The sequence below is a fragment of the Perca fluviatilis genome, chromosome 1, assembly GCF_010015445.1.
Source record: "Perca fluviatilis chromosome 1, GENO_Pfluv_1.0, whole genome shotgun sequence".
In the NCBI taxonomy this organism is placed as follows: domain Eukaryota; kingdom Metazoa; phylum Chordata; class Actinopteri; order Perciformes; family Percidae; genus Perca; species Perca fluviatilis.
Window position 1 is genome coordinate 45,572,367 of NC_053112.1, and position 60,948 is coordinate 45,633,314.

The 60,948-nt window shown below is 41.2% G+C and overlaps 2 protein-coding genes and 1 pseudogene across 2 annotated transcripts; all 3 read right to left on the reverse strand.

The window, feature by feature from the left end:
• Nucleotides 1-12,337: 12,337 nt before the first annotated feature.
• On the reverse strand, nucleotides 12,338-13,914 carry LOC120560785 (annotated as a pseudogene).
• A 17,317-nt stretch (nucleotides 13,915-31,231) lies between these two features.
• Nucleotides 31,232-33,685, reverse strand: LOC120573106 (GTPase IMAP family member 9-like). The gene is made up of 2 exons (XM_039822607.1): nucleotides 33,499-33,685; nucleotides 31,232-32,905 (listed from the first exon to the last, which is right to left on the reverse strand). Exons 1-2 carry the CDS (start codon nucleotides 33,512-33,514, stop codon nucleotides 31,818-31,820), a joined length of 1,104 nt encoding a protein of 367 aa, XP_039678541.1. The 5' UTR covers nucleotides 33,515-33,685; the 3' UTR covers nucleotides 31,232-31,817.
• A 7,239-nt stretch (nucleotides 33,686-40,924) lies between these two features.
• LOC120561981 (GTPase IMAP family member 9-like) lies at nucleotides 40,925-42,793 on the reverse strand (the record flags this gene model as incomplete). The annotated part of the gene is made up of 2 exons (XM_039805361.1): nucleotides 42,750-42,793; nucleotides 40,925-41,754 (listed from the first exon to the last, which is right to left on the reverse strand). Coding segments are annotated over exons 1-2 (852 nt in total), but the record flags the coding sequence as incomplete, so codon positions are not given.
• Nucleotides 42,794-60,948: the final 18,155 nt, after the last annotated feature.

Genomic DNA, 60,948 nt, shown 5'->3' on the forward strand with positions numbered 1-60,948 from the left:
CATGGGTACAAAGATATAGGGCAGAAGAGGCACTATCATAATATCCCAATACTGCAAAGCCTCAAAGCCACGGGCGTCAGTTTGGTTTGAAATGTGCTGGGGACAGAGACGCATTTGGAAGTGCATTTTCAGAAGTCCTGGGTACAATGACTCATTCATTTTTTTTTTTTTTCGTGCAGGTCGTGTTTTGAAAGACGCTGTCCAGTAGCCTACAGCATCATCTGATGTGTTCCTCATATCAATCATATCAAGTTTAAGTGTGTTGAAACAAATTCCACAATTATTCTCCCACTCTTCTCAGACTCCGGCTGTTACCATTTAGCGGTTAGGTGACTTTCTAAGCATTTGATCTCGGTCTAACGGGGGCGAGAGAAGCTGCAAAGTCACATTCAGTTCTCCACCTGCTTTGTCTGACTGTAGAAAGAATGTAACTTTGGGTTTAACATTGAGATCTCCAACTATGTAGGGAGGTCCTGGAACATGTCTGCCCAAATACACTGTTTCACATTCATCTGCTGATGGGTCTGACATTCTGTTTCCTTATACTTCTGGCACTGTGCCTGCTTCTTCTTACAGACATATAAGGAAAGTATCTGTAGATTGTTTCCTTTTACTTCTGGCTCTGTGCCTGCTTCTTCTTACAGACACCTAATCGAGTGTTTTGTCACTTGTTTTGTGTTTTGGGGAACGAGGAAACATTTCAAACATTTGACTTAAAAACACGACAACAATGTCTTTACACAATGTCATGACAACCTTCAGTCTGGAATGTATGTGGGGCAGATGAATATGTCTTTGTCAGTTGATATAAAATTCACCTCTTTTGATTAATTCTATTGAATCGGTATATTTAAATTCATACCAAATTATCATTCCTCCTGATTCTCTCACGAGTGACTCCTTTTAATTTGGTGGCTGGGTTAGGGTTAGCAATATTACAAAACACACTTTAACTATGTTCAGCCTGTTGAAATCTCACTTGGGTACAACGATATAGGGCAGAAGAGGCATCATTATATCCCAATACTGCAAAGCCTCACAGCCATGGGCGTCAGTTTGGTTTGAAATGTGCTGGGGACAGAGACGCGTTCGGAAGTGCATTTTCAGACAGGTACAATGACGCATTCATTTTTTTTGTTCTTTTTCGCGCAGGTCAAGTTTTGAAAGACGCTGTCCAGTAGCCTACTAATGTAAATGAATAAAAATGTATACAAAGATGTGATGATGTCCGACACTTTTTATGAAGAAGAAAGCCTTTAGTTTTCAAAAAGCATTAGACATATGACCCACTATGTTCTGCTTCATGTATCCATATAGGCTACCATGTTGACAATGTGACATGACGTGACATCAGACTCAGAGAGAGAGGGGCTGCGCAGGATAAAAATAAAACACTTCTGGAGTAGCCTACTTTTGGGACACTGAATAACTCTGGAAAGAGTTGATTCTGGGGTTTCAATGCCAAATCACAATCCTCTTGAATGGAGTTAATGATTCCTACAGATCAGGGAAGTTTCAATTCAACTCAAAAAAAAAAATAAAAGATCTTCAAACGTAATCGCACAATCCCTTGAGGAAGACAAACACAAAGCAAAAGTTCCTGACTCCTTGGAGATGTGTAGAAAAAAACGTTTATCCGAAGTTAGAGCGCAAGTGACGGTGTTGAAGGTTGGCGGGCTGGGAGCCTACGCGCCGTCCCGTGGAATAACGGTCGCGCTTCAGTCATATAGTGCAGCACAATATTTGTAGTTCTGCAGCACAGAACGGCTGTGTCTGTGCCGGCCGCCTGTGGGGATAGAGCTTTTATGGATTTGTTGGCATGTCGCTCGAAGAATTATATGTGTTATGAACTTTATTTTTTCTTAAATTGAGCTTCGAGGTTTTCAGAAAAGTGGTGGGTACAAAATGACCTGATGACGAATCTGATAGGGACCTCGCATACCCCCGCTCCCCCCCCACGAAATCAACGCCTATGCTCAAAGCATTGCTAAAAGATGAAAGTGCAGCTCAGCAGAATTTTAACTCACCTCTGGTTAAAGATAGAACACTCCGTGATTTCACTGACGGGCATGTCATTCAATCTAATGCTAGGTTTTCTTCTGACCCAGATTCTTTTAAAGTGCATTTTTCATTGGTTTTTATTTAAATCGACATACATCCATGCCCTGTACCGAGCTTAGCTTCTGTTTCGGGCAAAGGGGGCTTTGCGTTCTCCGTTACCTTGTTAAGGTAAGCTAGGTTAGCCTCCTTGTGCACGCTTCTGAAATGTACTTTCAAATTTGTGGGATTTTTCCCTTAAATAAATTGGCCACATATTTCACCACCTTCCACTGCAAGGCACTTATTTTTATCTGACAGAAATCTTGTTTCCATCAACGGATTTTTATGCGCATTTTGAAGTATCGTATTAGAGAATTTTGACAGAAACGGCAACTTTCCAAAAAAAAACATCCTCAAATTTGAAAAAGAAGTTTTTATTATTTTCCATGGTTTTGTGTCTAAGTGATTGATGGGATGGGTCTTTGACATTGGTCCAGTATTAAGCGTAAAGAAAAAAACAAAAGTACAAGTTACATCCCATGAAACAGTTGGTTCAGTGTGGTCGTGCAACAGCATCATCTGATGTGTTCCTCATATCAATCATATCAAGTTTAAGTGTGTTGAAACAAATTCCACAATCATTCTCCGACTCTTCTCAGACTCTGGCTGCTGCCATTTAGTGGTTAGGTGACTTTCTAAGCATTTAATCTCGGTCTAACGGGGGCAAGAGAAGCTGCAAAGTCACATTCAGTTCTCCACCTGCTTTGTCTGAGAGAAGAATGTAACTTTGGGTTTAACGTTGAGATCTCCAACTATGTAGGGAGGTCCAGGAACATGTCTGTAAGTATCGGTAGACTGTTTCCTTATACTTCTGGCACTGTGCCTGCTTCTTCTTACAGACACTTCCACTTACAGACATGAGGAAACAGTTGACTTAAAAAATGCGACAACAATGTCTTTACACAATGCCATGAATCTGTCTGGACAACCCGGTCTCACTCGAAAGCGTACAAATAACACGGGTTTCTACCTGTGAAATACGTGCAATGTGTACGCGAAAGTGAAATTCTACATACGCGGAGCGCTCCAATTGAAGTAATGGGGACCGGTGCGTTTTATATGCACGCAGCTCGCGTCACCACGTTGTGTGTTATCGCGAGAACAGCATCACACACAAAAACATAGATATGGTTGGGTTTAGAAAAATAATGCAGGGAAAGGCTTTAGTAACACAAGAAAGTCACAAAAACACACTAATAAACGGTTGGGTTTAGGGAAGAAACATTGGGAAGGGCTTAACAAAAACACACTACGAAGTCGCACAAACGCGCACACGCGCCATAAACACGCTAATACACGGCCTAACAACAAAAAAACACATGCTGAAAATCGCCAAAACCGGGATGCTGAAAATGCGCCAAACCCGGGCGCGAACCCGGTCTCCTGGGTGCAAGTCCTGTTTTTTTTTTTCCCCCCAACCAACCTCCTTATGCGGTCCCACGTCTCTTTATACTATAAGCGCCAGTGGTTTCCATTACTGTAATTGGCGACTCCCGCATCGCGTATCTACTGTACGCCCTTCACACTTTACAGCGCCACGTATTTCACAGGTAGAAACCTGTGGTATTTGTACGCTTTTCAGTGAGACTGGGCTGGTCTGGAATGTATGTGGGGCAGATACATTTGTCTTTGTCAGCTGATATAAAATTCACCTCTTTTGATTAAATCTATTAAACCAGTATATTCAGATTCATATCAAATTTTCATTCCTCTGAATTCTCTAATTTGGTGGATGGGTCAATAATTTCTCTATAGCCTATTGGACAACCACTTGAAGAACCTTTACACCATGTTTCCTGGAGGACAACAATACGCACCATCGAATGCTGCAATATTACAAGACACACTTTAACTATGTTCAGCCTGTTGAAATCTCACTTGGGTACAACAATATAGGACAGAAGAGGCACTATCATTATATCCCAATACTGCAAAGCCTCAAAGCAATGCTAAAAGATGGAAGTGCAGCTCAGCTGAGTTTTAACCCACCTCTGGTTGAAGATGGCACACTCCGTGATTTCACCAACGGCCATTTGTCATTCAATCTAATGCTATGTTTTCTTCAGACCCAGATTCTATAAAAGTGATGCTTTTTCAAGATGCTTTTGAGGTAGCTAATCCTCTTGGATCTGCCAAGCAAAAGCACAAAGTTTTAGCTGTTTACTTCACTCTGGGAAATTTCCATCCACACCAATGATCAACTCTTGATCAAATACAGTTGGCACTGCTCTGTATAGAGAAAGACTGTAAATATTTTGGAGTGTGCAAAGTTTGTCTAACTTGTGTGAGCTGGAGGAAAAAGGCATATAGAGGTACTGTCACATGCATAATGGCAGATAACCTGGGCTGCCACATGATTGGAGGGTTGACAGAGTTCTTCTGCAGATATTTTCATGTCACAAAACATGCATTTCAGTCAAACCCTTTCACAGTTGTCACTCAGAGAAATCCTGACAGTTACATGAGTCTGTGCAGTTTTTGGAGAGTCACCCTGAAGTTACTATGCATCAGGGCATTAAAGGCAACAGTGTTTTCCACAAACTGTTTCACTGCCATGTGTGTCAGCCTGGACTGCCTCCCTGTCTAGCACGTGATGCATTTGAGGGGGTAATAGACTATGACTTAGCAATGTATTTGCATTTCTTTATCAAAACAAAAAAGTGGTTTAGTTACGAGTTACTAAATAACTGGTGAAAGCAGCAACAAAACAAACGCTGTTCCCAGCAATTGAGCAAAGCTTGGGGGCCGTGCAGCCCAGAACAGGTGGCTATTGAGCTTCTTCCCTATTTTAGTGCATGACCAAATTGAAGATGCTGGCGATGCTGTAAGGCAGCTGATACTACTTCTGACGGAGCTAACTGAATTTGTCTGTGCACCTAGCCTTTCAGAATCTCAGATTGCTTACGTAAAGGTTCCTGCTTGAGGAGTATGTGGAAATGAAGCAGGAGTTATTCCCACATGTAAATCTTTGACCTAAACACCACTATCTGCTAAACTATGCCGACTTGAGTTTACAGTTTGGTCCACTACATACTTGAATAATGTGCTTTGAAAGTAAGCATAGCTACTTTAAAAGATGCATCAGGTCATGTAAAAATTTCAGAAATGTGACAAAGTCGTTGATAGACATCAGTTATTTCAGGCTTATCAGAGTCAGGGCAGTTTATTTAGCCCTCAGGTTAAGGTTTCAGACTACACCAGCTTTTAGCCAGAGCTCTATGATGGTGGCATAAGTGCAGCAGTCACAGACTTACTCATGTAACTCAGTTGTCACAGATAAAGTCCAGGTGAGAGGAACTTCATATGCAAATGGTATGTTAGTCTTACTGAGATTTACCAAAGGAGAATTACAGTTGGGGGAAATAGCGAGCATTTTTTTAAATGAAACCAGTGTCCTAATTCTGCGTGCCTGAGCTTGGAGTCTATGAAATTGATAAAAATAGTTCAGATTTGCTCATTTTCAAAAATCTAGACCAGCTTAATGATTATGCTCCACTTTATTTTTACCACAGAGGTGCAAGGTTACTCATCCCACTTAAGCATATGCCACTATGGATCTGTTAGTGATCTGATGGACTCACTCATGATCAGTTGATTACCAGAGAATACTGGACGTGCTGACGTTCCGATAGCGTATTGTGTCACTTCCGGTGTTCCTGTGTTACAGACGCTGTTTGCTGCTCCAGCCAAAACTTACTCAACTCTGCTTTATTGTTTAAATTAGCGGCTATTTGCTTGGATTGCATTTGAATTACAATTGTTCTACTCAAGCAGTTATACTTCGCTTCTCTTACAGCAGGGGTCTCAAACTCGCGGCCCGCAGGCCAATTGCGGCCCAGAGCTCTATGATGGTGGCATAAGTGCAGCAGTCACAGACTTACTCATGTAACTCAGTTGTCACAGATAAAGTCCAGGTGAGAGGAACTTCATATGCAAATGGTATGTTAGTCTTACTGAGATTTACCAAAGGAGAATTACAGTTGGGGCAAATAGCGAGCATTTTTTTAAATGAAACCAGTGTCCTACTTCTGCGTGCCTGAGCTTGGAGTCTATGAAATTGATAAAAATAGTTCAGATTTGCTCATTTTCAAAAATCTAGACCAGCTTAATGATTATGCTCCACTTTATTTTTACCACAGAGGTGCAAGGTTACTCATCCCACTTAAGCATATGCCACTATGGATCTGTTAGTGATCTGATGGACTCACTCATGATCAGTTGATTACCAGAGAATACTGGACGTGCTGACGTTTACGGTAAGCGTATTGTGTCACTTCCGGTGTTCCTGTGTTACAGACGCTAGTTTGCTGCTCCAGCCAAAACTTACTCAACTCTGCTTTATTGTTTAAATTAGCGGCTATTTGCTTGGATTGCATTTGAATTACAATTGTTCTACTCAAGCAGTTATACTTCGCTTCTCTTACAGCAGGGGTCTCAAACTCGCGGCCCGCAGGCCAATTGCGCCCCAGAGCTCTATGATGGTGGCATAAGTGCAGCAGTCACCGTTACTTACTCATGTAACTCAGTTGTCACAGATAAAGTCCAGGTGAGAGGAACTTCATATGCAAATGGTATGTTAGTCTTACTGAGATTTACCAAAGGAGAATTACAGTTGGGGCAAATAGCGAGCATTTTTTTAAATGAAACCAGTGTCCTACTTCTGCGTGCCTGAGCTTGGAGTCTATGAAATTGATAAAAATAGTTCAGATTTGCTCATTTTCAAAAATCTAGACCAGCTTAATGATTATGCTCCACTTTATTTTTACCACAGAGGTGCAAGGTTACTCATCCCACTTAAGCATATGCCACTATGGATCTTTTAGTGATCTGATGGACTCACTCATGATCAGTTGATTACCAGAGAATACTGGACGTGCTGCGCGTTCCGGCAGCGTATTGTGTCACTTCCGGTGTTCCTGTGTTACAGACGCTAGTTTGCTGCTCCAGCCAAAACTTACTCAACTCTGCTTTATTGTTTAAATTAGCGGCTATTTGCTTGGATTGCATTTGAATTACAATTGTTCTACTCAAGCAGTTATACTTCGCTTCTCTTACAGCAGGGGTCTCAAACTCGCGGCCCGCAGGCCAATTGCGGCCCATGGGATGATAGTTTCAACCCGTTCTCATTCCGAACTCGTAAAATAAGTACGTTTGGGCAGTGTCCTTCAGTGTCTGATGCGACGAAAAAGGCACCCTTCGGCGTATTTGTGGAACGTACTGGGGAGAGACGCAGTTGGATGAGATTTGTCGAGTGGTATGTAAGGGGAAATTGCTGCATAAGGAAGGTGGTTGGGGTGGCGGATGAGTAAAACACTGGACTTTCACTCAGGAGGCTCGGGTTTGCGCCCCGCGTGTGGCGTTTTGTTTCCCCGTCTCCGGCGTGTGTTTCCCGGCTTTTGAGGCGTCCTTTCCCCGTTGTTTTTCTTCTGTTTCCCCCGTCTCCGGCGTGTGTTTCCCGGCTTTTGAGGCATCCTTTCCCCGTTGTTTTTCTCCTAAACCCAACCTCCGCGATTCCGTTATTGTCGCGCTTCACCCGCGGCCGTCCGCGTGTGGCGTTTTGTTTCCCCGTCTACGGCGTGTGTTTCCTGGCTTTTGAGGGGTCCGTACCCCGTTATTTTTCTCCTAAGCAATAGTGGCGACCAAGCACGTTTACATGAGATGCTAAAGGAGACTTTTAGCGTCAAATAAGAACGAGAAAGGCTCCTGACCGAACGTCCTTATTTTACGAATTGGGTGTGAGAATGTGTTGCTACAACACGGTCCTCCGACATGCCTTGGACATCAATGAGCTGTCAGTAACAGTCCCAGAGGTTGGTGGAACGTTGCTGGCTGTTAAGAAAGTAGTCCGCTTCGTAAAACAAAGCGGTCTGGCAAGCCAGTTATCCAAGACCGTTCTGCAGATGGGTGAAACACGTTACAGCACTGTATTTCTCACGCTCAAGTCTATCAAAGACGTGTATGCTGAACTACATGAAAAGCTGGAGAGTCGTGGAAAGGCCCAAAGAATGGCTGATGTGTCCCCAGATGTTCTGGGTTTTTTGGTCGGTTTTCTCCACCCCTTCAATGTTTTGAGAGCAACCGGTGGAAATGCGACTGAGGAGGAGGAGCCAGCTACAGAGGTGACGTCAGATACTCCGCCACCTGCAGCAAAAAAGAGAGCCCTGTCAGACTTTGAATTGGAGTGGGAGAATGTTGCCCAGGGGAGTGATGACACAGCTGTTGAGGATGAGATCCACATATACCTCAACCTTAAGCCTAGCAAGGACAAAGAGGAATATGACGATCGAGATTTGCTGGGTTGGTGGAGTCAACACACGAAGACCATTCCTTTGTTGTCAAGACTCGCCCGTCATGTGTTGAGCATACCTGCAAGCAGCAGTAGCAGCAAACGCGTTTTCAGCACAGCAGGGAGGACGCTGGAGGAGAGGACATCTCTGAAGCCTTCAACAGTGGATGTTGAAGGCTTCACAACTAATTAAAGGGCCAGTACTCCCCGGCGCGTTCTTCTCCCACTGATGCTGTTCTGGATTCCGGTAAAACTGTTAAGGATACTAGTACAAAAGTGGTCTGGAAACTGGTACAAAATTGGCTCTGTACATTTTGTATTAACTGTTTGATTTTTCTTTCTTTTCATTATGCATGATGGTTTATTGATTTGAATTGTGTTTTGTTTATTATTTTTCTAATATCCAGTACTTATTCTATTTTAACAGAAAGATTGCTATTTTTCATATCTAATTAAATAAAATTGTATATTTTCTATAATTGCTTCATTGTCTCTGACCATTGATTTTGATAAACGGATTTGTGTGCTTTAAAGGTCTTGGGCCTATCCCAAGTGGCGTTGTCAGATACTTTTAGCTTCTCGAGTGTCATAGGCCACTCGCATTGCCACACCAGCATAAAACGGAAATGTGTTGTTAGAATCGGAATGCGGTTGGTTTTATTCATGGTGGTATTTTATTTTCTTTAACCATGCAAGTAAGAAAATAAAGTGTGTGAAGCAGCGCAAATGGGGAGATGTGAAGAGGTCCAGCCAAATAAATAAGATATGAATGCGTCTTACGCAGCCTGGTGGAGGAGTAAACGACGCTGTGGAGAGAAATAGATGGCAACTATGATTTAAAAACGGGAATAATAAAAAACAAAATTTCATTTTCACTTTTACCGGAGGATGTATTACCGAGGGTCAGCGGCGCTGCGCCCAGGCTCTGGAGCACCGGAGACGGCTTGGATCAGCGGTGCCTCATATATACAGTATCTATGGCAACCAAACTTTACTGGTGAGACAAACGTGTGACGGTCAGGAAGACGTTTTGGCAGGGGGAAAACTAATCAGAAATGTAACGGAACATTGTAGAAATGCAGTGGAGTAGAAAGTATAGATAATTGCTGCAAAATGTAACAAAGTAAAAGTCAAAAGTAAGCTATGCACTATTGAGTCTACTTAAGTAAAGTACAGATAAATGAAAAAATGTACTTAAGTACAGTTACGAAGAATTTGTACTTGTTACATTCTACCACTGCATTTTGGCCCTATAAGTAGCGCGATAAATCACCAAATAATGCAGGATTTAATCAGTTTAATTGCTGATGTAAATTGCAATGTTTCTTTGCATAATATGATTTGTGTCTTTGAGGAGAGAAGGATTTACTGCTGTGTGTGTGTATATGTGTGTGTGTGTGTGTGTGTGTGTATATCCATGTTCCAGCACTGCAGTAGTAACTCTAGTACTTTCTTACACCAGGAGCTGGTTTCACAAAAGCAGAATATGTAAATCAAGGATAACGCGAGACTTGACCTAGTCTAATCTGTGCATTCTGGCTTGGTGCGTTTCACGAAGGCCGAGCCAGGCTGAGGAGGAGTGACTAGGTTGAGCCAGGCTGAAGTCATTCAGATAGATGCGCGTCCACGGCTTTTCTTAAAAGACCGCGAGGTCGATCGCAGATTTACCGATGCCAAAATCAGAATATGCATTGTTCATACTTCTTGTGGAAGTATGATGACATGAAACACAATATTTGTGTGTGTTTGTGACAGAGAGAGGCAAATATTAAAAGCTTCAAGTGAACTCTAATATAATCAAATATTGTTTCTTAAACTTATTAAAATATCTGACTTTACTGTGTAGGATTTTATTCTAAAAGGTGACCGATGACCGGTCTGGCCCTAAAAAGGCCAGACTTAATCTGACTCCTGAGGTATATTAACATCCTACTTTATTCTGATCATTCTATAACTTGTATTTAGGTCATATTTGAACTATCTATATGTAGATAGAAGTGATGAACTTTGGCCTACTTTCAGAAGACACATCTGGAAAAGTGTTATCAATGGGGCCCTCCAGGACAGAGCCAGTTGGCATGAAGCCATTGGTCAGTTATCGATCCCACCCCAATTCATGGAACATACACATGCGGTCCACACACAAAGAACTTTAGAGTGACTTTTGAGCATCTGCCCAAATGCCAGATTACCAGTCCGTCACTGCCTGCATTGAAAATGTTACTTAAGTTAAAGTATTATCAGGAAAATGTACTTAAAGTATTAAAAGTTAAAGTACTCAGCAGAATAAAAACTCACATTTTAGAAACTGGAAACAATCAAAACACGTTTTTGAATCATTTGTTTTATCATATAATTTTAGCTGTACTTGTAGGCGTGTGCATATTGTTGGGTGGTTTAATTATTATAATATATCATATTATACAAAACTACATGTGTTTTTTGTGCAAAAATGTTTTCATGTTTAAAAAAGGATCTTACCCTTTAACAGAAAGTTATTCTTATTAATTATTATTATTATTAATCTAAGCCTCTAAAACGAGGACTTTTGTGAAGGTAAATAGAAGCTGGACAATTGCCCCATTAACTTACATTGTAGCTTGTTTCTCTGCTGCCGACTAAAGCAATCTCGCTTAACATTGGACTAATTTCAAAGATTGTTGTTCCAATCAGTCACTTAGACACAAAAACATAGGACCATAGGGGCCAGGTTGAAAAAACGGTATTTACCCTTTAATGTGTAAAGTAACTAAAGCTGTCAGATGAATGTAGTTGGGTCAAAAGTACAAAATTTCTCTCTGAAATGTAGCAGAGTAGAAGTAGAAAGTGACATGAAAAGAAAAGACTAGTACCTCAAATTATGATTATAAACTATTAGTTATGATTAAACAACATTTAAAAGTATTTCACAATGTATTGGTTCACTTATATGTTACTGTTTATTAATACACCGGTAGTAAATTAATAATATAGTAGTTTAAAATTATTACTCTAATGTAGGACATTTTAGATATTCATCCATTTGCTGATTGACCTATGTAAACAAGTAAGCATAAACAAGAGCCAAGAGATGGCAAAGCAAGTTTATTTGAATAACACATATTATACACAAAGGTAATTCAGAGTGCTTTATAACATGCATGAACCACATTAAACATTAAAGTACAGAATGAATAGAAACCACTGTTTACATTGTGTGTAAAGAGAAAGAGAATTACTTGATTGATGCAATATGTGCTTGAGGTCAATTTTAAAACATAAAAATGTTGATATAGCATCTAAATCTGAAAAAAAACAACAGAAAAAAAGAAAACAAATGTATAGTAAAATGTTAACTTACATTATGGAATATGTCTTTGGGCTTTGTTAAAATAATGCAAAAGGAACACTAGATGGCAGTGTGAGAGTATGATATGATGAGTGAACTATGGAGTGAACTGGCCGTACTAACCTACGGTATACAGCTCTACTTTAACAAATACAATTAGCTTTATTATCATTCACTCAGATAATAAAAAAAGTAAATTGTGATTTTAGTTCTGTGGATGAAATAATTGTATCATATATTATTGTGTAGGAGCTTCTACAGGGTTCCTCTGTAGTTGTGCTGCCTGAATCACTCACTATTTGAACCATACCCCAATTGCTTTTTCAAAAGATTTAATTCCTTCAACTACCTTCTTGCCAGCATCAACTATTGCTTCACGAGTTACTACCAGAGGATACGATGGATTAAACCCCTCAGTTTCCTCTCTGGCCTCACTTTCATGTCTGTTCTGCAGCTTTTCTTTTTCCTCTCTCAGTTCTTTCTCATGCTGTTCCTTCATTTTATTCATCAGGTTTACATACTCCCTTTCTCTCTCCTCCTTCTCCCTCTTTCTCTCCTCATTCATTTCCTGCCTCTCCCTCTTCCTCTCCTCCTCTCTCTCTTTCCTCTCTCTCTCTCAGCCTGAAGTTTTTCATTTTCTTCATCTGTTTTTCATATTTTTCCTGAAGTTTTCTCTGTAATTCCTCTTTTTCTTTCCGTATTTTCTCTTCTTTCTCTTTCAAGATTCGCCGTTTCTCCTCTTCGATTGTCCTCTCGGCCTCTTGGAACATCTCGTTTGTGTAGTGGCTTCCTCCGTTCTTCTGGTTTAGATTTCTGATCTTCTGGAGCAGCTCAGTGACCTGAGAGCGATCCTTCAGCTTATTATTGAAGACATGGTACTGGCCATTACATCTGGTCACGAGTTCTTGCAGGTCTGAGGATTCCATCAAGAAGTCTTCAATAGTTGTGTCTTCAAGAAGGTCCCCATGAGTAAAGAGAACCATGCTGTATCTGTCTGCAGCCTGTCCAAAGATTTCTTGAATCCTTTGCACTGTCTGCTTTTCCTCTTCGGTGTATCTGCCCAGCCAGATGACCACCAGGAACACATGGGGTCCAGGAGCAGCATAAGAGATGATATAAGAGGCATATCTTTAATTGTTTTTTCCTTGCCGAACCTGGTGTCAAACAGGCCTGGGATGTCGATAACAGCCACCTGTTGCCCATCCACCTCAGCTTTGCCCTTGGAACAGTCTACAGTCATAGACTTTGCACTGAACTTTGATTCAAAGCAATGTTGTCCCAGAATGGTGTTTCCAGTGGTCACTCTTCCCAATTCCTGTCTTCCCCACCATCACTATCCTCATATCCTCATTATTTCTGCTCTGACCTTTGTTGAGCTGAAATGAAGACAGATTCAGCAACTGCACGGCCTATTTCTCTCTTAAAATGTTTTCATAAACACGTTTCAGTGAGCTATTTTAGTACAATATGAGATCGTATTCTGAACGGCCGCCATGACAGTCTGGCTTTGAATTTCCGGAGAAAACAAACCCTTGTGACGCGTTCGTCCAATCAGCTGCTGGTTTTCATTTCTTGGGCAACATTACAGATTAGCGCCGCCTGCTGTTATAGAGATGTATTACGTCTCATCTCCTCTCGTCTTTTTGGTGTGTTCTGTGGCAGTTATTTGGACCTCGGGGACGCGACTGATCATATCGACGGGTTTTCTGTCAACGGTTGCCCGTGTCTACACCTTTAAGATCCTCATGATTCTGCCACTCCTACCTGTCACACTGGCTGGTGGCCAAAAAAGTTAACTTCAGGCCCTGCTTATCAATCATAGTAAGTGCAACAAGTATAATTAAGACAGAGTGTTTTTTTTGGGTAATATTTCTTTAACTGATTAAATGAAAATTATTTCCCCCCCTTTTTATAGAACTGGGCTGGTCTGGGTTTTTGGTCGTGAGGTGCTCATTCATGGCACTGGTTTGTCCTCAGATTGAACAAAACAAACTAAAAACTGAAAAGGCACCGAAGGAGTGAATCTCACGCAGATATAAAAACGTTCATTGTCCAGGCAGAGATGGCATTTTTGTGAGGTTTATTTATCCAGTTCTCGGCAAACAAACATTCCAAACAAAGGAACAATGGCGTATCTAGGCTCTGGTAAAAAACCATCACCCCTCCCCGGTGTCTACCTTCCACATACCTGATCATCCATTTACAGTATTGTTATTCGGTTCTTTATAAACTGCTTGTTATTGGGGGAATGCTGTTGTACAGCATTCCACCTATTGTTATTCGGTTTTATTAGTGGGAATGCTGTCCTACAGCATTCCAACTATTGTTGTTCCTGTCGGCCATTTTATTTATTGGGGGAATGCTGTTCTACAGCATTCTCTCTCTCTCCCTCTCTATCCTCTCTCTTTCTCTCTCTATCCCTCTCTCTCTTTCCCTCTCTCTCTCTCCTCTTTCTCTCTCTTTGTCTCTCCCTCGCTCTCCTTCTCTTTCTCTTTGTCTTTCCCTCTCTCTCTCTCATCCCCCTCTCTCTCTCTCCCCCTCTCTCTCATCCCCCTCTCTCTCTCTTTCCATGTCCCTCTCTCTCAATGTTCTACACATTTTGTCATTTTTCAACTTTTATAGCCAACAATTCAGTTTAGCGTCAACTTTGAACTTTTTAACGATTTCCACTTTTTCAACTATTCTCACTACTTCAACTTCTTCTTACGGATTTAAGCTATTCAACCAGTTTAGCTTTAGCAATTCAGCTATTCAGCATTCCCACGCATTTTCTGCAGGAAATGCATTTTCTAGTTTTTAATTTTATTCCGTACGTTTTTTGGCTCTCCGTAACTTCTGCATACTTTCACCTATTTAAACCATTCCACTTTTCAAATGTTCAGCTCTTTCAGCTAATGATGGGACTTCTTCAACTTTTTTTCTACTATTTATACTTTTTAAAATATTCAGCTTTTTAACACTTTTTTTTAACATTAAAGTCAATGAGAGGCGCCTTCAACTCCTTAAAATCTTCTTCCGCTCCCAAAAGATTCAGCTCCTTCATACTTTCACCTACAGACGCCAAACAAACTTTAAAATGTTCACAGAATATTCAGCTATCCAAACGTATCTTTTCAGTTTGATATCTTTTACAGTTTTTGTGAAAAAGGTGTTTAAGTTTAGTGATCTTTTCAGGAAATTTTATCGATTAAACAGGGTGTGTATTGCGCTGCTTAGAGTGGATGACATCATAGCTAGAGCACAGAGCCTTAAAAAAATATCTTTGTCCCTGCTGCTTAAATTGCTCTCCGCGCACAATTTCTACTTGTCATACACAATTTATACATCAAAACGTAGGTATTTATGTCTAGTTTCAGAAAATCTGCTCAGTTTTGTGATACGCCTTTTACTTTTGGCTGGTTGAGTTTCCAAATGACAAGATGTCCATATCGTTCTCCATTGACTCCAATGATCAAACTACTAGATATTTCCCAGCGAAACACTGGACAAACCACTTTTTGAAATCGCTGATATGACCACATTTTTACGTTTATCCATATAAATTTTATACCGATACGTTCACAAAGGCCTTGTGGTGCTCAGGATCACGTCATTTGACCGATAGTATTTATCGTTTTGGCAGTTTGAGCCTTTGTTTGAGAGCTTGCTCTCAGTGTCTCTCAATAGCTTCAGTTTGGCCGCCGAGAGTTTCAGCAGGTGTTGCTCGTTAACTTGATTACACTTCAAAGGACATGTTTATAAACATTCACTGGCCAGTCGTTACCATGACAACACTGACACCACACCCAGAGACTACGGGCAGGAATATGAACTTTAGTCTGTCTTCTCTCTTCTATTCTCTTGTTCTGGTCTGTCTTCTCTCCTCCCCTCTCTCTATCTCTTTGTTTCTCTCTCTCTCTCCCTTTTTTTCTCTCTCTTTTTTCTCTCTCCATCCCTCCTTCTCCCTCCCTCTCTCCCTCTCTCTCTCTCTCTCTTTTCTCCATCTGCCTCTCTCTCTCTTTCTCTCTATCCCTCTCTCCTCTTTTTTTTCTTTCTCTCTCTCCATCCCTCCTTCTCCTCCTCTCTCTCTCCTGTTTCTCTTCCTTTCTCTCTCTATCGCCTCTTTCCCTCTCTCTCTGTCTCTTTCTTTCCATTTGCCTCTCTCTCTCCCTCTCTCTCTCTCTCTCTTTCTCTCTCTATCCCTCTCTCTCTTTCCCTCTCTCTCTCCTTCTCTTTCTCTCTCTTTGTCGCTCCCTCTCATCCCCTCTCTCTCTCTCTCATCCCCCTCTCTCTCTCTCCCCTCTCTCTTTCCCTCTCTCTCTCTCCCTGTCCCTCTCTTTCTCTGTCTCCTTCTCTCTCCATCCCTCCTTCTCCCTCCATCTCTCTCTGTCTCTCTCTCTCTTTTTCTCTCTCTCTCCTTCTCTCTCATCCCGCCTTCTCCCTCCCTCTCTCCCTGTCTCTCTTTTTCTCTCTCTCTCCTTCTCTCTCCATCCCTCCTCCCTCCCTCTCTTACTTTCTTTAACTTATTGAACCAATTTCCACTTTTTCAACTATTCTTCAGCTTCAGCTAAAGACTTCACAATGTTCTACATATTTTGTCATTTTTCAGCTTTTAAAGCCAACAATTTAGCGTCAACTTTGAACTTTTTAACGATTTCCACTTTTTCAACTATTCTCACTATTTCAACTTCTTCTTACAGATTTCAGCTATTCAACCAGTTAGCTTTAGCAGTTCAGCTGTTCAGCATTCCCACGCATTTTCCGCAGGAAATGCATTTTCTAGTTGTTTCTGTCGGCCATTTTCTTTATTTTTCTTCTGCTTATTCCCTCTTCCGTACGTTTTTTGGCTCTCTGTAACTTCTGCATACTTTCAGCTATTTAAACCATTCAACTTTTCAAATGTTCAGCTCTTTCAGCTAATGATGGGACTTCTTCAACTTTTTTTCTACTATTTATACTTTTTAAAATTTTAAGCTTTTTAACACTTTTTTTAACATTAAAGTCAATGAGAGCAGCCTTCAACTCCTTAAAATCTTCTTCTGCTTCAACATGTATCTCCTCCTACATTCTTCCACCTACAGACGTGATTCAAAATGTAAAATGTTCACAAAATATTCAGGTATTCGGGGTGTGCTCAGTGTTTTGATATCTTTTACAGTTTTTGTGAAAAATCTGTTTAAGTTTAGTGATTATTTCAGGAAATTTTATCGATTAAACAGGGTGTGTATTGCGTTTGCTAGAGTGGATGACATCACAGCTAGAGGGTGAAGCTTCGAAAAAATTATCTTAGTTCCTTGTCTGTAAACTGCTCTCACGCCCACAATATCTACTTGTCATACACAATTTATACATCAAAACGTAGGTATTTTTGTCTAGTTTCAGAAGATCTGCTCAGTTTTGTGATACGCCTTTTACTTTTGGCTGGTTGAGCTTCCAAATGACAAGATGTCCATATCGTTCTCCATTGGCTTCAATGATCAAACTCCTAGATATTTCCCAGCGAAACACTGAACGAACCACTTTTTGAAATCGCTGATATGACCACATTTTTACGTTTATCCATATAAATTTTATACCGATACGTTCACAAAGGCCTTGTGATGCTCAGGATCACGTCATTTGACTGATAGCAGTTATCGTTTTGCCACTGTGAGGCTTTGTTTGAGAGCTCGCTCTCAGGGACTCTGAATAGCTGAAGCACAGCACAGCTGACAGATTCAGCAGGTGTTGCTCATCAACTTGATTACAGACATCAAATCATGTTTATAAACATATCCACTGGCCATTCGTTACCATGACAACACTTTCACAGACACACACCCAGATACTACAGGCAGTAATATGAACAGTAGTCTATACAGATACTACAGGCAGTAATATGAACAGTAGTCTATACAGATACTACAGGCAGTAATATGAACAGTAGTCTATACAGATACTACAGGCAGTAATATGAACAGTAGTCTATACAGATACTACAGGCAGTAATATCAACAGTAGTCTATACAGATACTACAGGCAGTAATATGAACAGTAGTCTATACAGATACTACAGGCAGTAATATGAACAGTAGTCTATACAGATACTACAGGCAGTAATATGAACAGTAGTCTATACAGATACTACAGGCAGTAATATGAACAGTAGTCTGTGGTCTTCCACTTCTCTCTGACTGTCTTCTCTCTCCCCCTCTCTATCTCTCTGTTTCTCTTTTCTTTCTCTCTCTCTCCCCCTGTTTCTCTCTCTGTCCTCTCTCCATCCCTCCCTCTCTCTCTGTCTCTCTCTCTCTCTCTCTCTCTCTCTTTTCTCTCTCTCTCCTTCTTTCTCCATCCCGCCTTCTCCCTCCCTCTCTATCTCTCTGTTTCTCTTTTCTTTCTCTCTCTCTCCCTGTTTCTCTCTCTTTTCTCTCTCTGTCCTCTCTCCATCCCTCCATCTCTCTCTGTCTCTCTCTCTCTTTTTCTCTCTCTCTCCTTCTCTCTCATCCCGCCTTCTCCCTCCCTCTCTCCCTGTCTCTTTCTCTTTTTCTCTCTCTCTCCTTCTTTCTCCATGCCGCCTTCTCCCTCCCTCTCTATCTCTCTGTTTCTCTTTTCTTTCTCTCTCTCTCCCCCTGTTTCTCTCTCTTTTCTCTCTCCATCCCTCCTTCTCCCTCTCTCTCTGTCCTCTCTCCATCCCTCCCTCTCTCTCTCTGTCTCTCTCTCTTTCTCTCTCTCTCCTTTCTCCATCCCGCCTTCTCCCTCCCTCTCTATCTCTCTGTTTCTCTTTTTTTTTCTCTCTCTCCCTGTTTCTTTCTCTTTCCTCTCTCTCTGTCCTCTCTCCATCCCTCCTTCTCCCTCCCTCTCTCTGTTCTCTCTCCATCCCTCCTTCTCCCTCCATCTCTCTCTGTCTCTCTCTCTCTTTTTCTCTCTCTCTCCTTCTCTCTCATCCCGCCTTCTCCCTCCCTCTCTCCCTGTCTCTTTCTCTTTTTCTCTCTCTCTCCTTCTTTCTCCATCCCTCCTCCCTCCCTCTCTTACTTTCTTTAACTTATTGAACCAATTTCCACTTTTTCAACTATTCTTCAGCTTCAGCTAAAGACTTCACAATGTTCTACATATTTTGTCATTTTTCAGCTTTTAAAGCCAACAATTTAGCGTCAACTTTGAACTTTTTAACGATTTCCACTTTTTCAACTATTCTCTCTACTTCAACTTCTTCTTACAGATTTCAGCTATTCAACCAGTTAGCTTTAGCAGTTCAGCTATTCAGCATTCCCACGCATTTTCCGCAGGAAATGCATTTTTCTAATTGGGGAATGTGTTCTAACATTCACCTATTTTATTTTTTATTTTTAATTGTTAAAATTCACCTATTTTATTCGGTTCTTTATTTTTTAATTTAATTTATTATTCCGTACGTTTTTGGCTCTCTGTAACTTCTGCATACTTTCACCTATTTAAACCATTCAACTTTTCAAATGTTCAGCTCTTTCAGCTAATGATGGGACTTCTTCAACTTTTTTTCTACTATTTATACTTTTTAAAATTTTAAGCTTTTTAACATTTTTTTTAACATTAAAGTCAATGAGAGCAGGCTTCAAAGCCTTCAAATCCTCTTCTGCTTCAAAATGTATCTCCTCCTACATTCTTCCACCTACAGACGTGATTCAAAATTTAAAATGTTCACAAAATATTCAGGTATTCGGGGTGTGCTCAGTGTTTTGATATCTTTTACAGTTTTTGTGAAAAATCTGTTTAAGTTTAGTGATTATTTCAGGAAATTTTATCGATTAAACAGGGTGTGTATTGCGTTTGCTAGAGTGGATGACATCACAGCTAGAGGGTGAAGCTTCGAAAAAATTATCTTAGTTCCTTGTCTGTAAACTGCTCTCACGCCCACAATATCTACTTGTCATACACAATTTATACATCAAAACGTAGGTATTTTTGTCTAGTTTCAGAAAATCTGCTCAGTCATGTGATACGTCTCATACTTTTGGCTCAGCGAGCTTCCAAATGACGAGATAAACAAATTTCTGTCCATCCGCTCCAATGATAAAAGGCGTCCATATTTTCCAGCGAAGAGCAGAACGAACCACTTTTTTAAATCGCTGACATGCCCACATTTTTATGTTTATCCATATAAATTTTATACCGATACGTTCACAAAGGCCGTGTGCCTCTAACGGTCAAGTCGCTGTTTCGATAGCATTTACTGTTGTGGATTTATTAAGGCTTGTTTGAAGGGTTCTCTCACACTGTCTCTCACTCATTAGGTGTGGCGATTAATGATCAAAGGGATGCTTTATAAATAACGAAGGACCATTGCTTGCCTCATCTAAAGATAGCCCAGTGGTTATGCTGCTGGACTTTGGTGTGGAGGACCAGGGTTTGAATCCTGCTGTGGTACATCAATCAATGTGTCCCAGTGTAGGATGTTGTTATACTTTTTCAACCACTCTCGCTACTTCAACTTATTCTTACGTATTTAAGCTATTCATCCAGTTTAGCAGACACACACACAAAGACACACACAGACACACACCTATACACACACACACGCACAGACACACACACAGATACACACACACACACAGACAGACAGACACACACAGATACACACACACACACAGACAGACAGACAGACACACACAGATACACACACACAGACAGACACACACCTACACACACACACACAGACACACACCTATACACACACACACGCACAGACACACACACACACACACACACACAGACAGACAGACACACACCTAACACACACACACACACACACACACAAAGACACACAGAGACACAGACACACAAACACACACACAGACAGACACACAGACACACACACGCAAGCACACACAGATACACACACACACGCACAGACACACACACACAGACACACACCTATACACACACACACGCACAGACACACACACAGATACACACACACAGACAGACAGACACACACAGATACACACACACACACAGACAGACAGACACACACACACACACACACAGACAGACAGACAGACACACACAGATACACACACACACAGACAGACACACACCTACACACACACACACAGACACACACCTATACACACACACCGCGCACAGACACACACACACACACACACACACAGACAGACAGACACACACCTACACACACACACACACACACACACAAGACACACAGAGACACAGACACACAAACGCACATTAGAGACACAGACACACACAAAACACACACAATAGACAGACACACACACACACAAGCACACACACAGATACACACACACACTAGCACACACAGACAGACACACACCTACACACACACACACACGCACACAAAGACACACACAGAGACAGTTGCACACACAAACACACACAGACACACAAACACACACACGCAAGCACACACAGACACACACACACATGCAGACATACACAGACACACATACACAAAGCGAGCATGTTTATAAACATCACACAGACACTTAGTAGCCATGATAACCCTTTTCACAGACAGTCAAACTTTAAGGTTCCTTTTAGTCAATTTTAGTCAAAGTTGCTCTCTTCTAATTTTTTCTATCTTTCCTCCTCTCTTTTTCCTCCCTTCCTCTTCCTCTTTCCTCTCCCTCCTTTATTCTCTTTATCTCTTTCTCTCCTCTCTTCTCTTCTCTCCTCCTCCGGCTCTTCTTTCTTCTTCTCTCCTTGTCTCTTTCCTCTCTTTCTTCCTTGTTCAGGGCTAGGTTTTCCTAATATATTCTTCTACATCTCATCTCAGCTAGATTGATGCTTTTCGCTCTATGCAGTGTATATATTCCATAATAAAATATTTCTTTCAGCCTTTCAACTTTCATCTTTAACAGTATTACAGTATTAATTTGTTATGGTTTGCCACTGTGGGCTTTGTTTGAGCTCGCTCTCAGGGGACTCTTGAATAGCTGAAGCACAGCACAGCTGACAGTTCGCGGGTGTTGCTCATCAGCTTGATTACAGACATCAAATCATGTTTATAAACATATCCACAACTGCCATTTGTTACCATGACAACACTTTCACAGACACGCAGATACTACAGGCAGTAATATGAACAGTAGTCTATACAGATACTACAGGCAGTAATATGAACAGTAGTCTATACAGATACTACAGGCAGTAATATGAAGTAGTCTATACAGATACTACAGAGCAGTAATATGAACACTAGTCTATACAAGATACTACAGGCAGTAATAATATCAACACTAGTCTATACAGATACTACAGGCAGTAATATGAACAGTAGTCTATACAGATACTACAGGCAGTAATATGAACACTAGTCTATACAGATACTACAGGCAGTAATATCAACGTAGTCTATACAGATACTACAGGCAGTAATATGAACACTAGTCTATACAGATACTACAGGCAGTAATTGAACACTAGTCTATACAGATACTACAGGCAGTAATATGAACAGTAGTGTATACAGATACTACAGGCAGTAATATGTTGAACAGTAGTCTATCCAGATACTACAGGCAGTAATATGAACAGTAGTCTATCACAGATACTACAGGCAGTAATATGACAGTAGTCTGTGGTTCTTCCCACTTCTCTCTGACTGTCTTCTCTCCCCCTCTCTATCTCTCTGTTTCTCTTTTCTTTCTCTCTCTCTCCCCCTTTTCTCTCTCTGTCCTCTCTCCATCCTCCCTCTCTCTCTGTCTCTCTCTCTCTCTTTTTCTCTCTCTCTCCTTCTTTTTCTCCATCCTTCTCCCCTCCCTCTCTCTATCTCTCTGTTTTTCTTTCTCTCTCTCTCTCCCTGTTTCTCTTTTCTCTCTCTTGTCCTCTCCATCCCTCCATCTCTCTCTGTCTCTCTCTCTTTTTCTCTCTCTTCCTTCTCTCTCATCTCCTTCTCCCTCCCTCTCCCTGTCTCTTTCTCTTTTTCTCTCTCTCTCCTTCTTTCTCCATCGCCTTCTCCTCCCTCTCTATCTCTCTGTTTCTCTTTTCTTTCTCTCTCTCTCCTGTTTCTCTCTCTTTTCTCTCTCTCTGTCTCTCTCCTTCCCTCCATCTCTCTCTGTCTCTCTCTCTTTTTCTCTCTCTCTCTCTCTCGCCTTCTCCCTCCTCTCTCCCTGTCTCTTTCTCTTTTTCTCTCTCTCTCCTTCTTTCTCCATCCACTTCTCCCTCCCTCTCTATCTCTCTGTTTCTCTTTTCTTTCTCTCTCTCTCCTGTTTCTCTCTCTTTCTCTCTCCATCCCTCCTTCTCCTTCTCTCTCTGTCCTCTCTCCATCCCTCCCCTCTCTCTCTGTCTCTCTCTCTTCTCTCTCTCCTTTCTCCATCCGCCTTCTCCCTCCTCTCTATCTCTCTGTTTCTCTTTTCTTTCTCTCTCTCTCCTGTTTCTTTCTCTTTTCTCTCTCTCGTCCTCTCTCCATCCCTCCTTCTCCCTCCCTCTCTCTGTTCTCTCTCCATCCCTCCTTCTCCCTCCATCTCTCTCTGTCTCTCTCTCTCTTTTTTCTCTCTCTCCTTCTCTCTATCCCGCCTTCTCCCTCCCTCTCCCCTGTCTCTTTCTCTTTTCTCTCTCTCCCTTTCTCCTTCCCTCCTCCCTCTCTTACTTTCTTTAACTTATTGAACCAATTTCCACTTTTTCAACTATTCTTCAGCTTCAGCTAAAGACTTCACAATGTTCTACATATTTTGTCATTTTTCAGCTTTTAAAGCCAACAATTTAGCGTCAACTTTGAACTTTTAGCTTGATTTCCATTTTTCAACTATTCTCTCTACTTCAACTTCTTCTTACAGATTTCAGCTATTCAACCAGTTAGCTTTAGCAGTTCAGCTATTCAGCATTCCCGCGCATTTTTCGCGGAAATGCATTTTCTAGTTGGGGAATGCTGTTTTCAACATTCCACCTTTTGTTATCCTGTTCTTTTTTTTTCTGTATTATTCGTACGTTTTTTGGCTCTCCGTAACTTCTGCATACTTTCACCTATTTAAACCATTCAACTTTTCAAATGTTCACCTCTTTCAGCTAATGATGGGACTTCTTCAACTTTTTTTCTACTATTTATACTTTTTTAAATTTTAAGCTTTTTAACACTTTTTTTACATTGAAGTCAATGAGAGCAGGCTTCAAATCCCTTCCAATCCTCTTCTGCTTCAAAATGTATCTCCTCCTACATTCTTCCACCTACAGACGTGATTCAAATTTTAAAATGTTCACAAAATATTCAGCTATTAGGGGTTTTACTTTTCAGTTTGATATCTTTAACAGTTTTTGTAAAAAGCTGTTTTAAGTTTAATTGATCATTTCAGGAAATTTTATCGATTAAACAGGGGTGTGTATTCCGCGCTTAGAGTGGATGATGTCATAGCTAGAGGGTGAAGCTTCGAAAAAATTATCTTTGTCACTTCTCAATAGAAATTGTTCTCCACGCCCACAATATCTACTTGTCATACACAATTTATACATCAAAACATAGGTATTTTTGTCTAGTTTCAGAAGATCTGCTCAGTTATGCAATACGTCTCATACTTTTGGCTCAGCGAACTTCCAAATGACAAGATATCCATTTCTTTCTTCATTGGCTCCAATGTTAAAACTTCGTGGATATTTCCCAGCGAAACACTGGAGCGAACCACTTTTGAAATCGCTGATATGACCACATATTTACGTTTATCCATATAAATTTTATACCGATACGTTCACAAAGGCCTTGTGGTGCTCAGGATCACGTCATTTGACTGATAGCAGTTATCGTATTTCCACTGTGAGGCTTTGTTTGAGAGCTCGCTCTCAGGGACTCTGAATAGCTGAAGCACAGCACAGCTGACAGATTCAGCAGGTGTTGCTCATCAACTTGATTACAGACATCAATGCAGGTTTATAAACATATCCACTGGCCATTGGTTACCATGACAACACTTTCACAGACACACCCAGATACTACAGGCTACAGGCCTCCTTCCATCTCTCTCTTTCCCTCTCTCTCTCTCTTTTTCTTTACCTCTGCCTCTCTCTCTATCTCTTTCTCTCTCTCTTTTTCTCTCTCTCTTTTCTCTCTCCATCCCTCCTTCTCCCTCCTTCTCTTCCCCCTCTCTTCCTTTTGCTCTCCATCTCTTTATTTCCCTCTCTATCCCTCTCTCTCTCTCTACCCCCTCTCTCTCTTTTCCTTCTCTTTCTCTCTCTTTGTCTCTCCCTCTCAGACCTCCACAATATTCTACATATTTTGTCATTTTTCAGCTTTTAAAGCCAACAGTTCAGTTTAAGCGTCAACTTTTTGCTTTTTAATGAAATTCATACTTCTTCAAAGCGATTTCCACTTTTTCTTACTACTCTCACTACTTCAACTACTACAAACATTCACTTGGCCAGGTACCTGACTCAGATTCACACCCAGATACTACAGGCAGGATATGAACTTTAGTCTGTCTTCTCTCTTCTATTCTCTTGTTCTGGTCTGTCTGTCTGTCTTCTCTCGCTCCCCCTCTCTATCTCTCTTTTTCCATCTGCCTCTCTCTCCCTCTATCTCTCTCTCTCTCTTTCTCTCTCTATCCCTCTCTCTCTCTTTTTCTTTCACTCTCCATCCCTCCTTCTCCCTCCCTGTCTCTACCTCCCCCTCTCTTCCTTTCTCTCTCTCTCTCACTCTCTTTCCCTCTCTCTCTCTGTCTCTTTCTTTCCCTTTGCCTCTCTCTCCCTCTCTATCCTCTCTCTCTCTTTCTCTCTATACCTCTCTCTCTTTTCCCTCTCTCTCTCTCTTTGTCTCTCCCTCTCTCTCCTTTCTCTCTCTTTGTATTTCCCTCTCTCTCTCATCCCCCTCTCTCTCTCCCCTCTCTCTATCCCCTCTCTCTCTCTCCATGTCCCTCTCTCTCTCTCTTTCCTTCTTTCTCCATCCCTCCTCTCCCTCCCTCTCTCCCTCCTTCCCTCCCCTCTCTCTCTCTCTCTCTCTCTCTCTCTGTCTCTCTATCTCTCTATCTTTCTTTCCCTCTCTCTCTCTCCTTTCCTCTCTATCCCTCTCTTGTTTTTTCTATGCAATGGATATGGCTGATAATAAGTCTTTTTAGTCAATTTATTGAAACTTCCACTTTTGACAGTTTTACAGTTTAGCTTACCGCTTTTCTACAAATGTATTTCAAGAAATTATTTTATTATTATTATATTATATTAGTGGTGTTCTTCAACTTTTCAATGAAATTCATACTTATTGAACCAATTTCCACTTTTTCAACTATTCTTCTGCTTCAGCTAAAGACCTCACAATGTTCTACATATTTTGTCATTTTTCAACTTTTATAGCCAACAATTCAGTTTAGCGTCAACTTTGAACTTTTTAACGATTTCCACTTTTTCAACTATTCTCACTATTTCAACTTATTATGGATTTGAGCTATTCATCCAGTTAGTTATGAACAGTAGTCTATACAGATACTACAGGCAGTAATATGAACAGTAGTCTATACAGATACTATAGGCAGTAATATTAACAGTAGTCAATACAGATACTACAGGCAGTAATATGAACAGTAGTCTATACAGATGATACAGGCAGTAATATGAACAGTAGTCTATACAGATACTACAGGCAGTAATATGAACAGTAGTCTATACAGATACTACAGGCAGTAATATGAACAGTAGTCTATACAGATACTACAGGCAGTAATATGAACAGTAGTCTAGATCTGTTGCCTTCCACTTCTGTCTGTCTGTCTTCTCTGTTCTATTCTCTTGTTCTGGTCTGTCTGTCTGTCTGTCCTGGTCTCTTTCTGTCTGTCTGTCCTCTGCTCTCTTTCTGTCCTCTTTCTTCTTTCTGTCCTCTTTCTTCTTTCTGTCCTCTTTCTTCTTTCTTTCCTCTTTCTTCTTTCTATCCTCTTTCCTCTTTCTGTTCTCTTTCTTCTTTCCTCTTTCTATCGTCTCGCTCTCTGTTCTGTTTCTTCTCTGTTCTCTGTCCTCTTTCCTTGTTCTATCCTCTTTCCTCTTTCTGTTCTCTTTCTTCTTTCCTCTTTCTATCGTCTCACTCTCTGTTCTGTTTCCTCTCTGTTCTCTGTCCTCTTTCCTCTTTCTGTCCTCTCACTCTCTTTCCTCTTTCTGTCCTCTTTCCTCTTTCTGTCCTCTTTCTTCTTTCTTTCCTCTTTCTGTCCTCTTTCATCTTTCTGTCCTCCTCGCTCTCTGTTCTCTTTCCTCTTTCTGTCCTCTTTCTGTTCTCTTTCTTCTTTCCTCTTTCTATCGTCTCGCTCTCTGTTCTCTTTCATCTCTGTCCTCTGTCCTCTTTCCTCTTTCTTCTTTCTTCTTTCTTTCCTCTTTCTGTCCTCTTTCCTCTTTCTGTCCTCTCGCTCTCTGTTCTCTTTCCTCTTTCTCTCCTCTTTTTGTTCTCTTTCTTCTTTCCTCTTTCTATCGTCTCGCTCTCTGTTCTCTTTCATCTCTGTCCTCTTTCCTCTTTCTGTCCTCTTTCTTCTTTCTTTCCTCTTTCTATCGTCTCGCTCTCTGTTCTCTTTCATCTCTGTCCTCTTTCCTGTTTCTGTCCTCTTTCTTCTTTCTTTCCTCTTTCCTCTTTCTGTCCTCTTTCCTCTTTCTGTCCTCTCGCTCTCTGTTCTCTTTCCTCTTTCTGTCCTCTTTCTGTCCTCTTTCTTCTTTCTGTCCTCTCGCTCTCTTTCCTCTTTCTGTCCTCTCGCTCTCTGTTCTCTTTCCTCTTTCTGTCCTCTCGCTCTCTTTCTGTCCTGTCCTCTTTCTGTCCTCTGATCTCTTTCTTCTTTCCTCTTTCTGTCCTCTCACTCTCTTTCCTCTTTCTGTCCTGTTTCTTTCCTCTTTCTGTCCTCTTTCTTCTTTCCTCTTTCTGTCAGTAAGAGCTGTGTTTCAACTATTCTTCAGCTTCAGCTAAAGACCTCACAATGTTCTACATATTTTGTCATTTTTCAACTTTTATAGCCAACAATTCAGTTTAGCGTCAACTTTGAACTTTTTAACGATTTCCACTTTTTCAACTATTCTCACTACTTCAACTTCTTCTTACGGATTTAAGCTATTCAACCAGTTTAGCTTTAGCAATTCAACTATTCAGCATTCCCACGCATTTTCTGCAGGAAATGCATTTTCTAGTTTTATTATTCCCTCTTCCGTACGTTTTTTGGCTCTCTGTAACTTCTGCATACTTTCACCTATTTAAACCATTCAACTTTTCAAATGTTCAACTCTTTCAGCTGATGATGGGACTTCTTCAACTTTTTTTCTACTATTTATACTTTTTAAAATTTTAAGCTTTTTAACACATTTTTCTTTAACATTGAAGTGAGGCAGGCTTCAACTCCTTAAAATCTTCTTCCGCTCCCAAAGGTTTCAGCTCCTTCATACTTTCACCTACAGATGCCAAACAAACTTTAAAATGTTCACCAAATATTCAGCTATCTGGCTCTATCTTTTGAGTTTGATATCTTTTACAGTTTTTGTGAAAAAGCTGTTTAAGTTTAATGATCATTTAAGGATTTTTTATCGATTAAACAGAGTGTTGATGTCATCGCTCAGAGGGTGAAGCTTCAAAAAAATTATCTTTGTCCCTTCTCTATAAATTGCTCGTACACCCACAATTTTTACCTTTCATACACAATTTATACATCAAAACGTAGGTATTTTTGTCTAGTTTCAGAAAATCTGCTTAGTTTTGTGATTAAGCGATATGTCTTATACTTTGGGCTCAGCACGCTTCCAAATGATGAGAGTAACAAATTTTCCTCCATCCGCTGCAATGATAAAAGTCCTACATATTTTCCAGCGAAAAGCAGAACGAACCACTTTTTAAAATCGCTGATATGCCCACATTTTTACGTTTATCCATAAAAATTTCATACCGATACGTTCACAAAGGCCTTGAGGTGCTCAGGATGACATCATTTGACTGATAGCAGTCATAGTTTTGGCAGTCTGTGCCTTTGTTTGAGAGCTCGCTCTCAGTCTCTGTATAGCTGTAGCAGAGCACAGCTGACAGTTTCAGCAGGTGTACACGCTCGTCAACTTGATTACACTTCAAAGCATGTTTACAAACATCCACTGGCCATTGATTACCATGACAACACTTTCACAGACACACACCCAGATACTACAGGCAGTAATATGAACAGTAGTCTATACAGATACTACAGGCAGTAATATGAACAGTAGTCTATACAGATACTACAGGCAGTAATATGAACAGTAGTCTATACAGATACTACAGGCAGTAATATGAAAAGTAGTCTAGATCTGTTGCCTTCCACTTCTTTCTGTCTGTCTTCTCTGTTCTATTCTCTTGTTCTGGTCTGTCTTTCTGTTTTTCTGTCTCCTTATCTGTCTGTGTCTCCTTATCTGTCTGTGTCTCCCTCCCTCCCTCCTTCTCCTTCTCTGTTTTTGTTTTTGTCTCCCTCCTCCTCCCTCATTCTCCGTCTCTCGCTGTCTTCTGCCCTACTTCTGTCTTCCTCCCTCTGTCTCCCTTCCTCTCTCCCTCCATCTGTATCCCTCCCCCCCTCCTTCTTTCTCTTTTCTCTGTCTCCCTCCCTCCCTCTCTGTCTCTCTCCCTCCCTCCTTCTCAATCTCTCTCGCTCTCTCTCTCTATCACTCCTCTCTCTCCCTCCCTTCCTCTTTCACTCCCTCTCTCCCTCCCTCCTTCTGTCTCTCTCTCCCTCCCTCCAGGGTCATTTGTGATTTCATCCATGTATATAGCCCTTTTCTTTTCAGGCAATATATCCACCTCTCAGCTCTTTAGGGTCATGCTTGTTTGTTCTACGCAATGGATATGGCTGATAATAATACAAAGTCTTCAAACTTTCAGCCTTTTTAGTCAATTTTAGTCAAAGTTGCTCTCTTTCTCAATTTTTGTATCTTTCCTCTCTTTTTCCTCTCCTCTCTTTCCTCACTCTCTCCTCACTCTTCTCTCTTCTCTCCTCTCTTCTCTCCTGCATTCTTTCATTCTCTCCTTCTCTCTTTCCTCTCTTTCTTCTTGTTCAGCCCCATTTTTTTCACCTAATATATTTCACATCTCCTCATATCAGCTAGATTGATGCTTTTTCCTTCTATGCAGTGTATATTGGCGTTTTTCCATTACATGGTACCTGCTCGACTTGCCTCGACTCTACTCGCCTTGACTCAACTGTCAAGGCGACTGTGTTCCATTGCAGATTTTAGTACCGCCTCAGCGTGGCTGGTCGTCATAGCGACTGCCGTGGGCATGGCTTGGTAGCGTTGCCTTTCCCCTGACTCATTTCCTGGTTCTCCTTCTCCTTAAACAACATGAAATCAAGGAGAGGGTTAACTTCTCCTGCTCCAGATCTCCCACCGTGGTCAGAAACAACAGAAGAGACACTTTGGTTCTCTCACTATATGACTCTAGAGTCACTACTCACTCCGGAGCTAATCGCCGTCACTCTCTCACTGATCCCTCGCTCTATCACACTCCCCACACACACACACACACACACACACACACACACATACACACACGCCGGCTCGTCCCACACACCAGCGGAGAAGTATAACCATCAGCCACTTGTATGCTCCGGAGAAAGCTCTGCGTGGAGCCTCCACAGGACCAAGAACAACTTAGTTTCTAAAGAAGCAGGAGGCATCAAACAACCACCGCTGGCTAAACTATTTAAACATGCTGGGTTGGTTCAGGACACCCCCATCTGTCACTAGCAATGATGATGCAGTGATCAGTGATGATTCTTTCCGACCAATTTGTAGTCTGCAGGTTTTTACGTTACCTTTTAGTATCGCCTCAGCTCGCTTGGAACCTTGACTGAGGTGGTACTAAAAAAAGTACCTGTTAGCAGCTACCAGGGACTTTTTTTCGTAATGGAAACCCAAAAAAGGCGAATAGAGTCGAGGCGTGTCGAGCCGGTACCATGTAATTGAAAAGCGTATTAGTATTTCTTCTCTCAGCCTTTTCAGGCAATTCATTTCAACTTTCATCTTTGATAGTATTACAGCAGCTTCAAGCTTTTCTAACAATGTATTTTAACTCTTCCTTTAGGTAATGCAGTTTAGCTTCCATCTCTGAAAACTTTCCAGATGTTTCAGCAGTTCAGTGCAATGCGGTTGAGCTTTAAGATTTTTCACACAATTTGTTTCATATTTCTGCATATTTCTGCATCAACTTTTAACTTTTTAATGAAGTTCATACTTATTAAAACGATTTCCAGTTTTTCAACTACTCTCACTACTTCAACTTCTTCTTATGGATTTCAGCTATTCATCCAGTTTAGCTTTAGCAATTCAGCTGTTCAGCATTCCCACGCATTTTCTGCAGGAAATGCATTTTCTAGTTCTCTCTGAAATGTAGCGGAGTAGAAGTAGAAAGTGACATGAAAAGAAAAGACTAGTACCTCAAATTATAATCATAAACTATTAGTTATGATTAAGCAACATTTAAAAGTATTTCATAATGTATTGGTTCACTTATATGTTATTGTTTATTAATACACTGGTAGTAAATTAATAATATAGTAGTTTGAATTCATTCTCTAATATAGGACATTTTAGATTTTCATCCATTTGCTGATTGACCTATGTAAACAAGTAAGCATAAACAAGAGCCAAGAGATGGCAAGGCGAGTTTATTTGAATAACACATATTATACACAAAGGTAATTCAGAGTGCTTTATAACATGCATGAACCACATTAAACATTAAAGTACAGAATGAATAGAAACCACTGCTTACATTGTGTGTAAAGAGAAAGAGAATTACTTATTTTTTTCCTACCAGGTCCATTTTAATGGCATTGGAGAACATAAAAATATTGATGTAAGCATTCATCTAAATCTGAAAAAAACATAGTATATGTTGTATATACATAGTGTATACATATAGTGTATATGTATAGTAAAATGTTAACTTACATTATGGAATATCTCCTCTGGCTTTATTAAAATAATGCAAAAGGAACACTAGATGGCAGTGTGAGAGTATGATATGATGAGTGAACCATGGAATGAACTGGCCTTACTAACCTACGGTGTATATAGCTCTACTTTAACAAATACAATTAGCTTTATTATCATTCACTCAGATAATAAAAAAAGTAAATTGTGATTTTAGTTCTGTGGATGAAATAATTGTATCATATATTATTGTATAGGAGCTTCTAGAGGGTTCCTCTATAGTTGTGCTGCCTCAATCACTAACTATAACAACAATCCCCTAATTGCTTTTCCCAAAAAGTCAAATGCTCCAACTAACATCTTGCCAGCTGCTACCAGATGATACAATGGATTAAACCCCTCAGCTTCCTCTCTGGCCTCACTTTCATGTCTGTTCTGCAACTTTTCTTTTTCCTCTCTCAGTTCTTTTTCATGCTGTTCCTTCATTTTATTCATCAGGTTTGCATACTCCCTTTCTTTCTCCTCTCTGTCTCTCTTTCTCTCTGCTTCTCTCTCCTCCTTCTCCCTCTTTCTCTCCTCATTCATTTCCTGCTTCTCCCTCTTCCTCTCCTCCTCTTTCTCTTTCCTCTCCCTCTCTCTCTCAGCCAGAAGTTGTTCATTCATTTTCTTCATCTGTTTTTCATATTTTTCCTGAAGTTTTCTCTCTAATTCCTCTTTTTCTTTGCGTATTTGCTCTTCTTTCTCTTTCAGGATGCGTTGTTTCTCCTCTTCGACTGCCCTCTCGGCCTCTTGGAACATCTCGTTTGTGTAGTGGCTTCCTCCGTTCTTCTGGTTTAGATTTCTGATCTTCTGGAGCAGCTCAGTGACCTGAGAGCGATCCTTCAGCTTATTATTGAAGACATGGTACTGGCCATTACATCTGGTCACGAGTTCTTGCAGGTCTGAGGATTCCATCAAGAAGTCTTCAATAGTTGTGTCTTCAAGAAGGTCGCCATAAGTAAAGAGAACCATGCTGTATCTGTCTGCAGCCTGTCCAAAGATTTCTTGAATCCTTTCCACTGTCTGCTTTTCCTCTTTGGTGTATCTGCCCAGCCGGATGACCACCAGGAACACATGGGGTCCAGGAGCAGCATAAGAGATGCACTGGCATATATCTTTAGTTGTTCTATCCATGCCAAACCTGGTGTCAAACAGGCCTGGGGTGTCGATAACAGCCACCTGTTGCCCATCCACCTCAGCTTTGCCCTTGGAACAGTCTACAGTCATAGACTTTGCACTGAACTTTGATTCAAAGCACTGTCGTCCCAGAATGTTGTTTCCAGTGGCACTCTTCCCAATTCCAGTCTTCCCCACCATCACTATCCTCATATCCTCATTATTTCTGCTCCAACCTGTGTAGAAGAATGCGTGACAGAAGAATCAGGTTGTACATGCATTGTAGTTAATCCTACAGGAAATCCTATTGTGGCTTTCTTTCCATGATCTAATATGGCTTCCATATATTGTTTAGTTAACTATTTACACGAAAAGGCACCAGGTATTTTAAAGTACCCCATGCATTAGTGTCTAAGTGACTAATAAGTGTACAAGAATCTTTGAAATTGGTCCAGTATTGAGCAAGAATGCTGTAACCAGCAGCCGCAAAGCAGGCTGTAATGTAATTATATACAGCAAATAGACATCGTCAATTTCTATCCACCATAACTTCTTTTCTTGCCACTGACAGGCTCAGATTATTATTCTGTCTGATAACATTATGGTAAGGATCCATACAGAGATAGACCTTTTTGTTAAAGAGTAAACTCCTTTTAAGTTTAACTACCCAGTAGGCTATGTCTATGGAAGCATTAGTCTATAGAAGCTACACAAAGACATTTTATAAATAAGATTTAGCAGTTATTACCGTTATAACATTATTGTTAATAGTGATCAAAACATCAAAAATATAACAAATTATTAAAATGGATACAGCATCATAACTTACCAAAATTGCTGTCCATGTTTAGGTTGTAATAGTTCCTGTCCCTGTTTAGGTTAAAGAGTACGGAGTAGATACTGCAGCTGAAGTAAAGACAGAGTTCAGAGTGTGTCTCTATATATGAGCCAAACCATACCCAGGAATACTTATAGACTTACTCAAAACTACAGACGCTGCTGTACAAAGCACGAAGCTCCCCCTTCCCTTCAGTATTTACAAGAAATGGCAGCAGTTCTCTTAAGGTCCTCGTGATTCTGCCACTCCTACCTGTCACACTGGCTGGTGGCCAAAAAAGTTAACTTCAGGCCCTGCTTATCAATCATAGTAAGTGCAACAAATATAATTAAGACAGAGTGGGTTTTTTTGGTAATATTTCTTTGACTGATTACATGAAAATTATTTCCCCCCCTTTTTATAGAACTGGAAAGGTCTGGTTCTTTGGTCACGAGGTGCTCAGTCATGGCACTGGTTTGAGTGTATCTTTTGGTCATTCAATTTTCATTTCATAAACAGGTATTAAAAAACTAAAAACGAATAGTTATTTGATTTTCATTTTAAAATTAAAAAAATTGAAAATTGAAATACAAGGTGTTTTTTTCCTTTTCATGGTCAAAAGAAGATGAGAGAAATTTTAAATGTGCTTTGATTTTCATTTTGTATTTCATATAAGGAAAAATAAATCACAAAAAAACCGAAATGAAAAAAGGCTGTTGTCATTTGGCAACAGCGCAAGTGTACCACTGTTGCTTTCAGCACAGGCTAAAATGACTTTGGATTCCTACTCTGATGTGATTTTAGACATGGCGGAAAAGAAGGCCTGTCATGTGCAGCAATCTCTGTACGCATATTACAGGTAAGTGGGGGTGCAAGAGGATTTTCTGCACGAAATGTGAGGAGATGTTTAGCTGAAAATGACTCAAACGTGATGTGACCATAGACTGTATGGACCCATCTGACACCACGCTGAAGTTAGCTTCCGCTTGGCAGCGTCTGATTCTGCAGCTGAGGGAAATTTGTACCCTTACTTCCTGAGCGACTGATCCTCTTTTTGCACCTCTTTACATAAATATACATAAATATGGCTATGAAATACATCCTGAAATGAATAAATGAGGCAATACATTAGTCATAGTTCAATAGCCTATGTGTTTTACTTTTATTTATTTCAGGGAACTTCATTTTATGTGTAACATTACACATTTATTTCCCTATTTGCACGTTATATTTAAATTAAGTTTGGTTATCTTACAGAGTCAAACTAAAAGCAACTTAGATGGCCTCCCTGGCATAGTGCATCAAACCATATGACTATCTGCCAAAAGGAAATAAAATCTTAATACACCCATGAATAAAACACGCCCACAAACAGACACACACAGACAGACACACACACACACACAGACAGACAGACACACAGACACACACACACACGTTTCTGCCCGTTTAAAGGAAGTTTTTATGTTAAGATTTTATGGGTATGAGCATGCTAGTGTTGTTAATGGAGAATCAGATCAGTTCAGTTTTAATCGTTCTTTTACTTTATTAACAGTATAGCATATTTATATTTGTCATTTATGTTACCCCCAATCATATTAATAAGCAGCAGTGGAAGAAGTATTCTGTAAATACTCTGTTACAAGTAAAAGTTCTGCATTGAATATGTTACTTAAGTAAAAGTATGTAAGTATTATCAGGAAAATGTATTTAAAGTATTAAAAGTAAAAGTACTCAGCAAAAACAACCTCACATTTTAGAAACTAGAAACGATCAAAACACTTTTTTGTTTTATCATCTTATCATTTTAGCTGTACTTGTAGGCATGTGTATATTGTTGGGTGGTTTAATTTATAATAAAACATATTATATAAACTACATGTGTTTCTTGTACAAAAATGTTCCCATGTTTTTGTGTTTGAGTGACTGACCTGTTTCTGGTTAAACATAAGGTCTCAAAGAGGTTTTGAAGGTCTATCTCTGTAGGGATCCTTTCCATAATGTTGTCAGACACTTAGAATATTAATCTGAGCCTGTCAGTGGCAAAACGAGCCCTTTAGTGAAGGTAAATACAAGCTGGATAATTGCCCTATTAACTTACATTGTAGCTTGTTTCTCCGCTGCTGACTGCAGCGATCTCGCTTACTACTGGACCAATGCCAAAGATTGTTGTTCCCGTCAGTCACTTAGACACAAACACATAGGAACATAGGGTCCAGGTTGGAAAAACAGTAGTTACTCTTTAATGTGTAAAGTAACTAAAGCTGTCAGATGAATGTCGTGGAGTAAAAAGTACAATATTTCTCTCTGAAATGCGGAGTAGAAGTAGAAAGTGGCATGAAAAGAAAAGATTAGTACCTCAAATTATAATTACAAACTATTAGTTATGATTTAACAACTTTTTTAATTATTTCACAATGTATTGGTTCACTTATATGTTACTGTTTATTAATATATCGGTAGTAAGTTAATAATATAGTAATTTGAATTATTTCTCTAATATAGGATATTTTAGATTTTCATAATTTGCTCATTGACCTATGTAAACAAGTAAGCATAAACAAGAGCCAAGAGATGGCAAAGCAAGTTTATTTGAATAGCACATATTATACACAAAGGTAATTCAGAGTGCTTTATAACATGCATGAACCACATTAAACATTAAAGTACAGAATGAATAGAAACCACTGCTTACATTTTGGGTAAAGAGAAAGAGAGAGAGTTATTTTCGGCCACTATTTTCGGGGCCCGGGCCGTGCCCTTGATCAAGCATTTGTGTTTTTTTTTAATCATTACTTTATTAGCCTAATTGGGTGGGGAGAAAGCTATGCCATAATGAGAAATGTTATCTATATAGGCTATATTTAAGCCAAAGTAACAAATGTGTCCAAAAAGTTACACAAGTTGGAGTAAAATGTAACGCGTCATGCCCGGAGTCTCCTCCTCTCGCACGCATCACACCACTGCGGTCACGTCATCTGTGCTTCGGAAAAGCGCGGTCACGCCATCTACGCTTAAAAATACATTGCGCGTCTACACGAGGGCTAGATTTATCAAGCCGTTTGCGCCTGTTTCCAGGTGTTAACCCCTTGACGCCTGAATTTATTCACAATTATATAAACAAAATATTATGTGTGTTTCTGGCTCCAAGCTGATGCTAAATTAAGTTGAGATTGTTAATTTGTCTATAGCATATGGAATAGATATAAATTTAGGTATGATGCAAATTAGCGACAACAGGCATTATGGTAAAATTCTTTACAAAATGGTAAAATTAATAAAACACATAGTAGATTTCATTCATGTCACAAAGTTGTTAGAACTTCTAAACTGTAATTGACAAATACATGGATCTTGACAACGGCAAGAAAGAAAACACTCTCCTACTCCCTAACATTGACAGTAGTTTCTTTAGAGTTAGGGGTTAGGTTTAATTTTGCTTCCGTGAACTGGATGTATCTCCCACTCCGACCGGTCCTACGAGAAACCAGTGCATGCAAAAGGTTCCGAGGTATGTATCGCATGTAAACAAACCGGCATTGGGGGGAATACACACGATAGCTCGCCTGCAGTCGGAATGGAAAGGGTTTGATGCAAATTAGCGACAGTCGGAGTTAAGAGGCTAATTGGTCGCAAAGACGGACGTAACCGATGCGGCATATTTACAAACAGGGCGCACTTGGGTAGAATCGCAGATTGTCTGCCACATGAGCGAGAAGAGACAAGTTGCGCTTTCAATATGCGTTCGTGGGAGGGTCGTGGGGAAAGTGGGAGTTCCACCCAAAAAGGTGGGAGGATAAGCGCAAAGTGCACCTAATTATATATTCCGTGGTATTTATAAAGACTGTCAGTAAGAGCGCGCCTCTATTCTGCGGGGGAAATTCTCCGCCTCTTAAAAGCAGGTCTAAACCAGCCACAATCGAGTTTCCTCATAGACCTTTATGCCGCTGGTGAAATGGCAACAGTAATTTGAGCAAGACAAAGACATAGGCGAGGCTGAAAATATTTTTAACACAAGAATCACACTTTGTCAGTGAACACAACATCATTTAGCGTTACAGATCAAGCAGCCATGCAATATTAGAGTTACTGGAAGAAATCAAAGATGAAATTGAACTCAGCGTTCACATCCCATTCCAGCAGTTGTTAAACTCCTCGCTACATTACAAATATTGGCATCAGGATCATTTCAAACAGTCGTAGCATCAGCTGTGGGAATATCGCAGTCATATCATAGCACCAGTACCGCTTTGCTACAGCGCAATTTACGGTATAGTGGGCGGAGAAAGATGCTGATTGCCTGATGGGTGTCAGGGTTGATAAATACTACGCAAAATGTGGAAGCATAGCGTGCGCTATTACCGAACTCGCATAAACAAACGCAGCGCAAAACTGCGCTAGTGTTAGTAAATCAGGCCCAAGGTCTCTGCAACTCATTCCTCCACTTTTTCACTGACAAAATCAAGAACATTTACTAATCTCTATCCCCTGTATTGGAACTCCCAGGATCTACTCCAGCACCCATTATGGACCCTCATCTCCCCATCTCTCCTGACCTCACGACCCCTTCTCCTCACTGCCTCCTCTCCCAGTTTGACTCAGTCACTCCTGAAATCTCCAAACTCATCAGCTCCTCCAAACCCACCACCTGCTCCCTTGACCCCCTCCCTACTCCGCTCCTGAAGTCCTGCCTCCCCGTACTATGCCCCTACCTCACTAACCTCTTCAACTCCTCACTGTCCCTTGGAACTGTCCCCTCTGCCTTCAAAACTGCCGCTGTCACCCCAATCCTTAAAAAACCTGGTCTGGATCCCTCCTCCCTCAACAACTACCGCCCAATATCCAACCTCCCCTTTCTGTCTAAAACCCTGGAACGTATAGTCGCCTCACAACTACAAACCCATCTTCATGCCAATAACCAATTCGAACCCCTCCAATCTGGTTTTCGCCCCCTCCACAGCACAGAAACCACTCTCCTCAAAGTCCTCAACGACCTCCTCACCTCTGCTGACACCAGTTCCCTCAACATCCTCATCCTCCTCAACCTGAGTGCAGCCTTCAATACCGTGAGCCATAACATCCTGCCCACCAGACTAAAAGACCTCGGTATCAAAGGTACTGCACTCAGCTGGCTCCTCTCCTACCTATCCAACAGATCCCACTTCATCTCTCTCCACAACCACACCTCTGCCACAGGTGCAGTCACTCATGGTGTTCCCCAAGGCTCCGTACTCGGCCCCCTCCTCTTCATCATCTACATCCTCCCTCTTGGTCAGATACTCCGCCACTTCAACCTGGACTTCCACTGTTACGCCGATGACACCCAGATCTACCTCAGCACCAAATCCCCCCACAATCCTCCCCTCTCCCACATCAACTCCTGTCTGTCAGCTATTAAAACCTGGATGCAACACAACTTCCTCAAACTCAACAGCGACAAAACTGAATTCCTCCTCATCGGCTCCAAATACACACTCAGTAAAACCAATAACCCCACCCTCACCATCGACGGCACCGTTGTCTCCCCATCTTCCCAGGCCCGCAACATTGCCAAAATCAGACCCTCTCTCACACCCCCCGCTGCTGAAAGACTCATTCACGCCTTCATCTCCTCCCGACTGGACTACTGCAACTCACTTCTCCTTGGCATCAGCTCTATCAACATCAACCGACTCCAACTGGTCCAGAACTCAGCCGCCCGCCTTATCACCCGCTCCAAATCCTGGCACCACATCACTCCAGTCCTTAAACAACTCCACTGGCTTCCCATCTCCCACCGGATCACCTACAAAATCCTGGTCCTCACCTACAAAGCCCTCAACCATCTGGCCCCCTCATACCTCACTGACCTCCTCTCCCCCTACAAACCCTCACGGTCCCTCAGATCCACCTCAGCTGGTCTCCTCTCCATCCAAAAGTCCAAACTCCGCAGTTTTGGGGACAGAGCATTCTCTAGAGCAGCTCCCAGGCTCTGGAACTCCCTCCCCCAAGAGATCCACACCTCTGAGTCCCTCACCATCTTCCAGTCCCGCCTCAAAACCCATCTCTTCACCTCTGCCTATCCCTAGCCCCACGACCCCCTCCCTTTTCATCTGTGTCTGAATCTTGTTGTGTTTTGTTTGTTTTGTTTTGTTCTGTTTTTGTGATATACCTCCCATGTAAAGCGACTTTGAGTCTATGAAAAGCGCTATATAAATTGAATTCATTATTATTATTATTATTATTGCGTGGTAGGCTCAAGGTGTATGCGCTTGGTGTCGGCAGACTTTAAAAGAAGTCAAATCAAATCAAATTGTTTTCTGCAAACTCCAACAGATTAGTGTTCTATATCTCACAGACTACCACTCTGGTGATTTTCATGTTGTTCTACTGTTTTATTATTTAATAATGGCCTGCCATTATTAAATAATAAAACAGTAGAACAACATGAAGATCTCCACAGTGGTTTACAGTTTACATGCTTCGCTCTTGTTGCATTATTCATTAAGATCATTTTAAACAGATTTCTGCAGTTCAAACCACTCTGAATTGTATTTGAGAACGTCAGTTATAACTACATATTAAAAAAGTGTCGGGTTTAAATCGGGCTTGGGCTATTAATTCCAGTTAATGTGTCGGGCCGGGCCGGGCAAGGACACAACGTGCACGGGCTCGGGTAGGGTCGGGCTTGATTTTTTGGGCCCGAACTAAGCTCTAATCTCAACCAGCACAAGTGCAGCGCCGCGCTGTTGAAGTGTCTCCCCTCCCTCCATCCTCCCCCCTCCGTCTTACCCTGAAAATTCACCTCAAAACGCATCGAAAATGCAAACGCAAGATTTTTGTGGAACTTCAATGGGGAATAAAGCCTAAAAAAACAGATAACATTTAACACTACACAAACAGTAGTTTATTTTTTTCATTTAGGCGATACATTTTTCCTGGTGAGACAGGAGGTGCCAGATCCAATAAAAAAGGTTCCGAATCCAACGTCGGAGGTGCCGGAACATGTTCCGGCGTCTCTGGCTCAAATTAAGCCCTGGTGAACTTGCTTCTCAAAGGTAGCCAATATAGTACATGTATTATATGCATTGTTGCCGATGATGTCGGCCAAGAAGGATGGCCTGGTTCTTCCCAGTTGTAAATTGTTAATGTGGAGTTTTAAAGTATATCAGTATGATAACTTGAGGTAACAATGGCTGATAAGTTGTCATTACCATCCAGTGTTATAGTGAGAGGAGGGAAGTTTGACCCTTTCTTTCTCATTTTAGTCAAGATTTACAGAAAAAACAAATCAGAGAATCATACAATCATTTTCTGAATCAGATAGCTGCTGTGCTTGCCATCTCAATCTTTCTCTTTCTACTTCCAGTTCTCTTTCCCGCTGCTCCTCTAAATATTTCTGCATAATTGCAATATGCCTTTCTCTCTCCTCTTCATCTCGCTTTCTCTCTGCTTCTCTTTCCTCCCTCTGCCTCACCCTCTCCCTCTCTCTTCTCTCCCTCTCCCTCTTCCTCTCCTTCTCTCTCTCTTTCCTCTCCCTCTCTCTCTCAGCCTGAAGTTGTTCATTCATTTTCTTCATCTGTTTTTCATATTGTTCCTGAATTTTTCTCTCCAATTTCTCTTTTTCTATGCATATTTGCTCTTCTTTCTCTTCCATGATGCGTTGTTTCTCCTCTTCGACTGCCCTCTCGGCCTCTTGGAACATCTCGTTTGTGTAGTGGCTTCCTCCGTTCTTCTGGTTTAGATTTCTGATCTTCTGGAGCAGCTCAGTGACCTGAGAGCGATCCTTCAGCTTATTATTGAAGACATGGTACTGGCCATTACATCTGGTCACGAGTTCTTGCAGGTCTGAGGATTCCATCAAGAAGTCTTCAATAGCTGTGTTTTCAAGAAGGTCCCCATGAGTAAAGAGAACCATGCTGTATTTGTCTGCAGCCTGTCCAAAGATTTCTTGAATTCTTTGCACTGTCTGCTTTTCCTCTTCGGTGTATCTGCCCAGCCGGATGACCACCAGGAACACATGGGGTCCAGGAGCAACATAAGAGATGCACTGGCTCATATCTTTAGTTGATCTATCCATGCCAAACCTGGTGTCAAACAGGCCTGGGGTGTCGATAACAGCCACCTGTTGCCCATCCACCTCAGCTTTGCCCTGGGAACAGTCTACAGTCATAGACGTTGCACTGAACTTTGATTCAAAGCACTGTCGTCCCAGAATGGTGTTTCCAGTGGCACTCTTCCCATTCCCAGTCTTCCCCACCATCACTATCCTCATATCCTCATTTTGTTCTGTATGGAAGAATTAATAGCATTAGAAAAAGAATGAATGCTCTAGATATCCATAATCTTTTGTTAAGTGCATCAACATCGTGAAACAAATGAAAAAATAATATTAGACTTAAGCCTGTAAAATATCCTATTGCTCTATGCTTCTCATTTCAAAAGAGATTCAGTGTTCAGGAGCAGTAATTTGCAGCACATTCATATACACAGTAGATTACACCCTCAAAAAATGGCTCCTGAGAAATAATATATGTCCCAAACTGGCTCTTGAAATTTGACAATAAGCCCAAAGAGCCCATAGATACCACTGGACCAAGTCTCTCCACTACCTGCCTGAAGTCACCTACGACGATGTGGTTCGGCTTGTAAATGAACTATCAAAGTAAAAAACATTTTGAAAATGACAAAAAAGACTGTGTAAACTATCAGAGACTTTAATGGTAGAAGCTCCCTCTAGCTGTTTACTATGGTAACAGCGAGTTGGACCAATCAGAGACATTGTTGTTATGCTTAGGATTGTGGGCAGTGGTGTTTTTTTTAAAAAAGGGGGGGCAAAAATATTTTTTTTAAAAAAAAGGGTATTTTAAAAAAATTTTTTTTTAAAAAAAGGAAAAAAATTTTTTTTTACAACCCTGGGATGGTTTAGACATTATTGCTGATAATCTAAATTCTTATGAAGAAGGGGGTGGTGGGTTTTTTTTTTTTTTGGTTGGGGGGGGAGGGGGGGGGGGGGGGGTTTTTTGAGGGGTGTCATATTCCCCAGCGCTGCCGTTTGTCCAATTATAGTCACTTCTCTCTTAACTTAAAGAGACAGGTGCTTAAACGATAGAGGGTGAAGGGAGGTGTAGCACCTGTCTCTTTGACAGACAGTATGAGAAAAATAACGTTTGTTTTTACATTAAAGTATGTAAACTAGTAGATCCCCAAAAATAAAAGCATGAACCCAAACATGACCATAATATGTCCCCTTTAACAACAGGAGTAATAGTATCATGACTTACCATGGTAGTATTTGCTGGCCATTTTTGGTTGAGTGCAGGTGCTGGGACAGTCTTTCTGTTGCTTCTAATCTTTGTCAGCTGGCTGCTTGCAGCAAACCACACCTACAAGCAGTTACACAGTGGACACCATAGTGAAACTGAAACTGCAGTTAAAGCAGGGTTTTTACAGTCCAAATGGGAACATCACTCTAAGAAATAAATCCGTAAACTAACAGAAAAAGTACTGGCAGCTTATTACCTGAACTTTGTCCGGTAAATAAAAAATGGAATGTTTCAGTTAAATAACCATGTCCATGGTAAAAAAAAAACAGAATTTCTTTTGGTATTTAACAGTATACCTACAGTAAAAAAAAAAAAACAGAACATGTTCTGTTATTAAATGGTGAACCTACACTGTAAGAAAAGTCCGTAAAAATACTGGCTAATATACTGTGTTCAAATGAAGGGATTTTCTGTAATGATTTTTCACAGCCGTTTTTCCCATATTTTGATTTGTGCAATATATTTTCGGAACAAGACAAAGCGAAGAAATTCACGAAGTTTTCAAAAGTTAACTGTATCACTGGGATTTTGGAGCAACCTTTCTTACACCTCTGTGGTAAAAATTCACAAATATATTGTTTTTGATATAGGGATTTATACTTCGTCCAGCTTTTGTTAACCTGTGTTTGTTTTTTGGGTGTCAAGTTGAGAGGGTAACGTTAATGCCTAACGTTAGCTATTTTAGCCGGTTTGCCCGCTTTGTAACATTAACATTAGCTAGGTACAAATGGCAGCGCCGTCCGTGCTACTACCACGGTTGGGCTGACTTAAAGATGCAGTACGTAAGTCTTATAAAACTAACTTTCTGTCATATTTGCTGAAACTGACCCTATGTTCCAGTAGAACTACATGAATTATGTAATATAAAAAAAATCAAGTTCCTCTGGCACCACCTACAGCCTGTAGTGCGATTGGCAAAATTCCACCGCTACCGGTTGATTTTGTCCAATCAGGGCCATGGGGGGTGTCTATCTGCCTGTAAATCACTGCTCATGCACGCACAAGCATATAATAGCGTTCTCCCTCCCCCTTCCCCGCGCACAAGCTGCAGAAAGGTTTCCCAAAACTCGGGTGAAGTGGCTTTTCAGAGGTGGCGTGAGCTCGAAGAAGAAGAACGATGCAGATGTAGCCACATTTCTTCTCAACAGGTAACATAATTACCATGAACGATTTATCTTTCACTTGGTTATTAGTAGTCAAAAGTCCACAAAGCTAGGTTGGTGAGGATAATAGTAACATTTGCACAGTGGTCGGTCTGATATGATGCTGAAATGGCTAACGGTAGCCTGCTAGTTAGCATTGTTTTACTGTTGGTGAGTAAAGTTAACATTGTAAACACTAGTTTAGATATTGAAAATGTTTTCTGACATGCCTACGCAGTTGTCAAAGTCCCTTGTGTGGGAGGGGCTTAGGAGACGGTTTGGGCTTCAGCAGAAAGGGGGGAGGGACTGAGAAGTTGTCGATGTTAAAATTTGTTGGCAAAGTCCTGGATCTTCACAATCTTACCTACAGCAGCTTTAACCAGCTAACGTTATCACAAGCTAAAATGGGGTCGGTTGGGCCAGCTAGTTAATGTTGACCGTAATGTAACCATCAACGTTCACAGATACTCATTATGGCAGGTCAACAGGCTAATGGCATATTATTAGAGCCGGTTCGTCTGCTTTGTACCTAGCTAACGTTTCAGGCCCGTTGGCGGTAGTTGGCTAGCTAACGTTACAAATGACAATGTAAGCCGTCTGTGCTCTTCTCACGGTTGGGCAGACTATTTAGCTAGCTAACCAGATATTACAAGCTAAAACAGGGCCGGTTGGGCCGGCTAACGTTAGTAGTAGTGTTGGGTTTTAAAAGAATCCTCAGCAGCCATCACGGCCGTGGTCAGGTCATTTTCCTCCGGCCGCTTTTCTTCGTCCCGGTTGGTGCCAAGTTCACCATATCTCTCAGTCTCACTTACAGGTTTTGATAAAGTCTCCACACCTTGCCGTTAGGGAGTAAAAAACTATCCATTGCTAGCAACTCACGTCTATAATCCTAACAGCTCCATATATTGAGCTCTTCTTCTTCAGGGTGAAAAAGTTCAATGTTTGCTGCACCCTTTCGCCGAATACGATCACCTGTGTTTTTTAGCCTAAAAATAATTGTTTTATTAATGTATTTATTTATTTTTCAAATATAAATTATACTATTTACACATCAACGATTTATTTATTTATTTATAAATCAACCACAACAATTTCTTGGGGGTGCTAAGGAAATCCTAGGGGTAGCTACAGCACCCCCAAGCCCCTCCCTGGTGCCGCCTATGCATCAACCCTAGCTTCTAAAGAATTGATTAGGTCATGTCTGTCAACAGCATATACAGTGCCTTGCGAAAGTATTCGGCCCCCTTGAACGTTTCGACCTTTTGCCACATTTCAGGCCTCAAACATAAAGATATAAAACTGTAATTTTTTGTGAAGAATCAACAACAAGTGGGTCCCAATTATGAAGTGGAACGAAATTCATTGGCTATTTCAAACTTTTTTAACAAATAAAAAACTGAAAAAGTGGGCGTGCAAAATTATTCAGCCCCTTTACTTTCAGTGCAGCAAACTCTCTCCAGAAGTTCAGTGAGGATCTCTGAATGATCCAATGTTGACCTAAATGACTAATGATGATAAATAGAATCCAGCTGTGTGTAATCAAGTCTCCGTAAATGCACCTGCTCTGTGATAGTCTCAGAGGTCCGTTTAAAGCGCAGAGAGCATCATGAAGAACACAAGGAACACACCAGGAAGGTCCGAGATACTGGTGTGAGAAGTTTAAAGCCGGGATTGGATACAAAAACATTTCCCAAGCTTTAAACATCCCAAGGAGCACTGTGCCAAGCGATAATATTGAAATGGAAGGAGTATCAGACCACTACAAATCTACGAAGACCCGGCCGTCCCTTTAAACTTTCAGCTCATACAATGAGAAGCTGATCCAGAGATGCAGTCAAGAGGCCCATGATCACTCTGGATGAACTGCAGAGATCTACAGCTGAGGTGGGAGACTCTGTCCATAGGACAACAATCAGTCGTATACTGCACAAATCTGGCCTTTATGGAAGAGTGGCAAGAAGAAAGCCATTTCTTAAAGATATCCATAAAAAGTGTCGTTTAAAGTTTGCCAAAAGCCACCTGGGAGACACACCAAACATGTGGAAGAAGGTGCTGTGGTCAGATGAAACCAAAATCGAACTTTTTGGCAACAATGCAAAACGTTATGTTTGGCGTAAAAGCAACACAGCTCATCACCTGAACGCAGCTCCATCCCCACTGTCAAACATGGTGGTGGCAGCATCATGGTTTGGGCCTGCTTTTCTTCAGCAGGGACAGGGAAGATGGTTAAAATTGATGGGAAGATGGATGGAGCCAAATACAGGACCATTCTGGAAGAAAACCTGATGGAGTCTGCAAAAGACCTGAGACTGGGACGGAGATTTGTCTTCCAACAAGACAATGATCCAAAACATAAAGCAAAATCTACAATGGAATGGTTCACAAATAAACATATCTAGGTGTTAGAATGGCCAAGTCAAAGTCCAGACCTGAATCCAATCGAGAATCTGTGGAAAGAACTGAAAACTGCTGTTCACAAACGCTCTCCATCCAACCTCACTGAGCTCGAGCTGTTTTGCAAGGAGGAATGGGCAAAAATGTCAGTCTCTCGATGTGCAAAACTGATAGAGACATACCCCAAGCGACTTACAGCTGTAATCGCAGCAAAAGGTGGCGCTACAAAGTATTAACTTAAGGGCGCTGAATAATTTTGCACGCCCAATATTTCAGTTTTTTATTTGTTTAAAAGGTTTGAAATATCCAATGAATTTCGTTCCACTTCATGATTGTGTCCCACTTGTTGTTGATTCTTCACAAAAAATTACAGTTTTATATCTTTATGTTTGAGGCCTGAAATGTGGCAAAAGGTCGAAAAGTTCAAGGGGGCCGAATACTTTCGCAAGGCACTGTATGTATATATAATATCTGGCATATTTAGTAGGAAACATGGTATGAAACATTAAATGGTTATTTAATTGTAATAATTATTATACCACAAGAAGATTGACAAATAGCAAAAAATTATTGGGTTGTTCTTGTTCACTCACCAATCAGTGAGAAAAGTGAGAGCGACAGGATGAGGCAACCTTTCTGATGTCAGGCCTGTATTCTGTTGTGGCGATCCTGAGGCACTGTCCAAGATGTGAATCTGAGAGTCTGTTTCTGTCCTGGCTCTTGATAGCATTCATTGAAGAAAATGCTGATTCACAGATGTATGTTGAGGGGAACATCGTGAGTAGGAATATTGCAATATCTCTGGTGTTTTTAAAACGAGCCTGGGGAACCACGTTGATCCAAAAAGTCACTCGCCAGTGCATCCTTGTGTTGAGCTTTGAGCAAATCTGATGTTCCCATCTCCAAGATCTCCATCTGAAGAGCCGCCTTTTTGGCCTCTGCAGTCCACTGGCCGTCAACTGACACGGAAAACGGCTGTCTTACGAAGAGAAGGATGTCAGCTGAGAGTTTAGGGGAGCTTTCAAATCTTTCCTTGAAGTTTTCCGCCAGCCTGGACACAAAATCCTTCATTGCTGGATCTTCCTGCATTTTATTCTTCTCACAATGCTCACGCAGACGTGGAAAGTGCAACTTTCTCCCATGAATGGCTCTCTCCAGGAGGTGCAGCTTTGACCGGAAAGCTTCAATTGCCTCATACATGTCAGCAACAGTGTGGTTCTTGCCTTGTAGTCGCAGGTTAAGGTGATTTAGATGAGACATGATGTCACACAAAAAAGTAACATCCGATATCACCTTGTTGTCAGTTAAAAAGCTCAAACAGTCGCAGGCTTTTTGGCTCTGCAGGCTGGATAAAAATGATACAAGTTCATCACGTAGGTCATACACCCTCTCCAACACACGGCCTTTGCTCAGCCAGCGAATGTCATTGTGGAGCAAAAGATCCTTGTGTTCAGCTGACATTTCTCCGAGTAAAAAGGCAATGCTGCAGACTAGAGCTCTCATGGGCAAAGTTAACTAGTCGTGTCACAGTATCCATGGTCTCTTTCATTTTTTCCACACAGTTTTGCGCACAAAACTGACTTGTGAATAATGCAGTGAAATGCCAGGAGTGCTGGGTTAACGGCAGAAAGCCTGCTTACCAAGCCCTGGTGGTGTCCCACCATCGACGGAGCCCCGTCGGTAAAAACAGAGACAATTTTACTCACATCTAAGCCATTCCTTTCGAAGAACTGTGTCAGCTCGTTGACTATTATTTCCCCGGTTGTGCGCCCGGGTAGAGAAATCAAACACAGCAGCTCCTCCCAGAATGTCTTCCCATCATAAAATCTTGCGAACACACACCAGTTCCATGTCGGTTCGGTCACAAGACGAGTCTATTGCCAGTGAGAATGCTTCTGTTTTCCTCAAATCTGTGAGTAGACTGGAAAAACACTGCTCCGCTAAAACTTTGACTCCTCTGGTTGCCATATTAGCTGACAGCGGCACTTGCTTCAACAGCTCAACAACTTTTTGGGGGATTTTTTCCTCTTGGTTTAAAACTTCGGCAGCCATGTCGATTGCACATTGTTTAATTAACTGGCATCGGCGAATGGCTTCTTAGCTCTTGCAAGCTTCCAAGAAACGTGTAACGAGGCAGCTGTTGCGCTCTCTTGTGCCGATGTTTTTTTACACATAGTTAAAGGGATACTTCACCGATTTAGCATTCAGCTTTGTATCAGTAGAAACCCGGTATTATTTCTGAATGACCGTGCTTCCCTCCCTCATGTCCCCCTGAGACGAGAGATCTCTGCCCGATTTTTCACCAAGCGCTAATGCTAGGATGTGTTAGCTGAACTTTATGGAGCCTATAATGTGTGTGTGCACTAAATGTAGCCTGTTTCGTATGTCGTTTTTATATAATGTCGTTTTTATATATTTAAAAATGTGTGAAAATTGTTTCGTGTATATGGTTGAAATGACAATAAAACACGCTTGAGTTGAGTTGAATGCCTCTGTCTGTCTGTCTGTCACACGCGGGAAAAGATCTCCGGTCAGCTTGAAAGTCCTGCGTTTTAGAGAAATGGCTATGCCAATTGCTATTTGGCAAGTGGGCGGAGTCAAACGTTTAGCTCCACCCACATTGAGCCACTGCTTGATCTGCGTACTGCAGTCAGGGCTTACTCAATTGTTCTGGGTAGTTTGCATTAAAACTGGCAGCATGAAGTTAAAGTGCCGCATCAGATTGTCCTCTTTGATTACAGCTACAGTCTGCAAGTGCCTTAATTCTTAACAGTGTGCAAATGGTATGTAGAAATTACTTACAAGATGCCTGCTCACATATTTTATCTAAACTGATTTTAGCAGTTAAGAAGAAGACTCATTTGTCTGGCACTGGTGGGGGGCCACCAGCTCCAGACTTCACCCCAGCTGAGGAAATGGCCCTTGATTTAAACCAAGGAAGGCCTGCGATGGAAGGGATTCAGGGTGGGACAGCTACGGGCTCTGTTCCACCTGCAGAAACTGCCCTCTTCACACAAGGTACATTTTCTATTACTGCACATCAAACACAATCAACCATTTATGGGCATATGTGGACTGTCTGACCTTGTTGTGCCATAGCAGTGTCCGGCGACACAGTCACTCTCCTTCCACCAGACGATGATCCAGTGAGTATTACGTATTAAACGCATATGGCTTGGCACATCCTGTCAATACAAATTCTTTTTAATATGGCAGGGGGAAGGGTCTTCTGCAGCATGGGAAGGGGCTGCTGCAGCTGATGATGAGGAGACTGTGTCACTGGACTCCAGAAAGCCTGAGGTATCATGTCAATCTTATGGAAATGCGTATTTAGCCCATAATGGATGAGAAGTCAGTTATGTAGCATTCAGAAATGTATGTATGTATATATGTAACAGGATCCAGACGCAGCCGCAGACGCAGGATGACAGCCAGCCTGGCAACATAGTAAGTATGGGCTAATGAAAATCTAAATTATGCACAATTCCTGCTGTGCTAATCAGTGGGTGGTTTACAGAATTCACAAACTGTAAGATGTCTGTATACATGACATCTGAAAAAGCAAATACAGTTGGCAGATGCACAGATTGCTGTAAGGACTCTCCAGGATCTGGATCTTGGTACGGAAATCAAAAAGAAAACACTGAGGAAACTGGATCTGGAGATACAGAAACTAGAAAAAGAAGTAAGTGACTTCAATCCACACTGTAAGCATATCTGTTAAACAATGTATTAATCATGTTTTTCTTTCTCTCTCCCAAGCTCCAAGCTGACAAGTGACAGCACTAAAATAAAAAGCTTAAGAAGCATTGTGGTGTTCCCTGTGTGATGAATGTACACTACAATATGCAAAGTTATTGGTTCAGTGAGGTGAGACAAAAATTTAGGTTATGAAACCAAAGTAAACTACTATAATATCTAATAAAACATCAGGCTTAATTAAGGAGTAACACAAACTATCCTTTATTAGAGAAGGACAAGACAATGAAATCACTCATCTGAAATAATTAATGTATTGTCCCACTCAATCTCCGGTGCCACTGCGGGACTCCTTTCCTTCCTCAGACAGGCAATATTATGTAGGACCGTGCAGGCTACAGTAATGTCACAGGCCCTGTCTGGGGTGACCCTCAGGTGGTGGAGACACTGAAAACGTGACTTGAGAAGGCCAAATGTCATCTCAATTCGGGCCCTTGTTCTTGCATTGGCAAGATTGTATGCTTGCTGTGCTGCTGTCTCAGGGTCTGCAAGGGGAGTGAGAAGGTACGTCTCACAGGCATAACCCTTGTCTCCCAACAGAACGCCAGAGAATTCACCTGAGAATACAAAATGTAATCATTACAACTACACATAAGTAAAACCTTTGACGCAATTGTGTTGAAATGTGATATGAAATAGTGAAATGTGTGTGGCCTACCTTGTGATAGTTGCTGGGAAATGGTACTGGACCTAAAAACTCGGGAGTCATGGACGGACCCAGGCCACTTTGCCTCCACATTAGTAATGATGCAGGAAGCATCACAGATCATCTGAAACAATGCAATGTTTAATTTAATCAATGCAATGAATTCAATCTTCTTTCTTAGGAATAACTAGTCTATTTTATTCACAATTCACTTTTGTGCTTTTGACCCATTGTAGTAGTGCTGGGCGGTATACCGGTTTGTACCATATACCGGTATTAATTTCCCGTTTGGTATGAATTTTTCATATACCGTAACACCGGTGCATTGCTGCAGAGAACACTACGGCCAAATTAATCTGCGAGTGACTTCAGAACGGGAGCCCTGTTAACTTCGTACCCTTCTCACTCATGGTTGTAACTCTATGGTTGTAATGAATAACCCACAACTAACTCTCTTTAACAGGATAAAACACCATAGCACACAACTATTTGTGACTTTAACAATTTCTAACACTAAAAATTTTACATTTACAAATTTACACAGCCAAACTGCATGCTGGGTAACATTATAGCTGCTAGCTAGCTAGGTTGACAGGAAGTGCTTTTCAATTAAAATTTGCCTGATTACATTCATTTGAATTAACTCAATATTCTCTCTATTTGGGATTAGATAAATATAATGCTTATGTTTTATTTAACTACAATGGGTGGATTTTATTCCAAACATTTTTATTTGAAATTTAATTAAATATTTGCCTCAAAATCTAAATCACAAACACAATCATATTGAATATATTTTACCTAATACATTAATTCAAATCTACATGACCACAGAATCATTAAGAAGAAGCAGGCACAGTGCCAGAAGTATAAGGAAACAGAATGTCAGACACATCAGCAGATGAATGTGAAACAGTGTATTTGGGCAGACATGTTGGAGATTTCAATGTTAAACCGAAAGTTACATCCTTCTGTCAGACAAAGCAGGTGGAGAACTGAATGTGACTTTGCAGCTTCTCTCGCCCCGGTTAGACTGAGATCAAATGCTTAGAAAGTCACCTAACCGGTAAATGGCAGCAGCCGGAGTCTGAGAAGAGTGGGATAATAGTTGTGGAATTTGTTTCAACACACTTAAACTTGATGTGACTGATATGAGGAATGATAATAATTCATTCATTCTTAGAGTTATGATTTGTATATTTATGGTATTTTTGTTATTTTTTATTATTGATATTTTATATTGTATTGTCATAATTGTTTTTATTACTATTTTGCTGGACACAAGTGTCTGCTAAATACAATAACCATAACCCTTCCCAAAAGCTACAATAAAGCTGAGAGTAGTATATGCTCTGGAAAAGAGCTAATTAAGCAATTCAAGGAACACTGATGCTTTTATCAACACTGATTTTATAGATCACACAGAATTTTCAGCTACCCAACAGGCTAACCACTAGCATTTTCAGTGTAAGCTTAAGCAGCCACTTACAGCCACTAACTTTAATGTTACAGCCAAACTGCGTGTTGTCGTTGATGACGTGAGGTGCACATAACGCGCGCTATGTGGCTGACACATGTACACACACACACACACACACACACACACACACACACACACACACACACAGCCTCCCTTGCCTACCCCTTACCACATCGTCATCTACTCTCTCTTCCATCTTTTCCTCACTCGCTCCCATGGCCCTGTCATGGTCACTCTCCTCCTCCTTGGCTTCTTCCCTGTCATTTATGTTGTTTCTGCTTCTCCTCCTCGGCTTCAGGTAATGCAGATGTTGAAGCAGCTACTACAGCCCCAAACATGTCAGAAATGTTGGCACATTTTCAGGAATCCGCCTGTAGATTCTTAATCTTTTTCTCCTGTTATTTCTCTGCATCTCCGTTGCGCTTTGGTGGTCGTTTGTCCATTTTAACGTGAATGCTAAACTTCCAGCATAACTATAACAGCTCGTTTCTCAGGACCGGGAGGCATGGCCATAGTGGGATTCGTAAATTTGCAGCCCAGAGTGGGGAAGGGGGTTCCTGGATTTGATTGGGTCAGGCCAGTGTCAATAAAGAAAATTAACCAATGGGCAGCTGTGAGTTCTTTATGGGCTGGCGCGGCCCAAAAAAAAAGGCCTATTTATCGGCAATTCGGCCCAAAAGTGCGTCGGCCCACCGGGAAAAGGCCCGGTATGCCAGCCCTGGGAGGAATGATAATTTGGTATGAATCTGAATATACCGATTCAATAGAATTAATCAAAAGAGGTGAATTTGATATCAAGTGACAAAGACATATTCATCTGTCCCACATAAATTCCAGAATGAAGGTTGTCATTGCATTGTGTAAAGACATTGTTGTCGTGTTTTTAAGTCAACTGTTTTAAATGTTTCCTCATTCCCCAAAACACAAGACAAGGGACAAAACACTTGATTAAGTGTCGGTAAGAAGAAGCAGGCACAGTGCCAGAAGTATAAGGAAACAATCTACAGATACTTTCCTTATATGTCTGTAAGAAGAAGCAGGCACAGAGCCAGAAGTATAAGGAAACAGAATGTCAGACCCATCAGCAGATGAATGTGAAACAGTGTATTTGGGCAGACATGTTCTGGGACCTCCCTACATAGTTGGAGATCTCAATGTGAAACCCAAAGTTACATTCTTCTGTCAGACAAAGCAGGTGGAGAACTGAATGTGACTTTGCAGCTTCTCTCGCCCCCGTTAGACTGAGATCAAATGCTTAGAAAGTCACCTAACCGGTAAATGGCAGCAGGCGGAGTCTGAGAAGAGTGGGAGAATAGTTGTGGAATTTGTTTCAACACACTTAAACTTGATGTGACTGATATGAGGAACACATCAGATTAGGTAGACCAGGAGAACAGTCAGTTCAAAACTGACAGGACTGAGAGGTATTGTCTTTTTTTACCGGACCACACCCGGGCTAAGCCCACATGCTTAATATGCCTGCAAAATGTTTTTATATTTGATCTTGACTTGTTGCCAGGTTCTTTTTTGCCCTGTCACATTTGTTCTGTATGAACATTCATTGTAGAAAGATATTTAGAATTAGACATAGCTTCTAGAGATTTGTGCACATGGTTATAAAACATATTCTCGCAATGTGAATAAGGGTTGGAAATTAAGCCTAGTCTTTAGGGTAAATTTCCCAAGGAACATTAATTCCCTCTGCTCACTTTTATGGAAAAGTAGGTTAAATGATAATACATTTTATTTATATTGTGCTTTACATGGTAGGCTACTCAAAGACACTTTACAGTACAACCAGCACATTTACAGTGGGGCTCGAAAGTTTGGGTACCCCAGGTAAAGATTTGTATTAATGTGCATAAAGAAGCCAAGAAAAGATGGAAAAATCTCCAAAAGGCATCAAATGACAGATTAGACATTCTTATAATATGTCAAAAAAAAGTTGGATTTTATTTCCATCATTTACACTTTTAAAATAACAGAAAACAAAAAAATGGCATCTGCAAAGGTTTGCACACCCTGCAGAGTTAATACCTTGTACTGCCCCCTTTGGAAAGTATCGCAGCTTGTAAACACTTTTTGTAGCTAGCCAAGAGTCTTTCAATTCTTGTTTGAGGTATCTTCGCCCATTCTTCCTTAGAAAAGTCTTCCAGTTCTTTGAGATTTCTGGGCTGTCTGTCACGCACTGCTCTTTTAAGGTCTATCCATAGATTTTCAATTATGCTGTGGTCAGGAGATTGTGAAGGCCATGGGAAAACCTTCAGTTTACGCCTCTTGATGTAATCCACCGTGGATTTTGAGGTGTGTTTAGGATCATTATCCATTTGTAGAAGCCATCCTCTCTTTAACTTCAGCTTTTTCACTGATGGCATCAAGTTAGCATCCAAAATTTACTGAAATTTTATTGAATCCATTTTTCCTTCTACTCGTGAAATGTTCCCTGTGCCACGGGCTGCAATACAACCCCAAAGCATGATTGATCCACCCCCATCCCATGCTTAACAGTTGGACAGAGGTTCTTTTCATTAAATTCTGTGCCCTTTCTTCTCCAAACGTACCTTTGCTCATTGCGGCCAAAAAGTTCTATTTTAACCTCATCGGTCCACAGAACTTGTTTCCACAATGCATCAGGCTTGTCTATATGTTCATTTGCAAACTTCAAACGCTGATTTTTGTGGTGAGGACGTAGAAGATGTTTTCTTCTGATGACTCTTCCATGAAGACCATATTTGTACAAGTATCTCTTTACAGTGGAATGGTGTACCACAACTCCAGTGTCTGCCACATCTTTCTGGATGGATCGTGCAGTCAAACGTGGGTTTTGACTTGCTTTTCTCACAATCCTGCAAGCTGTTCTGTCTGATATTTTTCTTGGTCTTCCAGATCTTGCTTTAACTTCCACTGTTCCTGATGACTGCCATTTCTTAACTACATTCCGAACAGAGGATATTGGCATCTGAAAACGCTTTGCTATTTTCTGCTTTGTGAGCGTCAACTATTTTCAGTTTCAGTTTTCTAGACAACTGCTTAGAAGAACCCATGGTGCTGATTGTTGGGGCAAGGTCAGAGTCTGGGCATTTAAAACCTTTGAGATTGACATCACCTGGTCTTTCCAGACGATGATAGAGAACAATCCATGACACGGTCAGGTCTCAGCTTGCAAAAGGGGGCAGTGCATGCTATAAACTCCACAGGGTGCCCAAACTTTTGCAGACGCCATTTTTTTGTTTTCTGTTATTTTGAAAGTGTAAATGATGGAAATAAAATCTAACTTTTTTTGAAATATTATAATAATGTCTAATCTGTCATTTGATGCCTTTTGGAGATTTTTCCATCTTTTCTTGGCTTCTTTATGCAGTTTAATACAAATTTTTACCTGGGGTGCCCAAAATTTCGAGCCCCACTGTAGCACACAATGACATACAGCACTGAAACCAACACATGAAACAAGCATATTAAAAGCAATTAAAACAGAGTGTACAACTTTGCTAGTAAGTAGATATTTTTAAATCCTTATGCATTCAGTCGGTCCGCTATTGTCTGCCAGGCTTTTTCTCTCTGTTTAATAACAGCAGCCGTATTTCCTTTTCTGCATATTATATGCTTTACCTCCTCATAACTTTCCATAATGAGTTTCTGATCAGCAGGTGAAAAATATGCTGCACGCGTCTTCTCCATTTCTGCATCAGTAAATCTGTGATCGATACCGTGGTCTATTTAAGAAAGCTGTGAACGTGCACTTATCCCAGCTATCTACACCAGGCTTGACATAGCTTCACCTTTTTATCCTGGCTCGGCAAACGTGCAACCGATTAAGCCGCGATGAGCGGATCACACTAAGTCAAGCTGCGCTTTATCAGTTATCCTGGATTTCTTCATTCTACTTTTGTGCAACAGGCCCCAGGTCACAAGCAAGCAACACTCAAACCACTACTCTCTTTATATAAAAAAACTCTTAAAGTACTTGATAGGAAACCCATATACTATCATCATTGTCATGTTTTAAAAAAATACAACCTTTTAAGTTTCGAAAATTTTATTAGATATACAGATCTCTGTCTTATGTACAAAATACTACATGGACTGGCTCCTCATGTATTGAGCCAATTTGTAAACGCAATACCAAATGCTTACAGATCCACAAGGAGTGCAGGAAGAGGTAACTGCATTGTTCCATTGAGGAAAAGTGCATTCAGGCAAACAGCTTTTGCAGTCTGCTCGTGAATGGAACCTCATTCCAGCTCACATTAGGAATTTTAAAACTTATGTTTCTTTTAAATTTAACTTAAAGAAGTGGCTAACAGGTAATCAGGACTGTCAACATTACATGTAGTTACAAAATCTTGCAGCTATCTTGTCTTTCCTGTCTTGCCTGTTTGTGTCACTTGTGCTATTCCTATGAGGTTGTTGGACTGGCAGTGTGGTTTGTGTGTGTGTATGTGTGTTGGTGTTGATCAGGGCTGGACTGGGACAAAAAATTGGCCCTGGCATTTTTGGCCCAGGCGTCCCACACCAACCGTGATTGGTCAGACAAATTCCCTGCAGACAGTCCTCTTAAAATATGCGTGCATTCTACGATATGAGTTGCCTAGTGTTCAGCGTTCATGTGATTGTTTTGGATCCTTCAAGAGGGGTCTCAAGACTAATCTTTTGATCTTACACTTAAATAATTAATGAATTCTTAGAGTTATGATTTGTGTATTTATGGTATTATTATTTTTTTATTATTGATATTTGATATTGTATTGCCATTATTGTTATTTTTACTATTTTGCTTAATATTGGCTTAGCAACTTTAAAAATTACTGTTAATTTTAACTACTGTAAGATTCATATTTTGTCGCTTTGGACACAAGTGTCTGCTAAATACAATAACCACAACATAACCATAACCCTTCCCAAAAGCTACAATAAAGCTGAGAGTAGTACAGTATATGCCCTGGAAAAGAGCACCAATACAAGAGAAGCTAATTAAGCCATTCAAGGAACACTGATGTATCAACACAATTTTTATAGATCACACAGACTTTTCAGCTACCCAACAGGCTAACCGTTAGCATTTTCAATGTAAGCTTAAGCAGTTAGGTTACCTGACAGCCACTAACTTTAATGTATCAGCCAAACTGCTTGTTATCGTTATGATGTGACACACACACAAACGCACGCACGCAAACACACACACACACACACACACACACACACACACACACCCTCCCTCCCTTCCTTCCTGAGAGTCCCTGTCAATTTGCCTACCCCTTACCGCATCGTCCTCTACTCTCTCTCTTCCATCTTTTCCTCACTCGCTCCCATGGCCCTGTCGTGGTCACTCTCCTCCTCCTCTGCTTCTTCCATGTGATGAAGCTGTTTCTGCTTCTCTGTATAGCCAGCCACCTCTCCTCCTTCTTCTACTTCAGGTGATTCTGATGTTAAAGCAGCTACTACAGCCCCAAACATGTCAGAAATTTTGGCACATTTTGAGGAATCCGCCTGTTGATTCTTAATCTTTTTCTACTGTAATTTCTCTGCACCTCCCTTCCGCTTTGGTGGTCGTTTGTCCATTTTAACGTGAATGCTAAATTTTCAGTATAACTACAGCTCGTTTCTCAGGGCCGGGAGGCGTGGCCATAGTGGGATTCATAAATTTGCGGCCCGGAGTGGGGAAGGGGGATCCTGGATTTGATTGGGTCAGGCCAGTGTCAATAAAGAATATTAACCAATGGGGCGCTGTGAGTTCTTTATGGCCCGGCCAAAAAATTTATTTCTATTTAAATCTGCGATTCGGCCCAAAAGTGCGTCGGGCCACCGGGAAAATGCCCGGTATGCCAGATGGCCAGTCCAGCCCTGGTGTTTTGTTTATCAAACAACAATCTTGTAACTGAAAAACACTTAAATGCTACATTTCAAATGTTGAATGTTTCACTTAAAGAATTCATTATTATAGTTTAATTATTTTAGGAATTATGCATGACTGATATAGATCACCTTTGATCTACCGAACTACAGGTGTGAAAGTGCCCTTAGTGTTACTAAATTTGTTGTCTAAAATGTAACATCCCCCTGTCAGCAGGCTCATGTCTGGGCCTCCGGCAGGGACCGGCCAGGCTCACATGGCACCGAGGGCCCACCCACTACGAGTCCATTTGTGCTTCGACACAGTAGAGCTTTGGTTGCTGGGATAGGCTGTGGTTGCGTGGTAACGTAGCCCATCGGCGAGGAGGCAGGTACAGCAGCTGAACCCCAGATGCACACAAAGGGAAATCTCAGACCCACCAGACAGCAGCCTGGACAGGAAATGACCTCATCCTGCTCAGAGATGCCCCTAGGGCGAGAAGACTGGAGCTGGGAGCCACTGTAACCATTTGCATGCTCTCCACCACCCCACCGCACCTGCTGACCAATCACAAGGGCTGAGCCGTTGTTGTTGTCCAGTCGTGGCAGAGCAGGCAACGTGCGCGGTCCGTTGGAGATGGGGAGTCGCCAGCCATTGGTCTGTAAGGAGGAGGAGCAAGTGGAGGTGAGCAGGGGTCTTCCAGGTGAGGAGTCAATGACTCCCTCTGCTGGCTCAGGAGACTTGGTACAGTCCATGGGTTCTGTTAGATATACATTCTCCTCCTCCTCCTCTTCCTCTAACCGCTCCAGACACACCATCTCCAGCTCCACAGAAAGACATGAATCCTCTTCCATCCCATCCTCCTTTGTTAACAACTCTCTCTCTTTTTTTTAATTCTTTTTTTGGGGGTTTTCCCTTTATTTTTGAAAGTGGATAAACATGAAAGTGGGAGAGAGATGGGGGATGACACGCAGCAAAGGGCAGCAGGTCTGATTCAAACCCTGCGCCGCTGCAGGACTCAGCCAACATGGGGCGAACGCTCTTACAGGGTGAGCTAGAGGTCGCCCCGTCTCTTTTCAGTTATCTCCAATTGCTCTACCTGCAACCTCTCATCTGCCTCCTCTGACGCCCCTGTCTTCTTACTCATGTGGTCCCACACATCCTCCTCTGTCCCTCTTGTAATCGCCACTCTGTCGTCTTCTTCATCCTTTTCCTCCTCCTTCCCCTCCGTGTCTCTTGGCAAGGCTACAGTCCAGCTGAGCTCTGGAGTACAGGGGAGCGACTGGCACCTCATCGGCAGCGCTCGCGTCCCTCGGAGAAGGTGGGGGGAGGAGCAAAGGTCGCGAAGTGCCGGGAGGGTAAATGTCAGGGAGATGACGGACTTGCTAGGTGTGTCTAAGAGTTTACACCAGCCCCCTCAGGGTTCGCTGTCATCACCGCTGATATTTGCCCTGTTTTTAGGACCTTTGGCAATTGCATTGCGTAAAAGTGAAAATATCAAAGGGGATAAAATGGGCCAGGTAGAACACAAACTTGGTGTCAAGTAACCCACACACAGCAACTGAGATCTCTTCAGTTATTGATTCCTTTTCTGAAATTTCCGGTTACATGATTAACTGGTGTTTAGATTTTCCACCCAACCTTTTAAAACTCTTTAACATTGTTGCAGAGAGCTATGTGTGTGCAGGCAAAAAGCAATTTTAACCGTACTAAACTATATGCAGCTAAAGAGAGTGGAAGGCTTGCACTTTCCAAATTAGACTGTTATCACTATGCAATCTCACTTTTTCAGTTATCTAAGATGAATAGATTCCCTTGACAGAGTGCCAGCCTGGGTAGGGATTGAGGAAGAATTAGTAGCACTGACTTCTTTGGAAGTCTTCCTGACTCAAACAGGTAGACCCGTGCCTGCTAAGAATCCAGTGTTGTGTTTTGCCAAAGAAACATGGACAAAGACCCATCAAATAATTAAGGCTAGTAAATATCTTACCCCTAAAGCCTCTGTCTGGTTTAATCAAAAACGACCTGAATTTCAACAACCACATTAAGAAATTACAAAGTCAGCCTATTAACACCTTAAAATATATCAAGAGATAAAGGACTTATGTCTCAGCAGGATTTGGAAAAACTTGTCCATGATTTTATCTTCAGTAGACTTGACTACTGCAACGGTGTCTTTACAGGTCTCCCTAAAAAATGTATCAGACAGCTGCAGCTGATTCATAACGCTGCTGCTCGAGTCCTCACTAAGACCAAGAAAGTGGATCACATCACTCCAGTTCTGACGTCTTTACACTTGCTTCCAGTGCCTCAAAGAATTGATTTCAAAATACTTTTGGTGGTTTATAAATCACTAAACGGTTTAGGGCCAAAATACATTTCTGATCTGCTGCTACGACCCACCCAGACCTCTCAGGTCGTCCGGGACAGGTCTGCTTGTTGTCCCCAGAGTCAGAACTAAACAGGGAGAAGCAGCGTTCAGTTTTTATGCTCCACATATCTGGAACAAACTCCCAGAAAACTGCAGGTCCGCAGCAACTCTCAGTTCTTTTAAATCAAAGCTAAAGACCTTTCTTTTTGATGTTGCCTTTCTTTAAATAACTGTTCATTTGTTATACTTAAGTTGCATTGATGACACTGTATGACACTCGATAACTGCTCTTTAATGTTTAATTTCTTATACTGCACTGTAACTTTTATTCGCGTAAATTCTTATACTGCACTATCAACTTTATTCTTTATTCGTTTTAATTTGTTTTTAATCATTTTCTAACTGCTCTTTAATGTTTTATGTAAAGTACTTTAAATTTCACTGTTGCTGAAATGTGCTATACAAATAAAACTGCCTTGCCTTGCCTATGGGCAAAGAAATGAGAGAAAAAATGAGCCAAATCAGGAATTCA